We start from the raw sequence: 69827 nt of genomic DNA on the forward strand, positions 1-69827 counted from the left end.
TACATATTTTAGCTAATTTCAATTTTTTTCAGAAATGAGTAAGACTGTAGTGCTCTGAGCTCTCAATTATTACCATGTCTGATACAATTCCACAGAGTCTCCCCTAAAATTAGATTTATTTTGGCCTGCCTGTAACTAAAAGTTGAATAATGCAATAAACTTTTGACATCCCCTTTAACAACTGTTTCATCCCAATTTTTTCCCAGCTGAGTGGGCACATGTATTTTACTCCTAATGAAAATAAAGTGAAATTATTAGCTTTATTCTTGCTCACAATTGTAACTGGAGTTAGTGTGATACAGTGATTTTGATAAGTTGTTCAATAGGACCCAATAGAAAATTGCAAACAATAAATTAATATAATTATATATATATATATATATATATATATATATATATATATATATATATATATATATACACAAAAAAACATGCTGAGCAGCTTTAGTTATACATCAATAATAGACCCTTTAAACATTATATGTACAAAATATTATAAGGTAGGAGTATCATGACTGTTTAATTTGCTTCCATTTTTGGAGTTTTGACACAGACATAATCTTTAGAGGAGCACAGTGGAATTAAATGGCTCTGCTCATATGACTACATTGCTTGGCCAAAAAAAAAAGTTGCACACTCTAATATTTTGTTGGACCGCCTTTAGCTTTGTGGCATTGTTTCGACAAACTTGTGCAACTTCACAACATTTATTTCCATCCAGAGTTACATACATTTTTGGCAGAGATCTTGTATTGATGATGGGACAGTCAAACCACCCTGTAAAGTCTTCTCCAGCACATCTTAAATACTTTCAATGGGGTTATGGTCAGTTCTCTGTGGTGGCCAATTCATGAGTGAAAATGAGTCCTCATGCTCCTTGAACCACTCTTTCACTATTTGAGCCTGATGAATCTTGGCATTGTCGTTCTTGGCAATATGTCCGTGCCGTCAAGGAACAAAAAATCTATAACCTGGTCATTCAGTACATTCAGGTAGTCAATTGACTTCATTTTATTTGCCGCAAAACTTTGCTGAGCCTAGACCTGACCAATTGAAACAACCCCAGATCATAACACAGCTTCCAGAGGATTGTACATTGGGCACTATGCATGACGGGTGCATCGCTTCATGTGCTTCCCTTCTTACCCTGACACACCCATCGTGTTGGAATTGGGTAAATCTGGACTCCTCAGACCACATGACCTTTCTCCATTGCTCCACAGTCCAATCTTTTATGCTCCCTAGTAAATTGAAGTTGTTTTTTTCTGATTAGCCTCACTAACAAATGTCTTTCTTGTGGCCACACAGCTGTTTAGTCTCAATCCAGTAAGTTCTCATCACATTGTGCAGGTGGAAATGCTCTTACTTTCACAATTAAACATAGCCATGAGTTCTACTGTCTATTTTTTATCATGTGACTTCACCAAGCGCTTTAGTGATCTCTGATCATGATCATTCAAGATTTGTTTCCTGACCATTTCTTCCACCAATGCCGATGGTTCACAACTATCCTTTCAGGTTTTAGTAATGCGTTGGAAATTTCTTAAACCAGTTCCAGTGATTTCAGCAATCTCCTTGGGTATTTTCTTTGCTTGATGCAGGCCAATATTTTGCCCCTTTTGAAACACAGTAACATCTTTTCCATGACCACAAAATACGTCTTCCGACATTGTTGTTTAAGAAATGAGAAGCTGCACACTGCATCATAGGGTTAAAAGAAATGTTGCCAGCTGAAACATATTAATCACTTCAATAATAATCCAATCATAGTCTCTTAAGTATCTGCTTATTTCAATCCAATGGCTAAATTTTTTATTTTTTGCAAATATTTCACATGAAATCAAGACAGTCTACACTGTCAATTACAACACTTTGTAAAATAGGCTACATAAAAACTATTTTTAGACCCTTCAAATTTCAAACCAAAGTGTGATTAAATATGCAGATCTGCTGTAGTGTTGATCTTATTTGTCTTTGAGGAACAATGTACAGTTGAAACTCGAAAAATTAGAATATTGTGCAAAAGTTCATTAATTTCAGTAATTCAACTTAAAAGGTGAAACTAATATATTATATAGACTCATTACAAGCAAAGTAAGATATTTCAAGCCTTTATTTGATATAATTTTTATGATTATGGCTTACACCTTATGAAAACCCCAAATTCAGAATCTCAGAAAATTAGAATATTACATGAAATCAATAAAAAAAAAAGGATTTTAAATACAGAAATGTCGGCCCTCTGAAAAGTATAATCATGCATATGTACTCAGTACTTGGTTTGGGCCCCTTTTGCATTAATTACTGCCTCAATGCGGCGTGGCATGGATGCTATCAGCCTGTGGCACTGCTGAGGTGTTATGGAAGACCAAGATGCTTCAATAGCGTCCTTCAGCTCTTCTGCATTGTTTGGTCTCATGTCTCTCATCTTTCTCTTGGCAATGCCCCATAGATTCTCTATGGGGTTCAGGTCAGGCGAGTTTGCTGGCCAATCAAGCACAGTAATACCATGGTCATTGAACCAGGTTTTGGTACTTTTGGCAGTGTGGGCAGGTGCCAAGTCCTGCTGGAAAATGAAGTCAGCATCTCCATAAAGCTTGTCTGCTGAAGGAAGCATGAAGTGCTCTAAAATGTCCCGGTAGACGGCTCCGTTGACTCTGGACTTAATAAAGCACAGTGGACCAACACCAGCTGATGACATGGCTCCCCAAACCAACGCAGACTGTGGAAACTTCACACTGGACTTCAAGCATCTTGGATTGTGTGCCTCTCCATTCTTCCTCCAGACTCTGGGACCTTGGTTTCCAAATGAGATGCAAAATTTGCTCTCATCAGAAAAGAGGACTTTGGACCACTGAGCAACAGACCAGTTCTTTTTTTCTTTAGCCCAGGTAAGATGTTTGACATTTGAAGCCCATGTCCAGGACCCGTCTGTGTGTGGTGGCTCTTGATGCAGTAACTCCAGCCTCAGTCCACTCCTTGTGAAGCTCCCCCACACATTTGAATGGCATTTTCCTGACAATCCTCTCCAGGCTACGGTCATCCCTGCTGCTTGTGCACCTTTTTCTTCCACACTTTTCCCTTCCACTTAACTTTCTATTAATGTGCTTTGATACAGCACTTTGAGAACATCCAACTTCTTTTGAAATTACCTTTTGAGGCTTTCCCTCCTTGTGGAGGGTGTCAATGATGGTTTTCTGCACAACTGTCAGGTCAGCAGTCTTCCCCATGATTGTGAATTCAACTGAACTAGACTGAGAGACCATTTAAAGGCTCAGGAACCCTTTGCAGGTGTTTAGCTGATTAGAGTGTGACACTTTGAGCCTACAATACTGAACCTTTTCACAATATTCTAATATTCTGAGATTCTGAATTTGGGGTTTTCATAAGCTGTAAGCCATAATCATAAAAATTATATCAAATAAAGGCTTGAAATATCTTACTTTGCTTGTAATGAGTCTATATAATATATTAGTTTCACCTTTTAAGTTGAATTACTGAAAATTAATGAACTTTTGCACGATATTCTAATTTTTCGAGTTTCACCTGTATAGTCTGAAATACTATATTTCACATCTTGCATGTTCAGCTCCATCTCATAATGGTCCCACAATGCCATTTTTTTTATTACAAACAGTTAATTTACATGAAATGAATTACAGGAAGGTCATACTGTAACAGAGCATCCTTAAATTTGTAAAAACTGATCACAATGTTTAATGTGCACTAAATAGTCTCATTTTTAACATAATTTTCAGTTTATTTTGTTTATTTTAAGTTAAAACAAAAGTGCTAAGTGCACCTTTAAAGGGATACTTAACAATGTGAAAAAAAAATGACAATTCAGTAATCATGAACAAACAATGGCAGATAAAACTCACTATACGCGTCTGTCACCAGCAGGTGGCAACCATCAACTTCAGTCCACCGCGTGTACTCGCGCCTGTTTCCATGCAACCGAAATCGAAGAGCTCTTGTTCACCAAACAAATTGAAGTTCGTCATATTTAATTTGTAAACAACATTTAGAAATGGCCTGTTCCCCGGCGCCCAGAAAGTCTTTGAAATGGCTGGAAAACCTCGATTTATCGTTTTCTCCAAAAAAAAAAAAAAAAAAAAACATCATTTTCTCTAAAGTGAAGTGACTGATTAATTGTTACCAGTTTCCATGCCTGATTCTGGCACAGCTGCTGCTGCTGCTGCTGCTCCTCAGTCTGTAGCTCATCTTTGCTACCCTCTACAAAACCATTTAATCAAATCAAAGTGTATATTTACTACAAACTAATATCACAAAACAAGTCACACATACATTTTATGCTAATGCTCATTGGTTATCCTTAGAGAAAACAACACATGATAAACAAGAAAAGTACGCTACGAACGGCACTTAAACTGACGTCTCCGGCGTGAGAGGCGGATGCGCTAACAAGGAACTAAGAAGTTGCGTCGGTCATTTGTACACCTTTTGAGGTCAGGACAGTGAGGTTTACACACTGCACAGCTATCTACCTGCTGGTTCTCGTTACAAGTGCAGTGTGATAAAACTTGTGTTCCTGGCTACCACTGACTTCTTTCGGAAGCCTCATAGCCTCATTTGCGTCATTTTTGCTGTCTTTCCTGCTAACTGCTGTTAACTCGCCAAAAAGTAACGTTAGTTGATGTCAACTCCTCCCCTACCTGCTGCATATTCAACAGAGAGGAAGAAACGGAGTAGCCCATAGGCTACCGACAGCAAATAAATGTATTCTATAGGCTAGATTATTTTTAAGACCTATGTATTTTACAGGCCATATGCAGTATGTGCAAAGCCAAAGCACAATGAAATACAATGAAAGGCAACTTATGATTACGGGGGTTTACATAGGCTTTTGTCCGGTTTCATATTTGTCTGTCAACATTTCAAAATATATTCGGGGCTACACTCAAAACATTCGGGGCTGAAGCCCCGTCAAAATCGTCTGACGCCGCGTCTGTAGATCAGACATCGATGAGAAAACTACCACATTTTTTTATAATGTGCAAAATGTCTTTTCTTTGTTGCTTGACAATTCACATTAAACAAATCTGCTGAAAAGGCAAATACAATGATTCACGCGCACCCACACATCTCCAGTTAACATGATCCCCAATTGATCCATAACACTGGCATCTCTGCTGCCATGTAAGGCTGCCATGTAAAAGAGACATTCAATTGATCTAATTTAATAAAAGTCTAAAGATGGTATCTAACAAGCTAATTTCGTTTTTCTTATCAAGTAACAACTACTGAAATGTTTGTTTATCTCTAGATCCCCAAAGTTCGGTCCTCAAGGCTTCAAGCACTGTCATTATTACATTTCAGAGAATTCGAATAAAACTTTTCGATTCATGGACAACATTAACATTTTGCATCTCAAATGTAACACTTGCCACATTATTTGCCATATAGTTGATGCTGTCTTTTTAATTTAAGAGACTTTTCCAATGGATACCTAGTGGCAGAAATATTTTCATGGTAATTCCCAGAGGATTTTCATATGTACTCCTATGACAATGGAGCATAAGTGGCCGCCAATAAATCAAACTGGTCCCAGATTGAGAAAGTGAGTCAGATCCACATAAAAAATTATCACCAAATTGCATGAAATAATTATAGTTTATTATCTTGATATGTTGTTGTGCTTAGGACTACAGTATATCTCCTATATTAACAACACAAGATCCACAAATACAAATTATATATATAAAAAAAGCTTATTACATTCAAATAAAACTCCAATTTGTTGAAGGAGGTCATCGATGGCACAACCTGGGGCTGCAGAGCTTCTCATCCAGCAGATTTACACAGTATTGACCAACAGAAGGTGGGCATACAGCTCATATACAGCTCTGGCAAAGTTAAAAGACTACTGCAAAATTATCATTTTCTCCGGATTTGCTATTTATATGTATGTGTTTGAGTCAAATTAACATTTCCGTTTTATTCTATGAAGTACTGACCACATTTCTCCCAAATACAAAATATTGTCATTTAGAGCATTTATTTGCAGAAAATTACAACTTGTAAAAATAACAAAATAGTGTTTTTAGATCTTGAGTAATGCAAAGAAAACAAGTTCATATTCATTTTTAAACAGCACATATGAATATTTTAACTTAGGAACATTTCAAAAATCAATATTTGATGGAATAACCCTGATTTTCAATCACCTCTTTCATGCATCTTGGCATGCTCTACCAGTCTTTCACATTGCTGTTGGGTGACTTTATGCCACCTCTGGCACAAAAATGGCTTTGTTTGATGGCCCGTGGACATCCATCTTCCCCTTGATCACATTCCAGAGGTTTTTAATGGGGTTCAGGTCTGGAGATTGGGCAGGCCATGACAGGGTCTTGATCTGATGGTCCTCCATCCACACCTTGATTGATCTGGCTGTGTGGCATGGAGCATTGTCCTACTGGAAAAAACAATCCTCAGAGTTGGGGAACATTGTCAGAGCAGAAGGAAGCAAGTTTTCTTCCAGGATAACCTTGTACATCACTTGATTCAAGTGTTCTTCTCAAAGATGAATCTGCCCAATTCCAGCCTTCATGAAGCACCCCAGATCAACACTGACCCTCCACTTGGTCGTCTAATGAATAGACAGAGACCCGGAGAGGCCTTTAAGCCACAGTGTCTCACACCCACTGTGAAATTTTGTGGAGGATCGGTGTTGATCTGGGCTGGAATCGGGCAGGCTGGCATTGGGCAGATTCATCTTTGTGAAGGACGCATGAATCAAGACATCTTGGAAGGGTATCCTGGAAAACCAATAAAAAGTAAATCCAGAGAAACTGAAAATTTTGCAGTGGTCTCTTAATTTTTTCCAGAGCTGTAGTATAACAGCTGGACACATAAAAAGCATCTAGTCAGTTGTGGTGTAGATATATATTCTTTCAAGCTTATTTGGGATCTCTTTGAACATTTTGCAAGTGTTCTGGTAATTTAGTTCCATGTGCACATACAACGGATAAATTCAATGCATGAAACTGGATCAAACGTAGTTAGCATGCAAAAAGCATACTTTTGCAGGAGAAAAGGGGAGAAAATGAAAAAAAAAGAAGCATAATTTTGTAATGAGTCACATATCCTCAAAAGGTTAAGGACCTGATTAAGACCACCTGCTTTCATCATTGTGATTGCTTTATGCTTCCTGTAGGATCAGAACCATCCAGAGGGTGGAGCAATGCTTCACAGACCAGGCCTGTAAAGAACAGTTGCCTTTGGTTGCTTGTGCCACAGCGGGCATTAAAAACAACTTGTGTATCAGTGAGGTTATAGCTGAACCAAATATCACGGCCATTGTGCATAAGGTTCTGGCCATCATACACAGGCACAATGGACAGAGAAAAGAGGAGAGGAACCAAGACCCAAGTGAGTCACCACTCATCTGTATGAATCACACAGCGCTCACATGCTGAATACTTTCTGTTTGCCTGATCTATATTGTGAAGGGTTAGTGTTCACATATTGTTTTGCTGTTTGCTAGAGTGCTTCAATGTTCAGCCCACTCTTGGAGAACAGGCTGTCAGATTGCCTCCCCTGTTAACGCACCAGAGTGAGACAAACCTGCCGATTAACACCAGTCAAGCAGTTTGTTAAGTGCTGGGCCCCAAACTTTCCAATAAGAGGATGAGACTTGTGTAAGTAAAAAGTCTTCATGCAATTTATACAAACTATATTTTATTTATTTTCACACATACAGTATTTAGCATTGTCAACATTTAACTACATGGTTTTTAAGGAATGTTTGTCTTTATGCCTTCTATAGGTTCAGTGACATCTGGAATCAGAAGGATATGCATTGCGGAAATCAGAGACTGGTAAATAATGCGACTGATTGAAGCAGATGTCCAATAAGTCTTCAGAACACAACATTTAATAACAATGATCGTCTTTCTCAAACATTATTTTGGATTCTGGATTTATTTTAAAACGTGAAAACTGGGTTTACCACAGGATTAATTCTTCAATGATAATAATAATAAAGACATGCTTGGCATGCATAAGTTTCAGTGTGTAGGCATCTGTTTTGTCAGTTTTGAAACACAAAACAATCTGGAAAAAAAAACATGTTGACCAAGTTCTGAAGTCTTTGTGTTCAGAAGGGAGTGAATTTGATACAGAGGAACAACTTCAATGTGCTGGTCAACAAATGCATTAAATAAAGCTTACATCGCTGTTATGATTGGTTCATATATATAAAATTTGTTTTCAGAGACTTTCTTATTTCTTAGTGCAAATCGTCTCGGGTTACTTAAGTGTAACCCTAGTTCCCTGAAAAAGCGGAACGCGATGCTACGCTGAGAGCGCTTTGGGAACACCCTTTAGGTATGAGCAGCTGTGAATATGTGTGCAACACGTCAATGAACATTGACCGGAATTTATAGTCTCTGCCGGTGTAATCATTGGATGCACCTGCAGCAGGGTTATAAATAGACGCGTCACCGGCGAGTCGTCAGGTATTTTGTCTGAAGAGTGTTACGTTCCCCACGTGTATATGTTTTTGTTTTCATTATTCCCTCCCTCTTTGGTACTCTATCTGCTCTTAGGTGGCCGTGATTGGCTGTGTCAGATGTCCATCATCATTAAGGCGGTTCTTCGATGTCCATTCTGATGGCGCCCAGCTGTTTTAAAAGACAGCGTGTCTCATTCAAGAAGGAGCGCGTGTCTGTTCGGTGTCTTGAGAGGTGTGCGTGTATGCATTTTTCTTATGTGTAATCTAGCAATTAATTGCTTAGCCCTTTTTGTGTCTTGCAATACTGTTCGGAGTCTAATGGTTGTTACGCTAATGGGAAAGGAGTACAGGTTAGTATATCACAATATACACTGTGCCCGTAGTATGTATAAGTGTTAGACACACTAGGGAAGAAGTGTGCGCCACTCTTTGTATTTTTGCTTTTCTTAGTTTAGGTTTATCTGGGCGTCAGATGCGCTGAAGAATTTATAAAAGAATGTATTTTCTACATTTTACTTTGGCAGATTAGGAGTAGATTTAGGGGATTGTTTTGGTTATATTTGTTTTGTTCTTTTGGCGCCACTTAAGTTCCTTTTCCCATTTATTTACTTATTTATTTATCTATTTATTGTATTGTTTTCTCATGAGTATTGTCATCATTGTACATAGCGCATTTACTGGATCTAGTGGCTCCGGCTTTTTTGTAATAAACTATCCAGTTGATTCCACTTCAAACAGTTTGTCATGTGTCCTTCTGCTGTGGCCCATTTACCAGTGGTGATATAATATCTAAATGTTGCGGTACATCCCTTAGACATTTATTTATCGTAACAAGAGCAATAAAGCGCAGCATTTTGTTCTGCTTTTTTTAAGGAACAAGGGTTACACTTAAGTAACCCGAGACATTCCCTTTACAAAAATCTACACATCTGATGCTGCGCTGAAAGAAGCGCTTTGGGAACGAGAGTACCCACGCCGCTGCACTGAGGCTGTCTGGACCCCCTACGGATGTGTAGTGTGCTCACAAGAGCGTGAGAGATCCCAGACATGAGCTTGAGATGTCGACTCAAGGACATAAGAGCCCTGAGTGGCAGGAACATCCAAATTATAATACTGATGAATGTGTGCGGAGAGGACCAACCTGCCGCATCACAAACATGCTGCAGAGGGAGACCTCTAGCCAAGGCTTTAGAGGAGGCGAGCCCTCTGGTAGAGTGAGCCCGGATACCTACTGGCGAAGCTTAACCACGCGCCTCGTAGGCCAGGGCAGTAGCGTCCCTCACCCAATGCGACATAATCTGCTTGGTGGCGGCTGCCCCCCTGTAGCGGCCCCCATGGAAAAGAATTGTTGCCCTGACATACGCCACTGGCTAGTGCGGTGGACATAAGTCTGAAGGGCACAGACTGGACAAAGTCTGTGAAGGCCTTGTAAAATCTCACCGAGATTTGTTCCAAGTAGAGGGAGCCTTAGCACTTAAAATGGTCTCAATAACCTCAGGAGAAAGCCCTGTGTCCCGAAGTTGGTACCCCTCAGGGGCCAAACATGAATGTCCCACAATTCGGGCTGGGGATGAAATATTGTCCCCTGTGCCTGAGACAGAAGGTCCCTCCTGTCCGGAATCACCCAAGGCGAGCCGTCAAGGAGAGACCTTATATCCGAGAACCATACCCTGATCGGCCAGCGCGGCGCTATCAGTAAGAGACAAGACCCTTGCTGGCGAACTCTGGCCAAGACTCCCGGGAGCAGAGAAACCGGGGGAAATCATACAGGCACATTCTGGGGGGGATGGGTGTCTCAGAGAGAAGTAGAGTGGACATTGCGCTGTCTGTTAGGAGGCAAAGAGGTCCACTTCTGCTCGTGTAAAATCTCAACCAGATTTGTTCACTACCGCGGGGTGGAGTTTCCACTCCCCCGTTGGTATTTTCTGTCTGGACAGTAAATCTGCTCCCATTCGGGCATCCAGGGATATAAGCTGCTCTGATTAACAGGAGCTTGCCCTGGGCCTAAAGGAGAATCTGCCGTGCCAGTCTGTTGAGCTGGCGTGAACGTAGACCTCCTTGATGGTTTATGTAAGAGACTACCGCTGTGCTGTCCACCCGCACCAAGACATGACAGCCTCTGGAGGAAGTATTTCAGGGCCAGAAATACAGCCATCAACTCGAGACAGTTAATGTGACAATCGAGCTGATGACCCTCCCATTCCCCTTGAGCTGGATGACCACTTAAGGCCGCTACCCAGCCCATCAGGGAGGCGTCTGTCATTAGCAACTTGCGATGACAAGACACACCTAGAGTGGGACCCAAGGTAAGAAATGGGGGTCTGAACCACATAGAAAGGGAACGAAGTGCACAGCACGTAACCCTTATTTGCCTTAGGGGACTGGCCCTTGGATGAAATCCCCTGGCTTTAGCCACAGCTGAAACGGTCTCATGTGGAGAAGGCCCAAAGGGATCACCGTGGACGCAGACGCCATGAGACCTAGTATTCGTTGATACTGACGAACAGTGCAAACTTGACCTAGCCTGACTTTGCTCAGGGTGTTCTGAATGGACATGATTCGAGCGGGAGACAATTGTGCCCGCATCGTGATCGAATTCCATATAACCCCCAGATAGGTAATTTCCTGAGTGGGAGAGAAAACGCTCTTTTTGACGTTGAGTCTCAGACCCAGAGAAACCAGATGAGCTAAGACAATATCCCTTTGCTGAACTGCCTGTTCTTGAGACTGTGCTAGTATCAGCCAGTCGTCTATGTAATTCAGAATGCGGATGCCCCGGAGTCGCAATGGAGCCAGTGCTGCATCCAAGCATTTCGTGAATGCGCGGGGTGATAGGGCTAGGCCGAATGGAAGAACCCGATACTGGAAGGCTTCGCCCCGAAAGAGAACCTCAGGAACTTCCTGTGCTGTGGCAGAATTTCAATATGAAAATATGCATCCATGAGATCGATCGTGACCAGCCAATGATGTTGGATTTGTGACACGACCATCTTGATTGTTAGCATCTTGAACTTGAACACCCTGACTGAGTGATTCAAGCCTCGAAGATCTAAGATCAGACGCAACCCCCCACCCATCTTGAAAACCAGGAAATATTTGCTGTAAAAATCTGACTCTTTCTCTGGAAGGGGAACACGTTCTATGGCCCCTTTGACCAATAGATTTTGCAGTTCTTTCCACAGTAGACATGCCTGCTCCGGTTTTACGGTAGTGGGGACCACGCTGTTGAAACACGGAGGGCAGCGAGCAAATTGAATTCTGTAGCCATTTTCTACTGTTCTTAGGACCCACATATAAATACCTGGCAGAAGTTTCCACGCTGCCAGGTTCTCTGAGATGGGTATTAATTATGACACTTCCTGTTGAGGGGATGTCGAGTGTTCCGCGTCCTGGACTAAGGCAGGAAGCTACGGTACACCCAACTTTTTGTTGGAAGCCTCTAACTCCCGAAACACCAGAGGTGGCGGGAATGGAGAGGTTTCGTGGAGGTACCGGGAGGGCCTAAGTGGATGATACACGTGCCCCGTCCCGAGGGGGGCTACCCCCAGAGGGCTGGGCATAAAAACGTCAGGGTTTTTTCCTTTTAGAAATAACTGCCCTGAGGTCTCGCTTTGGTGGCTGCTGAGGGTGACGAACCGGACACCAGTCTTTACGAGGGGGAGCATGATTTGCCACGCTTTGTTTTTGAGCCTCCCGTCTAGATGGACCGGGGCGGGGCTGGGTGGCCGACGGCACCTCCCCCTGAGTGTGGCGAGGAAGGAATTGGCCGAAGGCTTCCTCGTGACTCTTTGCCTCATGGAACCTGGTGATAACTATATTCATAGCGTCACCAAATAAACCAGAAGGCGAAACCGGGGCATCGGGAAGGAACGTTTTTTCCTTGTCTCTGATGCCCAATAGGTTAAGCCATAAGTGTCTCTACATGTTGACTAAAGCAGACATAGACCGGCCAATGGTGTGGGCCATCTGCTTCGTCATGCAGAGAGACAGATTCGTGGTTTGATGATGGGGTGAAGCCTCCACTCCCCGCCGGGCAGGCGTTGTCGTGATAGCGCGTCCGCTACGACGTTGAGCTTGCCGGGGATGTGAGTGGCACGCAGCGACTTGAGTCTCCATAGGAGGAGACGGCGGGCGAGTTGTGACATGTGGCGGGAGCGTACGCCGCCTTGGCGATTTATGTACGCCACCACCGTGGTACTGTCCGATCTCACGAGGACATGTTTGTCCCGAACTAACGGGAGGAACTTCCTGAGAGCAAGAAGGACAGTCAGCAACTCCAGGCAATTGATGTGCCAACGCAGCGGGGCCCCTTTCCAACGGCCCGCTGCTACGTGCCCGCTGCACGCGGCACCCCAACCGGACCGGGAGGCGTCGGTTGTGACCAGAACGCGTCGGGAAACCTGCTGCAGGGGCACTCCTGCCAGTAAAAAGCAGAGGTCTGTCCAGGGTCGGAGTGTTTTGAGGCAGGCAGGGGTGATCCTTACCCAATGCGTGCCGTGGTGCCATGCTTGTCTCAGGACTTGAGTCTGGAGCCAGTGCTGGAGTGGTCTCATATGCATCAACCCCAGCGGCGCGACCGCCGCGGAGGATGCCATATGCCACAGGAGTCTCTGTGCGGATGCCGGCTACTCATAGCGGGGCAAGGGCCGCCTCTGCGACCTTCGTGAAGACGCAAGGGGACAGAGACAGGCTGAAGGGGAGGACTTTGTACTGAAATGCCTGGCCGTCGAACGCGAACCGTAAGAAGGGTCGGTGTCGTGGCAGAATTGAGACGTGGAAGTACGCACCCTTCAGATCTACCACTGCGAACCAATCTAGATGCTGAACACCAGCCAGAATATTTCTCTGCGTGAGCATTTTGAACAGGAGTTTTAACAAGGCCTGATTGAAAACTCACAGGTCCAGGATTGGTCGTAAGCCGCCGCCTTTCTTGGGTACAATGAAGTAAGGGCTGTAGAAACCCTTCCTCATTTCGGTTGGAGGGACGGGCTCTACCGCGCCCTTGGCTAAGAGGGTCACGATTTCCGTGCGCAGGAACTGGCATGCTCGCCGTGTACTGCGGAAAGCGGACGCTCCTGAAGGGGGCGGAGCCGGGCAAACTGAATTGCGTGAACCGAAGTCGAATGGTCCGATGCAGCCAGCGTGATGCGCTGGGAAGCTGAAAGCCACGCTTCCCAGCTCTCCGCTTAGGGGCACCAAAGGGACGAGTATTTTGGACGTACCGGCAGGGCCTCGCGAGCGGGCGGAACAGGTAGTGCAGCGCCGGGCGGCTTCGCTGCGGCCTGAGGCTGAGGTGCTGAGAATAGACTCAAAGCACTTACCTTGCTCCGCGCACCCGGCAGGGGCGGGTTCGTGACTGAGGAGGAGGTCTGATGCTGGCGCCCTCTGGACTCGCCTGAACTGGCCGGCCGGGGACAGTTGTGGGCAGGCGGAAGGCGGGATCGCCGTGTCCGTGTACCGGACTGTCGTAATCTGAAAGCAGATTGCCGTGGAGAATGGCATTTGCGGGCCAGGTGACCCAGAGGCAAAGGAAATAGCTCTTTTATTGAGAATGTGGGTACCACAGCCCCGCCAGGGGTGTGGCAAATGAAAAAACAAAGGATTCTCCTCCCGGCCCTCCACCGGGGGACGGAGCGGTCTTACCACCTCCGGAGCTAACATCTTCAGCTCTGGGTCGGCTGTCTCAGGAATTATTGGGAGCCTTCCGGGTCCTAGAGGGGGTTCGTGAGACAGGGGGCGTGCGCCGCCTGCGGGGTGCTCGACGCTGGGGCTGAGAGCTGGGCCTGGGTTGAGGCGGAGCAGGAGCTGATTTCTTCGCAGAGGACGCCCTTGGCGGGCAGACGGGGCAGGGCCCGTAGCGGCAGGTCTGCGGCGGGGCATGAAGTGAGAGATGGCCTCCGTCTGCTTCTTCACCGCGGAGAACTGTTGGGCGAAGTCCTCGACGGTGTCTCCGAAAAGGCCAATCTGAGAGACAGGTGCGTCCAGGAAGCGGTTCTTGTCGGCCTCACGCATCTCGACCAGATTGAGCCAAGGATGGCGTTCCTGGACCACTAGGGTGGCCATCGCCTTTCCGAGTGCCTGCGCTGTGGCCTTCGTCGCTCTCAGGGTGAGGTCGGTCACTGAGCGCAGTTCCTGCAGCACATCAGGATCAGGTCCACCCCCGTGCTTGTTTCTGAGTGCTTTGGCCTGGTGGACTTGCAGGAGGGCCATCGCATGCAGGGCGGAGGCAGCGCGTCCAGCCGCATTGTAGGCCTTCACGTTGAGCGAGGATGTTGTCCTACAGGGCTTGGTTGGGAGTACGGGGCAGCCACGCCAGGAGGTAGGGCTACCGGGCATAGATGGTACGCAACTGCCCTATCGACCTGGGGAATCGCCCGTATCCGCGGGCGCTCTCGCCGTCGAGGGTGGTGAGAGTGGAGCGGGTGGCACCTAGACGGGCGGAGAGCGGGCTCTCCACGTAGACGCCAGCTCGCCATGCACCTCCGGAAAATCGGGACCGGGGATGCGAGGCCACGAACGCGCGCTGCCCCCAGGAACCAGTCGTCCAACCGTGAAGGCTGTGGGGAGGATGGAGGGTTCCAATCCAACCCCACGCCACGGCGCCCGGAAAGCATGTCAGACATCTGAGCATCGGCCTCAGCCTGGGCCTGCTGGCCCGAAGGTGGCAGTCCAGGGGAGTCCTCGGCATCAGACATCACACTCTCCGATGCAGCGGCGAGCTCATCTGCTTCGGGCTCGGGAGGATAGACAGCCGGGCCGTGAGGCGAGCCGCTATCGCCGCGAGCGTAGACGGGGACCAGCGAGCGTGTCGGGAAATGGGAGGTTCGCGGGGGGCTACCCGGCGAAACTGCACCCGCTGCTGCCCCCAAATCGCCCCCAGCGCCAACCGCATCGTCCTAAATCCTGTGGGAAGAAGGAGCAATGCGGGGTGCAGCTGGGGTGGCTTGCTTTCTGTTTGCTCTTTTCCATATATCGACAGAGATTGTCGTCTCAACTCTCAAGCTCCAAAAAGCACAAAAAAGCACTATAAAAATAGTATGTCATCTAAAGCTAAGTGTGAAGCGCAGACCAATAAACGTAATTGAAGGAATATTCCAGGTTCACTATGAGTTAAGCTAAATCAACAGCATAACGTGTGGCATAATGTTAATTTACCAAATATTTTGACTTGTCCCTCCTATTAAGAAAAAAAAATCATGATTACAGTGAAGCACTTGGAAGTGAGACCAGTCCATAAACACTAAAATACAGATTGTTTTAAAAGTATAGCCACAAGATGTAGACAATATGCATGTTAATATGATTTTAGTCTGATAAAATTACTTACTAACCAATATCCAATTTTACAACTTCATTGCCATTATGATGTAACATAACAATTAAACCCCAAAATGACCATAAAAGTTATAATTTAAGCATCATTACATATCAAATAATACACAAGTTTAACAAAAATGAATAAAAGTAATTTTTATCAAATTATAATCTTCACATTTCTGCCTTTAAGCCTTTAAATTGGCCCCATTCACTTCCATTCACATTCTATTGTGCCTCACTGTAAGCTTGAGTTTTGGCTTTTTCTAAAGAACAGGAGGGACAAGTCAAAATTATGTTTTGTGGTTATCAACATTATGCCACAAATGCAGTCGACTGAGCTTGTCATGAACCCCGCTCCTCTGCCCCATCTCCACTTCCGCGAGCGCGCACACATGCAGTCCGCGAGCGTGCTCGCTTCCCGCTCCCTCGCTCCGCCCCCTTGAGCTCGTACGCTCTTTTTCCTCCCTCGGGCTTCCACGCCTGGTTTTGCTATTACGAGCTCTCGCTCGTAAACTCTCTCCCCCCTCTGACTCATGCTCGCTTCTCACGTGCACCAGCCTGAACATTATGACCACTTGCACTCACGCGCTTCCTATCCCCCACACATTAGATTCACCTGCACTCATCTCGTCACCTTCATTGTTCACACCTGCACCTTCCCCTATAAATACCCAGCACTTCCGTTTCACGGGTGTTGGTTATTGTATATTTAGTTCCCCATATCGTTGCCCCGCTAGTGTCGTCTAGTTTTGCCCCCGCTAGTCTCGTCTAGTTTTGACCCTCCTCTTAGCTTGCCAGCCCCCTATTTCCTCTCGTTCCCCTGCCTTTCGCTACCGTATATCCCGTCTTGTCCATAGTTGTTAACTGTTTTCCCCACTTCGACCCCCGCTATCGTTGACCACTCTCTCCCGGATTTGCCCCTTGTTTGTATCTTGATTCCCGGCTTTTGACCCTACGCTACCCTGACCATTCTCCCCTCTGGATTTTCCGTGCTGTACATTTGTTTGCCTGCAAATAAACGCAGTTTTGACTTTACATTGTGACTGTCTCATCTTGTGTGTGTGTGTGCGCCGGTTACAGAATAACCAACCTCACCGTAGACAGTCACAATGCGTCACGCGGATGTTTCGCGCAGCTCACTAGAGCGGAGAGGCACGTCACATTCGGCGCAAGGAGCTACAGTTTGGAGGCAGGACCAAGCGCTCACGGCCCAGGGGCAGCAGGTATGTGCGTTGTCTGATTTATGTCACACTGTTTCACCTGTGTCTGCCCCTGAGCCCGTTTATGCCTCCAGTGCATTTCTGAGCGCCGTGCACTCTTCGGGCGCTTACCTAGAGTTTTCCGAGCAAGGCAGCGGTTGTGTAACCCATAACCCCGCCCTCGCCATTATGGACCCAGCGGCCCAACTCGTGGGTTTGCGTCAGGGGAGCCAAACCGTGGAGGCTTATATTATGGATTTTTGTTTCCTTGGCGTACCAGGTGAATTTTAATGAGGTGGCTCTGAAGACCATTTTTCAATGTGGACTGAATGAGCCAACCTCATCATTATTGCCTGGTGGTCGCTGCTCCCTTAACCTGGTTCAGTTTATTGACCTCGCCCTACTCTACTCTGGTTCCTCGTTTACTGTGGGGGAGGCAGATACTGAACCGGCGCTCCACGCCACGGCCCCCGTCTTGAAGCCTTACACGGCCCCCGTCTTGAAGCCTTACACGGCCCCCGTCTTGAAGCCTTACACGGCCCCAGTCCCGAAGCCGGACACGGCCCCAATCCCGAGGCCTGTCACGGCCCCAGCCTCGAAGCCTGGCACGGCCAGCGAGTCAACGCCCATGCCGCCCACGGCCAACGAGCCAGCGCCCACGGCCAACGAGCCAGCGCCCATGCCTGCCACGGCCCACGAGCCAGCGCCCATGCCCGCCACGGCCAACGAGCCAGCGCCCATGCCCGCCACGGCCAACGAGCCAGCGCCCATGCCCGCCACGGCCAACGAGCCAACGCCCATGCCCGCCACGGCCAACGAGCCAGCGCCCATGCCCGCCACGGCCGGCGAGCCAGCGCCCATGTCTGCCACGGTCAGCGAGCCAGCGCCTGTAGCCTCGACCGTCCCCATGGCCACGTACCCTGTTGGCCGAAGACGTAGGAGAAGGAAGAGGGCCCCTTCTCCCCAGTCTCGTCTTGTGATCAAGACCGCATAGGCTCCGCCCTCAGAGTCTTCCACGGCTCTGCAGACCTCTGCTCCGCCCTCAGAGTCTTCCACGGCTCTGCAGACCTCTGCTCCGCCCTCAGAGTCTTCCACGGCTCTGCAGACCTCTGCTCCGCCCTCAGAGTCTTCCACGGCTCTGCAGACCTCTGCTCCGCCCTCAGAGTCTTCCACGGCTCTGCAGACCTCTGCTCCGCCCTCAGAGTCTTCCACTGCTCTGCAGACCTCTGCTCCGCCCTCAGAGTCTTCCACGGCTCTGCAGACCTCTGCTCCGCTCTCAGAGTCTTCCACGGCTCTGCAGACCTCTGCTCCGCCCTCAGAGTCTCCCACGGCTCTGTCGGGTTCTGCTCGCCCCTCTGAGCCCTCCCGGGCTCCGCCTCACGAGCCTCCTAGGGCTCCTCCTCACGAGCCTCCCGGAGCTCTACCCCTCAAGTCCCTCAGGGCTCCACCCTTCAAGCCTCTCACGGCTTCGCCTCTCGAGTCTCTCAAGGCTCCATCCCTCGAGTCTTTCATGGCTCCACCCCTCAAGCCTCTCACGGCTTCGCCTCTCGAGCCTCTCACGGCTTCGCCTCTCGAGTCTCTCAGGGCTCCTTCCCTCGAGTCTTTCATGGCTCCACCCCTCAAGCCTCTCACGGCTTCGCTTCTCGAGTCTCTCAAGGCTCCATCCCTCGAGTCTTTCATGGCTCCACCCCTCAAGCCTCTCACGGCTTCGCCTCTCGAGTCTCTCAGGGCTCCATCCCTCGAGTCTTTCATGGCTCCACCCCTCAAGCCTCTCACGGCTTCGCCTCTCGAGTCTCTCAGGGCTCCATCCCTCGAGTCTTTCATGGCTCCACCCCTCAAGCCTCTCACGGCTTCGCCCCTCGAGTCTCTCAGGGCTCCATCCCTCGAGTCTTTCATGGCTCCACCCCTCAAGCCTCTCACGGCTTCGCCTCTCGAGTCTCTCAGGGCTCCATCCCTCGAGTCTCTCAGGGCTCCATCCCTCGAGTCTTTCATGGCTCCACCCCTCAAGCCTCTCACGGCTTCACCTCTCGAGTCTTTCAGGGCTCCATCCCTCGAGTCTTTCATGGCTCCACCCCTCAAGCCTCTCACGGCTTCGCCTCTCGAGTCTCTCAGGGCTCCTCCGCCTCTCAGGGCGTCCCCTCTCGAGTCTTTCATGGCTCCACCCCTCAAGCCTCTCACGGCTTCGCCTCTCGAGTCTCTCAGGGCTCCTCCGCCTCTCAGGGCTCCGCCCCTCGAGTCTCTCAGGGCTGCTCCCCCTCTCGAGTCTTTCAGGGCTCCTCCTCCTCTCAAGCCTCTCAGGGCTCCCCCTCTCGAGTCTTTCAAGGCTCCCCCCCTCAAGCCTCTCGAGCCTCCCAGGGCTCGGCCACTAGAGGCTCCTATGGCTCTGCCTCCCGAGCCTCCTACGGCTCCCCCTCCAGAGCCTCCTACGGCTCCACCTCCCGAGCCTCCCAGGGCTCGGCCACTAGAGGCTCCTATGGCTCTGCCTCCCGAGCCTCCTACGGCTCCCCCTCCAGAGCCTCCTACGGCTCCACCTCCCGAGCCTCTCATGGCTCTGCTCCCAAAGACTCCAGAGCTTCCTAGGGCTCCGCCTCTCGAGCCTTCCACGGCTCCACCACCAGAGCCTCCTACGGCTCCACCTCCCGAGCCTCTCATGGCTCTGCTCCCTAAGACTCCAGAGCCCTCTAGAGATTCGCCTCTGGAGCCTCCTGCGGCGCCATCTCCCACGGCGTCACCTCCCTCGGCTCTGCCTCCAGAGCCTTCCAGGGCTTCACCTCTGGAGCCTCCTACGGCGCCACCTCCATGGGCTCCACTTCCTGAGCCTTCCAGGCCTTCGCCCCTAAAGCCCCCCTTGGCTCCACCTCCAGAGCCTTCCAGGCCTTCGCCCCTAAAGCCTCCTTCGGCTCCGCCTCCTGAGCCTTCCAGGCCTTCGCCCCTAAAGCCCCCCTTGGCTCCACCTCCAGAGCCTTCCAGGCCTTCGCCCCTAAAGCCTCCGTCGGCTCCACCTCTGGAGCCTTCCAGGACCCCACCTCCAGAGCCAACTACGGTGCCGCCTCTGACGACTCTGCCTTTCACGGCTCAGCCCGGACTTCCTGACCCTCTACCTGTCCAGTGGCCTCTTCCCTGGCCTCCGGACCCTATTCCTGTCCGGTGGTCACCTTCCAGACCCCCGGACCCAGTCCCTGTCCTCCAGTCGCCTTCCAGACCTCCTGACCCAGTCTCTGCCCTATGGCTGCCCCCTAGACCTCCCGACCACACACCTGTCCACTATGTTCCCCCTGACCTTGCCTTGAACTGCCCATTGACCCCCATGGACTGTTTCATTTCCCTTTTGTGCCTTCTGCCCCCGCGAGCTCACACGCTCGTTCTGTCCCCCGCGAGCTCACACGCTCGTTCTGTCCCCCGCGAGCTCACACGCTCGTTCTGTCCCCTCAAGCTCACACGCTCGTTCTGTCCCCTCGAGCTCACACGCTCGTTCTGTCCCCTCGAGCTCACACGCTCGTTCTGTCCCCTCGAGCTCACACGCTCGTTCTGTCCCCCGAGCTCACACGCTCGTTCTGTTCCCTCACGCTCCTCGCAGCCGAAGCGGCCGTCAGGAGCCGTCCTATTCAGAGGGGGAGTACTGTCACGAACCCCGCTCCTCTGCCCCATCTCCACTTCCGCGAGCGCCACACATGCAGTCCACGAGCGTGCTCGCTTCCCGCTCCCTCGCTCCGCCTCCTTGAGCTCGTACGCTCTTTTTCCTCCCTCGGGCTTCCACGCCTGGTTTTGCTATTATGAGCTGTCGCCAGTAAACTCTCTCCCCCTCTGACTCATGCTCGCTTCTCACGTGCACCAGCCTGAACATTATGACCACTTGCACTCACGCGCTTCCTATCCCCCACACATTAGATTCACCTGCACTCATCTCGTCACCTTCATTGTTCACACCTGCACCTTCCCCTATAAATACCCAGCACTTCCGTTTCACGGGTGTTGGTTATTGTATATTTAGTTCCCCATATCGTTGCCCCGCTAGTCTCGTCTAGTTTTGACCCCCCGCTAGTCTCGTCTAGTTTTGACCCTCCTCTTAGCTTGCCAGCCCCCTATTTCCTCTCGTTCCCCTGCCTTTCGCTACCGCTTATCCCGTCTTGTCCATAGTTGTTAACTGTTTTCCCCACTTCGACCCCCCGCTATCGTTGACCACTCTCTCCCGGATTTGCCCCTTGTTTGTATCTTGATTCCCCGGCTTTTGACCCTACGCTACCCTGACCATTCTCCCCTCTGGATTTTCCGTGCTGTACATTTGTTTGCCTGCAAATAAACGCAGTTTTGACTTTACATTGTGACTGTCTCATCTTGTGTGTGTGCGCGCCGGTTACAGAGCTTAACTTGTATTGAACCCGGAATCATTCACTCACCCTCATATTGTCCCAAACCCATATGATTTTTCTTGCTTTCAGTGGAACACAGAAGGAGTGTGTACAATATACACTCACTGGCCACTTTGTAACCCTTTCCAACTTTATACAAAACAACAATTCTTGATCTTAAGTCTTTTGAAAACTCTTTTTTGAAATCTCTTTTTATTAGGTACACCTGTACATCTACTTTTTCATGTGATTATCTAATCAGCCAATTGTGTGGCAGCAGTGTAATGTATATAATCATGCAGATATGGGCCAGGAGCTTCAGTTAATGTTCACATCAACCATCATAATGGGGAAAGATGTGATCTCTGTGATTTCATCACAGAGATCACATCTTTGATAGTTGGTGCCAGACGGGCTGGTTTGAGTATTTCTGTAACTTCTGATCTCCTGGGATTTTCATGCACAACAGTCTCTAGAGTCTCAGAATGCTGCGAAAAACAAAACATAACCATTGAGCGGCAGTTCTGTGGACTTGTTGATGAGAGAGGTCAAGAGAGAATGGCCAGACTGGTTCGAGCTGACAGTAAGGCTACTTTAACCGAGATAACCCCTCTGTACAATTGTAGTAATTAAAATAGCATCTTAGAATGCACAACATGTTGAACCTTGAGGTGGATGGGCTTCAACAGCAGAAGATCATGTTTGGTTCCATTTCTGTCAGCCAAGAACAGAAAACTGAGGCTGCAGTGGGCCTACCATTTGTGTACCTCAGTAAAAATCCAGAATTGTCAGACAAAGCGGAATCACTTTACGTCACCTAACTGGCTCATATTACACACAAAAGTTATCTTTTGCCTCTTATAGTTTAGTTTAGAATGGCACAAACACAAGCTGAGTGATAAACACACAGTGAATCATCGGAGTGCTGATGGTGTCAGACGTCTCTCGTCCAGTCAGATTCGAGGACTTGAACTAACTGTTGTGTGTTAACTGTCTAACTGTTGTGTGAATATATATATATATATATATATATATATTCATATTCAATAGGGGAATACATTTTTTTAACAATAACATAAATACAAATATAAATGTATATATTTAATGTTATTGTTAAAAAAAATTAATTCCTCTATTGAAAAAATTAACAGGAATGTACTTCCAAAACAAACTTTATCACTTGGAGATTGCCTCTTTAGATTTGGGCCAGTCCTACAACACCCTAGCAATTACATTGCAATATGCTAACAACCACTCAAAACACCTTAACAAACTCATAGCAACACCCTGGCAACCACCTAAAACACCCTAGGATAATGGCATCTAGTTTTAAACGGACAAGCACCACTAACATGTTCTCAAGAAATAACATGAGCCTTTTAATCTATTCTTTTTTTCTTCTTCTTCTGAGAAGCCTTATGAGAATAATCCTACAATACAATGCCATACTTATTGCTAGGGACAGATATTTGCTTATACATTACATCTACATATACCCACATGAAACGGTCTGGTGTCTGACATTCTGTGTTCTGTGTGCGCATGAATGTGTGCGCATGAATGTGTGCATGCGCTGCTTCTTGGATGGGCAACACCTAAAGTCGGTTTCCATGGTAACAAGGCAGCTAGAGCTACAATCGAGTGGGAGATGGTATAACGCTTACTGAAAGCATCTCAGAATACACGCACATCCCGAACACATTTTGTGCGATGCATTCCATTGCCAAATAACTGCATGTAGACGGCTTGATGCCCTTGTAGATGCTGCTAAAGCCATCTGTTATGTGTTTTTTTTCATCTGGGCCTGCAGCGCCAAACAGGGAGAATGCGTGTATTCGAGAGTTAAAGGAGTGCTTCTTAGGCTTATGCATTTAATCCACACAGGGACATGATTAGCCAGAAGGGGGTTGGGTGTTAAATTACCACTCATTTACTTTGGAGTTCACCTCCAAAATCCACCCTGTACTCATAGTCTATGCATCATCACACTTTAACACTTGCACATACAAACACACACGCACACAAACAAACATTTGGAGGCATGAGCCAATGTCTCCCACCACCTTCCCAGAAAGCCAGCATCATCAGGGTCCAGGGTGTGGCTCTCTGTATGTGCCTGTGAATAGAATCGATGGCATGTGACAGTCATTCTGGATATCATGTTTTTCCTCAGCAAATGCCTGAGTGTATTAGATAAATTGCGGATGTAGTCTTTTTAGAGAAATTGTAATGGACACTAAGCTCCATTGATAATTTTAGTGATCATCTGACATCTGTTTTTCAATAGCCAGTGCAGATGTCTAGAAAGCAGGATGTAATGCCGATACATATACTTTAATGAAAGCAATGATATTTCCAAAAACATTTGGCGTCAAAATAAAAATAGAAAATCTTGAAAACAGAAAATGTTCATTATCCATTGTCAAGGATTTTGGAACTGCCAAAATAAATAATTAACACTTCTGTTAAAGGGATAGTTCGCCCAAAAATGAAAAAAAAGATAATGTAGGCAGAATGTTAGGGACTGTCAGCTATAGACACCATTAGTCACTATTCACTTTCATTGCATTTTTATTTTCCATGCCTAAAATTCTGCCTAAAGTCTCCTTCATTTAGAAAGTAATTTAGAAATGACTTGAGGCAGGGTGAATGGTTGTGGTTTACACTCAATACAGAATCTAAAAATGGCCAAATATCAGCTGATTAATTGACTTGTCCAACATCCTGTTCCCTTTTCACTGTGAAAGTTTATTCACGTTCCTTAACCTGAGTGATAGTAGTGAGAGTGTTCAAGTAGAATTCCTTGTATCCCCAGATAACATGTATTATATTCAATGTCATATGTTAGTAAACATTTGTCTTTTTATGCCTTTACAGTGATACTAGTCCAGAAATAGAGCCCTGTAGATGTAAGCAATTAGGACAGGAATGTTAAACATAGCATAGCAGTATCAAATTAGACAAATTGTTACTGTCTGGAGACATTCTGTACAATCTTTTTGGGAGGTAGAGTAAGGGCCATTCACACAGGACACTTTCTTGCGTTCAGCACAGCTGGACAGAGCGTAACAGAAAGCACAGCGCACAAGACACTCTTCAGAGCTCGTTTTTCAAAGTTGAAATATTAACTTGACACAACATTTAAAAAAAAGCAGTGCTCACGAATAACGTCTGTCTGATGCATGTGTACCAGTGGCGGGCGGTGCTTTTCAAAAGTGGGGAAGCACAGACTTTTGTTTTTGGTATCTGCACCCTAATGAAAAGTAATATACCAAATTGTATTTAAAACATTTACTTTATGATAAGTATATTACAAATACATTAACATATCTATGTACTAATTAAAAGTACCATGTAATTGCACTTAATTCATGCTTTCTTCAAATGCACACAGATACATTTTGATAACTATAAATAAAGTGGTAAAGTAGTGTAGCTTTTACAAATGCAATTAGGCAAAGTATACACTAATTTTAAATATAGTATTCTTTAAGAAAGTACATTGGTTAGGTGCCTCAAACAGGTTGGTTGTGACATCATCACTACAACACTAAGTAGTCAGTATGCAAAGTGTGTTATACACCCAATGTATACCAGTCCAGCTTCCAAAATGGTCAAATCCATGGTGATTATTATTATTTATCTGCATAATTTAGTCAAAAACTGTCCCCTAACATAGTTTGAATGTTGTCTCAATCAAACTACAAAGATTTAAATGTGCTTCCACGGAGAGAGAGACTATGTGCTTGTCATTATTATTAGTTCACACACACTTTTTTTTCCCAACTAAATGAAATGCTGTCTAAACCATTGATGATGATGACACTACTGGAACACTGAACTGGCTCAACTGCATGATTTTGTGTATGGGTTCCTCTTTTTGGATCTATTAAAGTCTCAATCAGACAGTCTTTGGTTTGTTTTGTTGTTTGTTTTGTTTTAAAGTACTTTCCTCATCCCCAATAATAGGGTACAAAGCAATATTTGTTATTTAACCTACTTTGTTTAATGCTGCTTGTCTGCTCAGTCTTGACTTACTTTGAATTAAGAAAAGTTTCCCTCTTGAAAGAAGAATAAACACAAACCAACAGAGCATGTAAAACTGTTAATCTGCTTGTTAATATTGTGCTATTAAAATATGGCAATTCTACAACTATCACGCAAGCCATATCATGTATGCTATAACTATCTATATAAACATTGTATGTGTTAACACTGCATAGGATAATAGCACTTGTCATGAATAAACTAACGTCTGTTGATGTTTCTGTTTTGGGACTTGCTATTTGCTGTTGTGTTTGTTAATTAATTAATTTAATAATTGAGGTACCTCTGTGTAGGTTTTGGGGACTGTTTGTGGTTTTTATTTACTAACATTTAAAAGTAATTTGGGTTATAGTTACACTGTAAAACAAAATCTAACGCTTAACACAATATTTAAACATTCCATTCTTAGACTCATAGACTTAGAGAAATCGCCACTGATGTGTATATAAACCAACAATTAAATAGTACAGATGGAACTCAAGAGCGTATCCTGTGTGAACAGCCTTTAAGATACTTTCAGTAGCAACTGCACCCCAAGGGCATTCTAAATGCTATTCTTAGATGCTAACTAAGAAAGATGTAGATGTATCTTTGAAATAGCTGGCAGCACATAAGCCAGTGTTTGAAGTTATTGGGTCAGCAAGAACTAAAAGACCAGTTAGGAATTTTAGAACACACATTATTAAGGCCTCCGGTAAAACAAAAATACAATCTCATTTACAGTGCATTTGGGCAGAAAATTAAGATATTACACAATACCTTCTCAGAAGAGAATAATGTTTTATATGAATTGTGTTTATAACTGCAAGCTGTTCTCTGTTGGGGTTTGGCTGCACAACTGCACAATTAAAGCTTAGAGTGACGTGGAAGAGTTGACAAAAAATCAATTCATAACAATGTCATCATGTTCCTCTAAAAATAGATAAATAAATGAAAGTAAATTTGAACTGAATTTAAAATTTGTTTTAAACAAAAGCTTTCATAAACAAAAGCCTATGCATTCAGATGAGAATAAGGAGAATGATATAGTTTGTACAAATTATATTAACTTTTAAACATAAAGCCAAACCATCATTAATCGCATTGTCTGCAGGTTCTAATAAATAATGGGTGGCTTAATAAAGGTGCAAAAATTAAAACAACTGCCTTGTTTTATCCTTTTTATGTCTCCCCAGATTGACACAGTGAATGTTTTATAGGTCCATATGATTTTATATTCGTCACATGCATTTATATTTCATCCATGTTGTGCAAAGAAGCAGTGAAGCTGAACAAAGCCCACTCTTGAAGATTTCATCCTTCTATTTCCACCCTTCATATTGATTTTCATTTTTCACATGTACTGCATATCATATATTACCAAATGTATATTATTGTATGCACCATTTGTATCGTTAATCTATATCCTCTCAATAAATATCATATTCATTTGTTGCGATCACACTGGATATGAATGTAATCTTTGCTGTTTTGATCTTGAGTTTCATGCAGCAGAGCTCAGCTGAGATGTAACCCAGCATTTACCATTCTTTTGTAGAGGAGGGGTGTAAAGGGGAGGCTATTATTGGCTTGGTGCTCGACTACCCCAAAAAGCCCACCTCTCATGTGTTACCTCACATACACATAAATAAATGTTGTGAGGTATGTAGAGGTCTGAATGTCTTGGCACATTCTGGTTTGCACAAGCCTGAACTGAGATGCCACAGTGAACCTCCTCACACAACACAAGTCAACTGAAAACAATCTGTGTTGACAGCAGCTCTTCTCTGTGAGGAACAGGGTAGTAGCAGGAGCGTGAGAGGGAGGAGGGAGTAAAAGTCTGAGAGAGAACGAGAGAGAGAGAGAGAGAGAGCGAGAGAGACTTGTGCACTGAGACCCAGCCTCAGCCTCAGCCTCTATTGTGGTAAGCAGGCAAAGGAAGGCGTATTAGGAGAAGACTTTTAATCCACAAGCACAACACTAGTAACTGTTGTAGAGACCCCCGAAATCGGAGGACAAGGCAACATGGAGGAGGACTTGGATGAGGGACAGACCCAGAAGGGTAAAGGAATCCTTTTTTCCTCCCTTAGCATATTCCCATCCATCTTTCTGGTTGTGTTGTTCACCTTTGTTCCTAATCCCTCTTTGCATTTCATTGTCTCTGATTTTGTGGATTATAGAATGAGTATATAAAAAACATCAGAATATAGGATATTATTTTTCATGCAGGAATAAGTGTTTCCTGCCATATGTTCAGTGCAAATGTTCATGTATTTACAGATGATGCATTTCATACAAATATTATGAAAAAGGATTTCTGAGCAACTAAACAGTATTTTTTTTTTCACATCCTTCAAATTGATAGATTTTAGATTGGACAATGATTGTGTAGAGGGGTGTGTGCAGGGGAAGAATCCTGTTTGTGCGTGTTTATGGGTGTGTGTGTGTGTGTGTGTGTGTGTGTGTGTGTGTGAACAATCTGAGGGGACTGTCTTTGTTTGCCACACATTTCTGTCAGTCTGTCTGACGAAGGCTGAGACAGAAGGGAGAGCCCACTCCTGCATGCAATGGACATTTAAGTCCATTGTGTCTTTACCAAACCCTTGTTTTCTTTCTTCAATTTCTTTGGGTTCATTGGTTTTTATATCTCATTCGTGTGCAGGGAAATTTGTTGGCTTTGTGTGAGAGATGGAGCTTGCTGTTTATAATGCCACCATTTTCAAGGGCTGAGGTTTCAAGCATAGGATGGAAATCATTATATTTGGTCCTTTTTCATATTTGTGGTCTATGAAGAAAATATTTTCACTTGACTATAAAAGAAAAAGTAAATAAAAAAAATATAAAAATAAATAAAAAAGGCAAATTTTGTTAACCTGTGGGGGTGTTGTAACACCCTGTAATGTTTTATTGTTTTATCATTTAATTTATTGTTTATTTGGATTTCATTTCTTGGATTCTGAGATGCCATTACAATTGGTAGTATTTCATCTCAGAATGACTAGTGCAAAATGGCTTTTTAGGTGTTTAAAACCTAAAAGGAAATACTTATTGACCATAGAAGGTGCACCAACTGAACTTCTTGTTAAAAAATGTGATTCTAGGATATGACAAAATCTTCCTTTAATCAGTTTTGCTTTAAACATATTGAATGAGTGACAAGAAACTTCTCCAATTTGGCATCTGTTTGATGGCAGTCCAAAATTGCCATAAAGTGTCACTTTATGAGAATTTTAAGAGCTTCTACCAAGACAGACTTATTAACATCTTGTCTAGGTTTTAGACCCATATTCGTACTAATCTGTCTTTAGTTTAAAGCAAAACTATTTAGAAGAGAGGGGCAACAACTATTAAAATTAATTGGAGAAATTGGAATGCCCAATGGTAAACGGATGTAGAAATTAAGTCCCACCTTACAGGTAAAAGAGCCAATCTTCTTTTAGATACAGACATCATCTGTCAATCTGTCAAACCTGAGAACATAATCTATACAAGCCGGGGTTTTTATTTTTTTTATTTTATTTTTTTTTGTGTAATCAGAGGTAAAGAAGCACAATTTATGATACCAGTGCTGTCAGATTTTACTGCTGATTTGAAATATGTTCTTTGATCATAATCTTGACCAACTGATTTGGAGATTTCGGTCTTTCCTCATTCAAGTAGATAGCAGCTGCACTTTCATAACTGGAAATAGCTTCCTGAGAGCATTCCAAAAACGGCTGCCAGTGGACTTACTTGCTAGAAAGACTTTGATATAATGCACAATTCCAGTTCTAACAATTCTAAATAAGTGACATGTGACATATATGTATAATGCATAATAAACTGAAAAAAGTGATAACCTTCATTTGATAGCTTAAGGGTTTATTTCTACTTGATCAAACCCGTAAAAAATATTTTTGTTGGTGTAATCTAATGAATTGTATCAGAATGATTTAGTTAGACTAAATAGCATTTTTATACTTGAGTAAAACATTTATTTGATTTAGATGATTTGTTTTTACTGTGTACTTGCTAATGCAACATTCAGGGCCACAACCAACATAGACCCTATGGGCCCCCTAACATAGACCCCAATATTTAGATTAGTCATCTATCAATATGGTTTTTCAATGCCAGTTTCTCAAACTTTTCTTAAATTTGATTAAACCCTTGACCACATACAGTAACTGCAAAACACTGCAGTTGTCTAGGTGGCTCAGACAGGTTTATTGACTCCATAAAAGAAAACCAAATTTCCAATGATCAGCTGTAGATTATTCACAGAGACACATTGACTGGTTCTCTGACCCATAGTGGATGAGCAGACTGCTGCACAATAGATCAAGTGGGGAACTAAGCAGCCTAATGGGAGAATGGACATTTCATTACCTCTCATGATTATTGGATTAGAGGACATTTGGCACACACACACACACACACACACACACACACACACACACACACACACATACATACACCGTCCTACTCCTTATCTCTTCTTTGTTTTCCTGCAAATTTCTCTAATCTCCATTGTTGACAGGCAAATTTCTGTTAGAATGGCAAGCTGTTATAGCTTTTATTCATTTGCATGGTATGAATTGTTGAAATCAACAATTACATTTTCACTAATAAAAATGTGAATTATTGATATCAACAATGACATCATCACTTGCAGAAGTTTCAGGACTGCAGCGCCAGGCCTGCAGTCTCAGGACTGATGCAGTGTTAGTAGATTAGCGGCATCTACCATTTGGAGCATCATTTCTAATGTTTGTTTGCATTTATAGATTCAAAATGTGCTGTTTTTACATCAGCTTTGATTTGATTACTATCTAAAACATTTAATGGTAGTCTTTTCAACACTTTTCAAAAAGGTTCCATGTGTTAACATTAGTTATACAAATACTACACATTCTTAACGGCATTTATTAATCTCTGTTAATGTTAATGGATAAAACATTACTTTGTTTATTTATATTTTATGAACTAATGTTAAATTTACTTCTAATTTAAAAATATATTAATAAGTGTTGAAATTAACATTAACCAAGATAAACAAATGCTGTTAAAGTATTGCTAATTGTTTTTCAAGTTAACAAATGAAACTTTATTGTAATCTGTTATCCATTTGACTATATTATATGTGATTGTTTCCCTGTTCATAAAGTTACAAAGAGTATTTAAAAAATACACAAAGAAGGGGAATTACATTTCTTATGTATTTAATCATATCAAATTAAAAATAAACATTCATTTACAAAGCCTAACAAAACATGTACATTGCAATAAATAAATAAATAAATAATATAATTAATAAGAAATTTAAATAATAATAAATTAAACTAAAATAATTATTTAAACAACAAAAGCTTGAGTGACTCAAAACAACATATTTACATATCAAATGTACACATACTTACACAACACAATAATAATATACAATGTACAGTAAACAATACACACAATATAGAATACACATACAATAAAAATGAAAAATAAAGAGTATATCAAAAATATATATATACAGTAGTTGTATTGTGGAGAATATAATTATGACAGTCCAGTTTGAGATATAAGATTAATAAAGTGCAGTGCTGATTATTGATCGTGAGAGATCAAGTGTTCAAAAGTCTGATTGCTTGTGGGGAAGAAGCTGTTATGTAGTCGGCTGTTCGGGTCCTGATGTTGCGATACCTCCTGCCTGATGGTAGCAGTGAGAGCAGCCCATGACTCGGGTGGCTGGAGTCTCTGATGATCCTCTGAGCTTTTTTCACACACCGCCTGTTATATATGTCCTGGAGGGAGGGAAGCTCACATCCGATGATGTTTCTAGCAGTTCGCATCACCCTTTGCAGGGCTTTGCGGTTGTGGGCGGTGCTACTGATGTACCCGGAGGTGATGCAGCCAGTCAAGATGCTCTCTACAGTACTGGAGTAGAAACGTGTGAGGATGTGGTGGTTCATTCCAAACTTCCTCAGCCATCTCAGGAAGAAGAGGTGCTGGTGAGCCTTCTTCACAATGGCCTCAGTGTGGACGGACCATGAGAGTTCCTCAGTAATGTGGACACCGAGGAACTTGAAGCTGCTGACTCTCTCCACTGGTGCTCTATTAATGGTGATGGGGTTGTGTTCTCTGTCTTTCTTCCTGAAGTCCACAACAAGCTCCTTGGTCTTACTGACATTGAGGGAGAGGTTGTGCTCCTGACACCAGCATGTCAGAATGTGCACCTCCTCTCTGTAGGCTGTTTCATCATTGTCAGTGATCAGACCTACCACCGTTGTATCGTCAGCAAACTTAATGATGGCATTGGAGCTATGTGTTGCCACACAGTCATGTGTGTATATGGAATATAGGAGTGGGCTGAGAACACAGCGTTGCGGGTCAGTGATGAGGAGAGGTTGCTGCCCAATCTAACCACCTGACGTCTGCCTGACAGGAAGTCCAGGATCCAGCTGCACAGCGAGCTGTTTAAGCCCAGAGCCCGGAGTTTCTCATCAAGCTTGGAGGGCACTATATGGTGTTGAATGCTGAGCTGTAGTCTACAAACAGCATTCTCACATATGTGTTCCTTTTTTCCAGGTGGGAGAGAGCAGTGTGTATTGTAGATGCAATGGCATCATCAGTGGAGCGGTTGTTGCGGTAGGCAAACTTCAATGGATCCAAAGACGTGGGCAGCACAGAGCAGAAGTGATCTCTGATTAACCTCTCAAAGCATTTGCTGATGATGGGAGTCAGAGCAACATGGCGCCAGACATTTAAGCAAGTGATTTTAGCTTGCTCTGATGACGTGGCCCGGAATGCCATCTGGACCCGCGGCTTTACGGATCGAACTGTTTCCAGAATAATATTCATTGTCAACCAATTTAAGCTTCTATAAGAATAATGAGAAATACATGTAGACATATCCAGTAGTTAGTAGATAAACACTGTTTGGTAAACATTGTTTACCAAAAATACAAAATTTGTACTTTTTTTTTCTTCCCATTTCTCCCCAATTTGGAATACCCAATTCCCAATGCGCGCTAATTCCTTGTGGTGGCATAGTGACTCACTAGTGAAAATTATATTCTTGATATCAACAATTCCTATCCTGCAAATCAATAAAAGTAAATTCGGCTTGGAACAGTATCAGAGGTCATTGTAAAATTCAACTAGAGAAAATTAAATTTCAAATATAAAGAATTATGGTTTTTACTAGTTGAAATTCCATTTTTGATATCAAGAATGTGATTTCTGCAAATTATGACATAATTTTTTATATCAAGAATTCATGTTTTACTAATGGAAATGCTAATTCTTGATATATGTAAATGTATTTCAACATGTTACAACTGGGATGTCTGATATCTGGAGGTATATTTCAGATATCAGTAATTTGGAGTGAATTTAACGATATCTAACAAGACTTACTAGAAACAATTACATTACAGATATCAGAAATTAAAATCGTCACTAGTGAAAACTGAATTACTGATATCAAATATATTAGCATTTTTATTAGTTGGAATTAAATTGTTGATATCAAAAATGGGCATTTACACTAGTAGATATTACATACTTGATATCAAAAATTATATTTTTACTAGTAAAAATAGAATAGTTGATATGTGAAATTGGAATTTCAACTAGTAAGAAACACAGCGTTTTGAATAAGAGTGAATGACATTGTGGCAGGATGGTGGGAGGGGCCGGGTCGTGATTCCGCGCACCTAGCTTCCTCCATCGTTCTCTCAGGCCAGGGAGCCCCCGGCATGACGCACCCCCCTTTCCCTGGGGAGGGGCGTGCCTTCTGCCCCGTCTGCCGGCAGGTCATACCCGTCCTGTACACCTACATGCTGTAACGGCGATCGGGCCAAATTAACAAAACATTTTAAAAAAGAGAGGGAAAGGCCAACATGGAGCGGCAGTCGGAGGGAGGGAGAGAGAGAGAGAGAGAGAGAGAGAGAGAGAGAGAGTTAGAAAAAACACTTACTCGCCGGTTCTCCAATATGCCATAGCTTGGTCCTCGGCCACTCTTCCACCCTCTAATGGACGACAGCCGGGCCTCCCCGGGTGGATCGGAGGCAATCTTCTGGCCCCTGGAGGACGGAACACCCCGTAGTCACGACCTCACTGCATTTAGCGGATGGTAGGGGTCTCCTCCCACCCCTGGCAGCGGCCCTGACTGCTCCAGGTGGTCGGCTAGGAGCCCCCTCTCCCTTCGCCTTCCGCGGCCGTTCGTCTGCTCTTAGGTGGCCGGGCTCCTACATCCCCCGGCAGTTGGCCACGGCTGCTCCATTGGGGTGGATCGTAGTGGTGAGGACTCGCATCCTTCCCAGGTTTCATCACCAGTGTTGTAAAGGTATTAATGGAAAAGAGGTGGCGAGAACCGGCTTGAGAATAGAAATAATATTTTAATAAGAAACTTAATTCAAACACACAAAGGTGTCAGACAGCTGTCCGTAAATCTCTCTCTTTGTCACTCTGCCGTCTTCGGTCGGACTTTATCCCTCTCGATGGCTAATTAGCTTGATTAGTGGCCGGGTGTGAGGAAGTTGAAATTCCATTTTTGATATCAAGAATGTGATTTCTACAGGTTATGATGTAATTTATGATATTCAGGAAATTTAATTATTGATAACAACAGTTGGTATTTGCACTAGTGAAAATTACATTCTTGATATCAAGAATTAGAATTTAACTAGTGAAAATGTAATTGTTGATATCAACAGTTCATATCCTGTATGTAATGAACAAAAAGCTATAAGGGCTCCCATTTGTCGGTGTAACGTCATCCACTGATACTATTCTCATAAGAGACATTCATAACTGTATTCAGCATGATTTGCTGTTATACAGTGTCTCAAAGATGGAATTATTGTGTGCAGATTTTTGACACATTTGAAAACACCTGTTTCATTATTATTGCATATTGCAAATTGTGATTGGCTGATGCATTATACAAGGGTAAATATCACTTGTTTTGAATTTCCTTTGGTCTTTTACTGTCAGAATATGATTGGCTTAATCCTGCGGTGAAAATTAATTTCTCTTGGGTGTGATGGATTTGAAAAGGGCCACACAGGTTGAAACATGCAACTTTAAGTCAAAAGGAAAGCATGTCACTTTAATTCAATAACTTTGTGGGAAGTTATCTGGCAGTTTAAATGCCTTTTTCTTTCTTTCTTGTGTAATCCTGAGGCAACATTCTAATCTTGACCCTTCTGTTGTTCTCACACTCTGGTCAGACCTCTCAGGGACACTGAAGTTTCACTAATTGTCCTCAAAATTGAGTCATGTCTATTGATAGTAAGCGAGTTCCATGCTCTATTGTTCTCCCAATTATTTCCAATAGGCCAGATTGTCATGAGAACAGATCCATTAGGTTCTGTTTTGAGAGAAGTTGTTTGAGTTCCAAACAAACAAACCACATTTCTAAAACGAAGAGTTCCAACTCTTAATTCTGATTGGATTTGCCATGCTTGACGCTGTTGTAAAATTATTATAAATGCAAACCTGTGACTGCATATTCTTCATTAATGAGATATGAGTTGCTACATGCCAACCTCAAGCAGAATTGTTTATTCCAATTTGTTTAGATGGATAAACGTAAATGATTGAACATTGGTTTCAAGTCCATAGAGTGATTTTACCATGGCAAAGAGTGATTTAGATTGTCTGCTTTTGCAATGTGCCTAAAACACCTCTTACTTGCTGTAAAATCGCTATAACACACTGCCTCTCATACATTGTTGCTTTCACAAAGGAGTCTAAATTGCTTTTGTATGTCACTGCTATGGATTGCATATGGGTTCATTTCTGCTGATAGAAGTGCTGGGGTGGTAATGAGGAGGATGCAAAGAGTACAGTAATCTTCTAGCAGCTCCAGCAGCAGCGCAGCTGAATATAGTCATGTAGTCGGTGCCGTTCCTGCTGTTTTCAGGGCTGGACTGAGCAAAGCTATGTTTCCCCCCCTGTAATCCTTGTAAATATGTCTCCCATTCAGCCTGTTCACTGCTGAATGTGTTGACACACAGCGCTGTAAGTGGGTCATTGTACTCGCACAGGCCCGGCCCATTCTCAGGGCCAGCACCTCCATCATCATGGCAACCCTGCTGGTTGATTAAACATGTGCAGAGAAGCCATGTAGACATGCAATGATGAAATCCTGCTTCTAGGGAGTGGCCAGAGATCGCACAGTGCCCCTCATTTAGCCACTTGATGTGATCAGGTTCAATTAAATTACAATTATTTTATCTTGGCAGAAAAACTGCATTCAGTCTAATGTAATGCTAATCACTTTAAATAGGAAAATTACTCAAATCCTTTTTGAAACATATTTAGACAAAGGCTGAAAGCTTAAGAGGGTCCGATTGAGCAAGTTATGAATGGTGAAGATTTGAGTGTGTGTGTAAAAGGTTAAAATAAACAGCAAGTAAATAGCTTTTTTGCTGCAACATCATCACTCTCAATACCTTTAGTTTAAGGAGTCTAATCAAAGCATTTCCTCTGCATCTCTATTTCTCTCCATCTGCCTGTCTCTCTGACTCCCACTGTCTTTTTCTTTCATCTGTCGCACTCCCTCATCCCCTCACTTTCCTTTCTCTCTCCTCTCCATGGTAAGGATTGGCATTCGTATTTAGAATATGGCCCTTTGTTGCATGTTCTTTGAGAGTCGTGTGGGAAAGATTCCCTTCGAACTTATCAAATATCAGTGTGTCCACTGGTTCATAGTGACCCCACAGTTGTAGGGATTAATTGGTGGCTGGGGGAGGGGCGAGGCAGGAATGGCACTGTGGCTGTCAGACTGACAGATGGGCATTGGGGTTGGGTGGGGGCAGTCAAAGAACATGAGGGGAGGTATGGGGGCGATGGGGTGGGGTGGGAGTGTCAATTGCTTTATTATTAGAGGACCCTCCTAGATATTGCTTTTGTTTATGTTGTTTGGGTGAGGCCTCTCTTTTGTGCACATTTGATTCAATTTCACGTCTGAGAGCAACAGCCATTCGCATTAAGGCTAGGCTGTTCTGGCATATTGTGTTTAATCAGTATTTCAGTTTAACTTATGGTAACACTTTAAAAAATGTTTCCATTCATTAACATTAGATAAAGGGAAAGTTCACCAAAAAAAATAAAAATTCTCTAATAATGTACTCACCTTGATGCCATCCCAGATGTATATGACTTCCTTTCTTCTGCTGAACACCAATGAAGATTTTTAAAAGAATATCTCACCTCTGTAAGTCCATACCATTCAAGTTAATGGTGGCTAGAAATTTGAAGGTCCAAAAGCACATAAAGGCAGCATAAAAGTAATCCATACAAATCCAGTGGTTAAATCCATATCTTCAGAAGTGATCTGATAGGTGTGGGTGAGAAACAGATAAATATTTAAGTATTTTTTTATATAAATTCTCCTCCCTGCCCAATAGGTGGCAATATAGTCAAAGAATGTGAATCACCAAAAACAAAAAAAGGTGAAAGCGGTGAAAAGGTGAGAAAAAAAAAGGATTTAAATATTGATCTGATTCTTACCCACACCTATTTAATTGCTTCTGAAGATATGGATTTAATCTCTAGAGTTGTATGGATTACTTTTATGCTGCCTTTATGTGCTTTCTGGCCTTCAAAGATCTGGCCACCATTCACTTGCATGTATGGACCTACAGAGCTGAGATATTCTTCTAAATACCTTGTGTGTGTGTGTGTGTGTGTGTGTGTGTGTGTGTGTGTGTGTGTGTTGAGCAGAAGAAAGAAAGTCATACACATTTGGAATGGCATAAAGTTGAGAAAATGATGAGAGAATTTTTTTTTTTGGGTGAACCTTCAATTCATTAGTTATCATGAACTAACAATGAATATCTTTGTTAATGTAAGTTTACACAATTACATTTGTTTATTGTTAGTTCATGTTAGTTTATTAGAAAGTGCATTAGAAAATGTTAATATATACAACGTTTCATTTTAAAAATGTATTAATATATGTTCAAATAAACAATAACCAAGATACATAAATTCTGTAAACATATTGTTCATTTTTAGTTCATGTTATCTAATATAAACAAATAGAACTTTGTGATAATGTCTTACCAGAAGTTATGCTATATGACACAATAAGTCAATAAACATCATAAGTTAATTAACGCAATATACAATGTTGTTTTGGTCTGGTAAAGGATTTTTGGCTTGGGCTGTCAAATGGTAAATGGCATAAGATTACAATATTTTTTGCATGTTATTTTTTGTCAGTGAGACAATCCTGTAAGTATTTAAGATTCAAGCCTGTATTACTATCTGTGAAATCTGCAAGCATTTTTAATTCTGTTTCATTGCCCAGCACCTTTAAATGAAGACTGAGACTGCATTGTAATGTAATTTGTGGCTTCAGAACATGTGACTACTCCCAGCCAACCAGGAGACATTGGACCTAACAGTGAAGAGAATTACTTAACATTAATCTGAATCAAAAGAGTAATTAGTGTAGTGTGAATGATAATATGAGTTCCATATTTAAATATTTTAATATTATTCCAAATGTAAATAAACCTTACTTAAAATAACGTATTACTAAGTAAGGAATGTGTTAGCAAATTAGGAAACGTGTTGATCTATCAAAAACTATAAAGAAACTGATCTGTCCATATCCTCACTCACAGCAGTTGCTATAGACAGTTAGGTCCTTTGCCAAAGCCACTGTAAAGCCAGGTCTGAGGTTTATTACAGCATCATTACCATTCCATAATTCACATTCAAAGATCTGACATCTATCAGGAGCACTGACCTCAACCAAATCCATGATCATCATAACTCTTTAGCAGTGTAAATCATGCAGGATCATTCACTGGATTGCCAAACAAACACTGAGTTAGAATATATAAACTATTTGAGCTGTATTGAAATAAAATTTTCACTAATAAGTACACACTTGCTAAATGTTCTATTGTTTGGACAGATAAGTCAGTTCTTAGTTCACCACTTGCAATAAATTGTATGTTTCTTTACTGAACAGATTGTAATTTTGATTTATCTTTATTAAAAAGATAAGAACACAATGTATGCTATTTAAAAATGGCAACAGTGTCTCTAGAAAATAGGCTGCTCAAATGCACCCTAAACTCAAAAATGCAATGTAATGAAACTCAAAAACTTCAAGGCCATCATTTGGAAAAGCTCAATCAGAATCAGTAAATGTCACATTCAATCCCTGCTCTCAGCCTCCCATGCATTTTGTTATTCATGAATCATACTGTTATGATTCACTCTGAAGTATGATGCCAACAGGAGAATTTAAAACAGTCTGCTGCAGGGACTATTTTGCAAATCATTGAAGAGTAACATACAAATACACAGTGGTCAGCTGGACCTCACTGGAACCAGTTCAGAGAGAATGAATTAAGGATTTAGTTCCAAATGCCTGGGTACTTGTTAGTCTTGTCAGGCAGAAGCTAGACACTGCTAGACATCAGACTGACAGATGGGCATTGGGGTTGGGTGGGGGCAGTCAAAGAACATGAGGGGAGGTATGGGGGCGATGGGGTGGGGTGGGAGTGTCAATTGCTTTATTATTAGAGGACCCTCCTATATATTGCTTTTGTTTATGTTGTTTAGGTGAGGCCTCTCTTTTGTGCACATTTGATTCAATTTCACGTCTGAGAGCAACAGCCATTCGCATTAAGGCTAGGCTGTTCTGGCATATTGTGTTTAATCAGTATTTCAGTTTAACTTATGGTAACACTTTAAAAAAAATTTCCATTCATTAACATTAGATAAAGGGAAAGTTCACCAAAAAAAATAAAAATTCTCTAATAATGTACTCACCTTGATGCCATCCCAGATGTGTATGACTTCCTTTCTTCTGCTGAACACCAATGAAGATTTTTAAAAGAATATCTCACCTCTGTAAGTCCATACCATTCAAGTTAATGGTGGCTAGAAATTTGAAGGTCCAAAAAGCACATAAAGGCAGCATAAAAGTAATCCATACAAATCCAGTGGTTAAATCCATATCTTCAGAAGTGATCTGATAGGTGTGGGTGAGAAACAGATAAATATTTAAGTATTTTTTTTTATATAAATTCTCCTCCCTGCCCAATAGGTGGCAATATAGTCAAAGAATGTGAATCACCAAAAACAAAAAAAGGTGAAAGCGGTGAAAAAGGTGAGAAAAAAAAAAGGATTTAAATATTGATCTGATTCTTACCCACACCTATTTAATTGCTTCTGAAGATATGGATTTAATCTCTAGAGTTGTATGGATTACTTTTATGCTGCCTTTATGTGCTTTCTGGCCTTCAAAGATCTGGCCACCATTCACTTGCATGTATGGACCTACAGAGCTGAGATATTCTTCTAAATACCTTTGTGTGTGTGTGTGTGTGTGTGTGTGTGTGTGTGTGTGTGTGTGTGTGTTGAGCAGAAGAAAGAAAGTCATACACATTTGGGATGGCATAAAGTTGAGAAAATGATGAGAGAATTTTTTTTTTTGGGTGAACCTTCAATTCATTAGTTATCATGAACTAACAATGAATATCTTTGTTAATGTAAGTTTACACAATTACAATTGTTTATTGTTAGTTCATGTTAGTTTATTAGAAAGTGCATTAGAAAATGTTAATATATACAACGTTTCATTTTAAAAATGTATTAATATATGTTCAAATAAACAATAACCAAGATACATAAATTCTGTAAACATATTGTTCATTTTTAGTTCATGTTATCTAATATAAACAAATAGAACTTTGTGATAATGTCTTACCAGAAGTTATGCTATATGACACAATAAGTCAATAAACATCATAAGTTAATTAACGTAATATACAATGTTGTTTTGGTCTGGTAAAGGATTTTTGGCTTGGGCTGTCAAATGGTAAATGGCATAAGATTACAATATTTTTTGCATGTTATTTTTTGTCAGTGAGACAATCCTGTAAGTATTTAAGATTCAAGCCTGTATTACTATCTGTGAAATCTGCAAGCATTTTTAATTCTGTTTCATTGCCCAGCACCTTTAAATGAAGACTGAGACTGCATTGTAATGTAATTTGTGGCTTCAGAACATGTGACTACTCCCAGCCAACCAGGAGACATTGGACCTAACAGTGAAGAGAATTACTTAACATTAATCTGAATCAAAAGAGTAATTAGTGTAGTGTGAATGATAATATGAGTTCCATATTTAAATATTTTAATATTATTCCAAATGTAAATAAACCTTACTTAAAATAACGTATTACTAAGTAAGGAATGTGTTAGCAAATTAAGAAACGTGTTGATCTATCAAAAACTATAAAGAAACTGATCTGTCCATATCCTCACTCACAGCAGTTGCTATAGACAGTTAGGTTCTTTGCCAAAGCCACTGTAAAGCCAGGTCTGAGGTTTATTACAGCATCATTACCATTCCATAATTCACATTCAAAGATCTGACATCTATCAGGAGCACTGACCTCAACCAAATCCATGATCATCATAACTCTTTAGCAGTGTAAATCATGCAGGATCATTCACTGGATTGCCAAACAAACACTGAGTTAGAATATATAAACTATTTGAGCTGTATTGAAATAAAATTTTCACTAATAAGTACACACTTGCTAAATGTTCTATTGTTTGGACAGATAAGTCAGTTCTTAGTTCACCACTTGCAATAAATTGTATGTTTCTTTACTGAACAGATTGTAATTTTGATTTATCTTTATTAAAAAGATAAGAACACAATGTATGCTATTTAAAAATGGCAACAGTGTCTCTAGAAAATAGGCTGCTCAAATGCACCCTAAACTCAAAAATGCAATGTAATGAAACTCAAAAACTTCAAGGCCATCATTTGGAAAAGCTCAATCAGAATCAGTAAATGTCACATTCAATCCCTGCTCTCAGCCTCCCATGCATTTTGTTATTCATGAATCATACTGTTATGATTCACTCTGAAGTATGATGCCAACAGGAGAATTTAAAACAGTCTGCTGCAGGGACTATTTTGCAAATCATTGAAGAGTAACATACAAATACACAGTGGTCAGCTGGACCTCACTGGAACCAGTTCAGAGAGAATGAATTAAGGATTTAGTTCCAAATGCCTGGGTACTTGTTAGTCTTGTCAGGCAGAAGCTAGACACTGGGCACACACAAACATTTATTCATCTAATGCTTTCTTAGCGAGCAGACTTCTCTCTTAAATAGCAAATAAAAGCTGTAGAAACATATTTTTAAATATTTTGCAGAGAAAGCTTCTCATTCAGATTCTATCTGTCAGTAAGACAGCAATTTGTTCGTACTGTACCTTTCAGATAAATTATACAATCTCTGTTTTTTCCCCACTCAGGATGTATGGAGTGTTGTCTCAAATGTCTACGGGGCATCCCTTATCCTTCCCTGATTGCCACCATCCTGCTGTATGCTGGGGTGGCGCTCTTCTGTGGATGTGGACATGAGGCTCTTTCTGGAACGGTCACCATCCTCCAGAACTACTTTGAGGTGATCAGGGCACCTGAAGATGCCTTGGATGTCTTTACAATGTAAGTTATCCCAGTACATTGAACAAGCAATATAAACTTAGGACAATATATACTTTTTGTACAAACAGCCTATGCCATATAATTGTGACGACAAATGCAATAAAGTATACATTTTCATATATAATATGAAAAATAGTCAATTAATGCAGAAATTATGGAATCAGTAGATCAAACTATTCACAAATTAAATTTTTTTAGGAATAGCTTGCCCAAAAATACAATTTCTGCCATAATTTACCCATGCCCATGTCGTTCTAAACCTGTGTGACTTTCTTTTTAATGCAGAACACAAAAGGAGATGTTTTAATAAATATAACAGACCATCTATTAAAGAAAATGGCAGTTGCTAGTGACTTACTTTAAAGCTTCAAGTAGAATAAAAGTAATCCATACAATTTGTGCATCATATTCCAAGTCTTCTTAAGGCATACAAGAGGTTTTAGTGAGGAAATTTGCCAGTGAAAATATTAGTGTCCGTTGCACATTCATGAGCACTATGAGAGAAGCTTGTTCACAATGTGGCACATGTGTTCATGTTGGAACTTGTGTTGTTGTTTTTTTTTTAATTGTGAACTGTTCCTTTAAAATGTTCAGGGACCATACTGAACTTGTTATGTTTTTCCACAGCATTGATATTATCAAGTACGTGATCTATGGCATTGCCTCTGCGTTCTTTGTGTATGGCATTCTTCTGATGGTAGAAGGCTTCTTCACCAGTGGAGCAATAAAGGACCTGTATGGAGACTTCAAGATCACCACCTGTGGACGCTGCATCAGTGCATGGGTGAGAAATCACTGGAAACACTCAATGCATTGTAATTTAGAAAAGGCCAAGCACATAGTCACAACGAGTAACTGCAGCACATAAAGATGACATCCATTTATAGGCTACAAAATATTGCAAGAGTAAAATCGAGTTACTCTCCTTTCATTTGTGCTAAGTGAAACATATTGCAGTTGAAATTATTGTAATTCATTTATTTGAACCCCAGCAAACTATAAGACAGGTAGTTAAACACTGTTTAGTGAATTCATGTTACAGTTTTTACTGAAGATTTAAATAAATTATGTGAATTATATTTATTTTATTATGCTTTACAAGAATAAAATTAATTCAATTAATGGCAAAGCAAATTGGTTTTGAAATGTAACAAAATGTATTATTTAAAACTAATAAATTATTGTTTACTATGTTTTTAATGTTCAAACTCCTCATTAATAAAACATTTATTCTGCATTCATAATATGTTCCATTTTTAAAGGTAGCTCAATTCAGTTTATTGGAAAGTCTTAAAAATAGACTAAAATATTTAAATGTGCACTCATTAATTATTTTATCATGAAAAAAGTTGAACTCCTAAAGACAGGAATTGTAATTTTGCCATTTATGTAGGAAATCATGACCACTCGCATTCAAATGAAGACTCGAGTCACATCAGTAACCTTATAAAAGCTGTTTCATTCTACATGGAGAGGGTCCACACATGGGAGCTGCCATGTTCGAATCAGCTGAACAATACTCCCTTAATCTCAGTTACCGTCCTGTTATTTGACACTTTCACTCATTGATTAAAGTAATCATGGCTGACCGTGAATACCAAATTTCTACAATAGCATCTGAAACTCAAAACTATTGATTTTAAATTATTTTATATTGATTTTAATTGATGCTTCATCTGAGCTGCTATGCTGCTACTGCTAGGTGTCAGTGTCCAAGTCCAAGATGACACCAAAACAAAAGTTACTGAGTGCACCTTTAACAAAATATCTATTTCACTTTCTAATCTAGACTAAATACTCAAATGCAAATTATCCGAGGTTGTGAAATTTTTGATCCCCATCATTAGAGTGCCTTGACATATAGACATATTGTAAGTGTTAAAGCTTTTTTCTCCAGTTCATCATGCTGACGTACATCTTCATGTTGGCTTGGCTGGGTGTGACAGCATTCACCTCTTTGCCTGTCTTCGTGTATTTCAACATCTGGACCATTTGCCAAAACATGACTGCCCTGGAGGGAAGTTTATGTCTTGACCCACGCCAGTTTGGTATGACTTTACAATCTGAGGGTTTTGCTGGCAGAAGTTTTTGTATTGATAATTGTGCAAGTAAAAAGATGGTTTTAAACATTTGTTTTTGTTGTTGTTTTGTTCCTTCTTTTTGACAGATGTTGTTTTGTTCCTTCTTTCTGACAGTTATGCAAAAATAATCTGTTTGCAAATCCATTCCTATCACCCCATTTACATTATAAACACAGTTTGCTCTTGCTCTGGAGAAATTATTAATATTGTGGATTTTAGGTGTTGTGCCCATTGGAGAGGAGAGGACTGTGTGTGCAAAATCTGAAAAATTCAACAAAATGTGTGCATCAAATGAGGTAATTTTACATATGTATAAAGCACAGACATGGAAAGCTATATTCACAAACGCATATGTTCCCCATCATTTCAAAATTATATTTTATAGCTAATTTCTATCGTGAAAAGCAACCCATAATGTTAACTGAAGGCTCATTCATTACTTTCTATTCTTTTCCTGAAAGCTGGACATGACTTTCCATCTGTTTGTCTGTGCACTGGCTGGGGCTGGAGCAGCTGTTATTGCAATGGTAAGTTTTCTTTCTTTCTTTCTTTCTTTCTTTCTTTCTTTCTTTCTTTCTTTCTTTCTTTCTTTCTTTCTTTCTTTCTTTCTTTATACAATCACAATGCTCATACTATTGATATCTTTTAAATCTGTTTAAAAAAGTAGTCAGATGCATGGTTATGCCTGGCAAATTATAAATTCATGTTTGATGCATTTATAAATTGCAATTAATTATTTCAGTCAACAGTTATCACAGTCAATGTCATGATGATAAAAATAAAAACAGCAAAGTTACCATAGTTACCAAAAAAATAAACAAAATTAATAAAAAAACATTTTTAAATTGAAAATGGATAATTTGGATGTTTTCCCTTAAAACTGGCAACCATGTGATTATTAGGCTGAAGATGCTAAAAGAAGGACATCACCTTCTGCAGCTTCTGTATGTGGGTCTAAAGGAGCGAGATAAGAATGCATTGACAATGTTTCATGACTTTAAGTCATTCAGGGAGATTGTTTGAGCATTTGTTGCACAGGCAGCTCTCTCATGTGCTTCTCTTTCTTGTTATTTAACATCTGTTTTCCTTTCATCTTTTTGCTGTTTTCGTTTGCTTCTCATCTCTCCATCTTTCTATATCTCTCTGTCTCTCTCTCTTTCTGTCTCTCGTCATCTCTCTCACACATTCACGGAGAGATGGTGGGCATGTCTTTTGGTTGTCATGGAAACTGCGAGAAGAAAGGCTCTAGAGCTTGTAGCAAGCAGCGTTCAGATATTTGCGAGGAACCATTTTCTGAAAAAGAGAACGTATTTATAACATATATTTCTGGGATGATGTGGGCTTTTCAGTCCCCTGCTTTGGAAAAAAAGTTAATTTATTGATTGTTAAACACAATGTATTCTTCGTATTTCCTTTTCTCAAGATGAGAAAATCAGGGTGTGGCCTAATTCATAAAGCATGCAAAATGTTCATCTGATTTGCATAATCAAGCAAATTGATGCACTGAAATAAGCAACATATATGGGCCCTATTTTGATATGCCATAAGTCATATACACGCAATGTCGATGGGCATGGCCTGGGCGTTTTGGTATTTTCGTGCAAGCATGTGCTAAGTCTAGGCGCAAGTGAGTTTGGCGAAATTGCGTGCTGAGCACTAATGAGCTGTGCCAAGTACAATTTAATTCTGAAGTTCACCTCCGGCACCATCTGTGTCCTATAGTCTATTCCCTATCAAGCAAGAAAACATAAAACAAAAATATTTCTAAATTCAAATGACACTTCAGACAAAATGAAAATATAATCAAAATAACAATAAAGTAAAAGTGGTCAAAAATTCATACCAAATCCCCAAAATATTTCTCGCACACTTTTTTCTTCTGCCCCTTTTGCAGTGACTTAAAAATCACTCTAGGACAAGGATCGGGAACTTTTTTCACTTAGGAGCCAATTTTTGTATTTTTGGTTGATGCGTTTTTTTATAAACAGCCATACCACAACTAAAAAATTTACTATTAACAAAAACAATGTTTTTCAATCAAATTAAATGTTTATATTGCCCATAGACTACTCAAATACGAACAAATGTGCAAATATTAATAGGTAATATGGAATTGAGTACACGCTTTTGTGTGAGATAAATACATTTGACAATTGTTCATGAAAAATAATCGCATTTAAAATATTGCGATATCCGATTAGGCCTATATGGTGAATATTTTTGCTTGATTGATTTTGCTTTAAAAATTTTATTGATTTATTGAAACACGAAAAACTTAAACAAAATACGTTTATAAATTCAAATGGCACTTTAAACGAAATGAAAAAAGCTATTAAAATAACGAAGTTATTAAAGAATCTTGTATACAAATTATAGTATACAATAGTATACAAATTAAAACAAGTACAACTGTAAATATAATTATAATAATCATCATAATACATAAGCCTAATAAATTCCCTTTTGTTCCCAAAAAATGCTGCCAAATGTGTGTTGTTATCGAATGTGTTTGTATTGCGTTTGTTAATACAGTTAATGCTGCCTAAAGAAAAGAAAATAAAACAAAATTTTAGGTTCAAGGTGAACGTGTCTTGTATTACTTTATGATTGAATCACTTTTGTCTTTGTTTATTTAATACAAAGATACCTGTATATATTACTGAACCTGCAGAGATGCGTTCGCAATGTGTAAGAGTGAACTGCTCTCTGGAAATAAAGCAAAACTCACGAGATGATCGGAGATCATGTGCAGCATTCTCATAGACAACTTTATTCTTCCAAACAGTTTTCAGTTGAATGAAACGGAGAAAAAGGAGTGATAACTCTTTCCATGGGCTTGCTCCATGAGTCAGGGTCCCATTGCACGCCTCTGAACAAACAGCGAATCAGACACAATCATTGACGGCTGTTCTTTTGTCTGTTCTTAAAAAAAATATAATAAAATGTGTTTCTTCAAGAAACAGAATTTCTTGTCATGTGTCACTCCGAGACGTCTTACAGGTCACCCACCTGTTGTGAGTAGATGAGCAAAATTACTTGCGCATGAAATACATTTGGACGAGTAGCTTGTGAACTTGATTGAGCCTCAGCACATTTTGCGGGTGGCGGGTGCTATTAAACACCCTGGGTGCACATCAGAAATAACGAACTTCATAATACTTAATGAACTTCAGTCATAAAATCACTCGGAAATGCTCTTAACTGCTAAGATCTATAGTTATTGGGAAACGAGGCCCAGAACTCTATGCATGTGTGTGTCTTGGAGAAGCGCTTTCATTGTACTGCAGAGCTCACTGCACACACAAATCAAACATGCATCGGCAGCTTTTCTTTCATCTGTTCTTTAAAATATAATCATGTTTCATCAAACACGCATCTTTGTGTCTAATTTCTTGCAATATATCACTCCGAGAAGTCTTATAGGTCGCCTTCCACAGTGGCTGGTACATCAGCAAAATACTCTGCATAGCCTATGGCGGGTGTTCATTTCAAACCTTTCATTTGGAGTAGCTCTAGATCTCTAGAAAGTTTTAAACGATCATGTGTTGGTGAATGGTGAGACACCCGGTTAGCCACTTGATTTTTAACAAAGAGCCACTTGTGGCTCGCAAGGCATAGGTTTCCGACCCCTGCTCTAGGAGAACAGGTTGAAAAATACCAATACATATTAGATCATAAATACAATTGTAAATAAAAACATAATAAATAACAAACCATGACCTAAAGATAGTTTAACACAAATCTCATTAATATTTGTTATATAAAACGGCTATAACACGGGCTGGACTGGGAATATCTTTTCTGCATATCGCAGCGTCGCAGTGGCTCATTGTTGCTTATCGCCCATTATGCACATTTCACGGCCGAACCACAGGCCCGCTCGGTTCTCCTGATGGCCAGTGCACCCCTGATCAGCCCAAAAGCCAGTCCAGCCCTGGCTACAACAGTGATCGTCATGGGCATAATTTGATGTTCCAGTTTTTACCACCTGCTGATGAAATCTCCAGGCTGCAAATGCAGGAACTGAATTCAGTCTTTGCATTGCAAAAAGACCAGCTTTCGAAACATCTTAAGGCTTCCTGTTTCTCAAGGAAACAGCAAGTTGCGCTTTGCACCACTTTAATTAAATACAATACACCCACAGTTTGCACGCAAAGAAAGTGCAAACTCGCCCACTTGCCCTTTGCGATGGCACAGAAATAGTGCTTAGAATTGGTGCTCTCTGGATATTTTGATAAGATGCTACACATGGTTGTAGCGCATAGCGCTGTGCTTTGTACAAAAATAGAGCGCCTATTGTGTGCTATAATATGCATGACAATACTTCAGATCATTTAAAATACTTCAGATCGTTTACAAATTTATTTGTAAATTATACATATATACTTTTTTGTTAAAATCAATACTGCTTTTGATTTAACTTTTAATTTTTTTTACATGCCTCACTTTATGTTTAAATAATTCACATATGTAGAAAGCTTTTTTGGGGGGTTACACATAATGAGAGTAAGAACAGTGCATTCTTCAAGGTATTTTTATGCATAGGCTATTTGTAGAAGACTAAATTTTTCACCAAACCCAAGGCACATTGTCAGAGCACATATGAGAGGTGTTTGGATACTTTACAATGCTGCCTCCTGCTGGTGCCACAGCTAAATTTAGAGCGATCAACCTGCTTCATAACGGTCTGCTGTGCACTAGCTAAGATCTTTCTTCAATATACACGAGACCATGACACAAACTGATAATTAAGAAATATTTCAGTATCACAAACAGAACAGTTAATTCTAATTAAATAATACAATAGAGCAAAGGGACAGTTAACCCAAAAATGAAAATTCCTTCATCAATAACTCACCCTCATGTTGTTCCAAACCAGTGTGACTTTCTTTTATTTATGTGGAACATGAAAGAAGAGGTAAGGCTGAATGACAGCCATTCACTCTCACTGCATCCTTTTCCAAATAATGAAAGTGAATGGTGACTGAGACTATCAGTCCCTAAAATTCTCCTTTTGCATTTCACAGAAGAAAGTCATATGGATTTGATGAGTAAATGATGAGCAAATTTTAATTTTGGGGAAATAGTTAAATTTTTACTATTTCTTTAAAGAAATAAGAATATTTGTAGGTTTCATTTCTCTGTACACCTTGTGACCAGGTGTATAAATAAAACAATGTAAAACTATATGTCAGAATAATATAAATGTAGAAAGTCTTGTACAAATGCAAGTTTTGTTGACTGAGTTTGTGTTGATGATATTATGATTATGATATTGCTTCAGATTCACTATCTGATGGTGCTGTCTGCCAACTGGGCCTATGTGAAGGATGCATGTAAAATGCAGAAATACGAGGACTGTAAGTCCAAGGAGGAGCAGGAGCTGCATGACATCCACTCCACGCGCTCCAAGGAACGACTCAATGCCTACACATAAGACAGAAACAGCAGCGAGGGCGAGAGGACCCTCAGTGCTTTCACTTTCTGTTGAAGGGAGTTTTGGCACTGGTGTAGTCCAGGTGGTGTGTCATATGACCAACCCCATGGCCAACCCATTACCTCTGGCACAAACGTTATTATTATTATTATTATTATGTAGAGCTAGAAGTAGTGTTGTAGGTTTTTTCACATTGTTGTATTTCTTTTTTTTTTTTAAAGAAATTGTGCAGGTTTTTCCACCTCACAAAACTTTTTGAATATATTTCTCTTTTTAAAATTTTTTACCATCAGTACATGAATCATTCTTACATATATGGTCAGTTTTCTAATTTTTCATGTGTGTTTGTCACTTGAAATGTCATTATCAAAGACATAAAGCATGAAAAAAATGTTGGGTAAAAAAGTAAATAATTCTCTCTCTCTCTCTCTCTCTCTCTCTCTCTCTCTCTCTCTCTCTCTCTCTCTCTCTCTCTCCCTATCTTTCTCACCTTCTTATTTAATCATTAGAAGGTTTGAAGCCAATACCAGCAGATGGCTTGCTCATTCTGCATTATTTTCCTAAAAGAAACCTAAAAAAACAGAGAAAGACAAAAAACAAATCAAGATATAACAGATGTACCATAAAATGTTTATTTATTATTTTTCTACAGATGCTATTGCATAGCATTATCAAGATGAATACAACATGGTTATGATTTGCTTGCTGGGCTAGTCTAGTTTTCAGGTAGGCTGCAGTGTACCAGTGGGTGGCATTGTAACTTCTCTGAGAGGGAGAGGAACAGGGCTACTTTGTGACCACTTTTAAGCAGATTTCAAGCATTTAAAATCTGCCAGTGTCCACAAATCCGTCTATGGTAACAGTGCAACTCTCCCTTTACTGGCAGCAAGGTACACATGCACAAGCCAACAGCGTTATGACCCCTCTTTTTATTTTCCTATAGATATAGACACAGTTAAGCTGACAGGGTTTTTAATTTGATGATTATCATTTTCAGCTTTTGTATATAGTAATTCTGTAAATGTATGTACTGTACGTTAGCACTTGGGGGTGGGGGGTGCAAAGAGGAATATCACAATGAAAACTAATTTTTAAAGAGCTTATACTTGATTACAGTAAAAGTTACTTGTTGTCTTGCTAACAAGTTATTATTATATCGGACAATGGATATGTCTTATTGTTCTTTTAATGCCTGGCAAGTCATGTTCTGTCAGTGTTTCTAAGAGCTAGTTTTGTGCACTTATTTGACCATTTTGTGAGCTCTTTCTTGGTGTAAGTGCATTGGGGTATTGACTGTACAGTCAGATCCCTGTAATGTTAGGTAAAGACTGTGAACCTAAATGTTATTTGTAGCATGGTCATGCATTCAATGGTAATCCTTTTTTACTGGATCCAAAAATAATTATAATAATAATAATGGGGGGGTCGGATCAAAAAGGAAAAACAATTTAATTTCACCGTTTATGAGTTTGTTATATGCAACTGTTTTGCTGGGTAATCCCATTCTTCATAATGTGCAGTAATTTAAATCCTATGCTGAAAACATTGCGCTGAAACTCCTACTCTTCGATGGTAGTGTTTGATTTGTGCCTGTTTACTTTGTGGTGATCTCTAACTCCCTACTCTCATCTATTACTATTGCTTGTTGAGCCCCTAACTTGATGCTTTTTCTGAGCCCTCACCCCTCTTTCTCTCTCTCTCTCTCTCTCTCTCTCACACTCACACACTCTCACACTCTCACACTCACTCTCTCTCTCTCTCTCTCTCTCTCTCTCTCTCACACACACACACTCTCACACTCTCACACTCACTCTCTCTCTCTCTCTCTCTCTCTCTCTCTCACACACACACACACTCTCTCTCTCTCTCACACTCACACACTCTCACACTCTCACACTCACACTCTCTCTCTCTCTCTCTCTCTCTCACACACACACACACACTCTCTCTCTCTCTCTCTCTCTCTCTCTCTGTCTTCATATTAGTCTTTTTTTACTCTCACTAAGGAATGCTTAGTAGCAAGCTGTACCATTAATTTGTATTGTACATAAATGTGCCAACCGCTTGACAGTGGCTTTTCTGATCTGTAGGAATAAACTGCTTGCATAAATAAAATACACTGGTGTACTTGTTAATAAATATTCTGCTGTGGTCATTGTAGTTCTTTACAGTCAATGTCTATGTTTTGTTAGAATTATTCCCTGCACATATAAGAATTGATTTTGCATATATGGTTTACATGACAACTTACATATTCAGTATGTCAAAATACTGTATGCTCTATTTGACAACTTGTATGACTTTATATCACATCTTCCGATATCTGCATGACAAGAGTCAATATGCTGCTGCTCTTCGCACGAATACACAATGCTGCTGCTACTATACCAACATCAAGATAAAGCCCCCCAACAGCTATATTTAAAGATAGATAATACAAGCAAACAGCAATGTCTCCCCTGTTTCCTTGCCTCCAAACTGATCAGACCATCAGATAATGACTGCAGTGAGGTGGATTTCAGTCGCATGTAGCTTGCCATGTATCCTTAAATGTGTTCTCAATTGGTTTATCTAGTGACCGAAAAATTATGTGTATGAGTGACATTCAATTTAACTTAAGGATTTACTGTAAGTTGATGCAAGACTATGGAGTAGATTTGGTCTTGTCGACTGATCTTCTTAATGCCTGCTGCTGCTTGACATAGTCATTATACTGCTGCTGTGAAACCCTTTATCTAGTGACCTGAATGACTATATGTAAAGCAGGTTGCACGCTGTATGATTTTGGAAAGTCCTTTAAGATAGTTGCTTAGACTGTCAGACTGTACGATTTGAGCTCATTGGCACACTGTTTGATATTATGTCAGACTGCACGATACACATCGTAGCCCACTGTGTTCCCATTTGTCCCGATCATTGAACGTGACTCACGTTATGGGAGTGTTGCGGAATAGAAGCGAAATGGCAAAATTTTCCTACCACAGAGGAGCATTATTCTTTCTCTCTGAAATTCAGGACATCAGCATTTCCGTTGCTCTAATACCACTCCATCACAATCATAGGCAAACATTTACAAGAAAGATGGAATTTTTTCAAATAGGCCTATAATAATCTCAAAAAGACAGAAAATTACATATGTTGAGAATGAACGTGAGGGCGGGAGGTAGCCTACAGTAATATTGAGCTACCATAAGCAAATATTCATTGTGGAAATAAAAAGAATTGTGGCCTGAAAAATTACAAACTTCTCTCTTCACATTGGAGAAAACAAAAAAGGTGGGTTATAGTAAGGCGTTCTCCTATTTTAGATTAGTAACCTATAAGTCATGCAAAATTTAGAAAATTCATAAAGACTGATAATATATCACACTTGCAAATTCCCTATGGACGATGCACAAACATTACATACATTTCTATAATTGTAGCCAACTGTTTTTGCTGATTTGGATTAAAACATCCCATAAATACTTACCAGTATAAATTGTTCAATCTTTCTATTTTATTTATTTTGAAATTGAAAGTGGTGTGAATCTTAACTAAAGAAGTTTACAGACACTTAAAGTACATTTATTAAAATTAAAATAGTAATTCAAATAACGTAAAGAAAATGCATGATAAATGTAAAGAAACAAAACGTGTTAAGAAAATGCAATCATTTATTTATTTTTATTTTATAGCCTAAGCTCTGTATTTATTTAATTCAGAGAATAATGCTTTTATATTGCTGATGTGTTACACTTTTTATTTTATGCTAATATATTTATTAAAATGTTTTATATAAAATGAAAAGAAGAAAAATAATTGAAAGTGCTTGAGTGATAACTAGGCAATAATGTTGCTATGGTGGTGCAAACGTGGAGCAAGAATCATTCCAAGTGAATTAGGGTTCAAGAGAGGAGCGTAATGAGATGCTAATTTTCTGACACTGCCAGAACTTGAGGCTGAAGATCATAGCAAAGGATATTAATCGGCCGTCTGTGAACATGTCACACTGAACTTTTTTAAGATTGCCAATTTTGCCTTTTCCTTTAGTATTTCTCTACTTCGGAGCACATAAAGTGATTGAAAATGCACTTCTAGAGAAAAGTATGTGGCATCCCATACATTAGAACAACAGTTAAAATAACCATAAAAAAGGATTGATAGACCAGATCGCCATTCAGTCAAATGCTCTGAATGTAACGGGATTAAATGGTACTGCCCTGCACTGCTCCCTGATTCACCCACCTTGAATCCAGACAAGGCTGAGAAGGAGAAAGAGCAAGGTGGGGAGCAAAATGAAGTCATGCCTACTTCAGTTACTTTAAAATGTACCGAGATATGTGGAGAGTCTGGTCATGTTTTAAAATTAGTCTGGTGAAAGTGTATCCTGTTTACAAGCGAGAGAATGCAGTTAAAATGTACACTGTTTTAGATGATCAGAGCAACAGGTCTCTGGCTAAGACAGAGTTTTTCAATCTCTTTGGTGTCAAAGCTAGCTTTACCCCATAAACCATTAAGACTTGTGGTGGGGTAAACCAGATTTCTGGCAGAAGATACATGAACTTCCAAAGATGGAGGCACACCATCTCTCAGAAATTAGGTGCTGGGATAACTACTGATAATCTAGGAGCTACAGTGTTTGACAAGACACAAGACGATGATAAGCCTGGGCTGTCAGTCAAGGACAGAGGTTTTTTTTTATATCATAGATAGTGATGTCATTCAGGGTGCTGCAAACAGTTGGGTTGAAACCTTACCGTTTCACTCTCTAAGGTCTCATCTTCAAAATGATAGAGATCAGGCTATGAAATGCCTTGTACTGTATCACTTCATAAAACTCTAGACAAAAAGCCTGACACGAAACACCAATTCATTTTGGTGTTACACTTTAATCAAAAACTGTTTGATAATGACCAAGAAGGACTTGCTCCTCCATTGGAAATGAAAAAAAGAGAGATGGTACCTTACTATGGTATGTGTGAACCAACTGCAAAAACCAGATCAAATCAGGGATGTGTTTGATTCTAGTGCAGAATTTTAGGGCATGTCACTTAACAATGTGCTGCTCAGTGGACTCGATCTAAACAATACACTCCTTGGAGTTCTCATGAGGTTCCGAAAGAGAGCATTGCATTGAAAGCAGATGTGCAACAGATGTTTTATTTTTTGATTGTGAAGACCACAAAAACTATCTAAGGTTTTTAAGGTATGAAGACAACAACCCAGACAAGAAAGTAACTGGATACAGGATGAACGTGCATGTATCTGGAAACAGTCCTTCACCTGCACTAGCAATTTTCTGTATGTGATGGGCTGCTCTAAAAGGAGAAAATTACTATGGTTCTTATGCAAAGCTCTTTGTTGTGAGAAATGTCTATGTTTATGATGGACTGACCTTAGTCACCACTCCTGAAGAAGCCATTGATCTCTTCAAAAACACACAAAAGATGCTTGCAGAGTCAAATCTGAGATTACACAAAATTGCATCCAACAGCAAAACTGTAAAAGAAGCGTTTCACAAAGAGGATCATGCCAAAGACTAAAAAGACTTCCATTACCTGTTCAGCACAGTCTGAGCCTCTCTTTGAACTTAGAGACTGACAGCTTTAACTTCCAAGTGAATCCAGAAGAGGAGCCATTTACAAGAAGGTGTATTCTATCCACAGTGAATAGCCTCTATGACCCAGTGGGATTTGTGGCACCTGTTGTAGTGCAAGGAAAAGATGTATTAAGATAACTTTCATATGAACAAAGTGACTGGGATGCACCTCTTTCAAAAGAAAGACAAACAGAGTGGAATGAGTGGATATTCTCTCATGACTTCAGATAATTTGCAGATTAAAATGCCATGTGTTCCTGTTTCATTGCCTGCCACATAAAGAAAATAACTGCATATTCGCAGATGCCTCCATAGAAGCAGTTGCTTACCTTAGGATAATTGACACTAATGACCAATACCATGTTGGGTTTGTCATAGGGAAAAGTTAGCCCCTCGTCCAGCCCACACCATACCTCGACTTGAACCATATTCTGCTATGCTAGCAGTGGAAATGTACAAGCTAATCAGGGATGAGTTTGATGTGGAAATAGACTCAGTTCGAGTATATACTGACAGCAGGATCATCTATGGGTATATCCATACTGTCACCAAAAGGAGATTGTATAAGGAAATCAACAGCCTGACCAGTGGTGCTATGTGAACACCAACAATAACCCAACAGGGCTTTATCAGCAGAATACCTACAGTACACAAAATTTTTTTTGGGCCACATTTTCTACTCCAGAATGATGCTCAAGAATTTCCTGAGACATTTGAATTGGTAGAACCTAATGCTGATGCTGAAAATTAACCTGACATTTTAGTTCTTGCAACAAAGACTTCTAAAGCTCAGCTAAGCTTTCACAGATTTGAGAAATGTTCTAGTTAGAAAACTCTTCAGAAGGCAATTTCTCAGTTTATTCATATCACAAGATCCTTTTGTGGTAAAACAATTACATTCATTGCAGAGGCTTGCATCACTGCAACAAACCTTATAACCCAAATTTGTTGGAGCCTGCAAAGTTTTGAAAATCAATGTGAATAACTCAAGAGTTAAAAAACTACCGTACAAACAAGGGATGTACCTGGATATTTTATCCACCCCATGCATCACTCATGGTTCCCGTGAGGTGAACAGGTCTACCTGTGCCTTGCCGAATTGACTTCAAATCAGCTGGACCACCTGGGGGTGGAGTCTCCACTCTCCCCAGAGCATCACCTGCCACGACAGAGCATCTGCTGTGGCGTTGAGATTGCCAGGGATACGAGTGGCCCGCAGTGACCTGAGTCACCGTTGACTCCAAAGGAGGAGGTGACGGGCGAATTGCGACATGCGATGAGAGTGTAAACTGCCTTGGCGGTTTATATAAGCCACTGTCATCATGTTATTCATCTGGACCAACACGTACAACTCGCCGCAGGGCGAGCTGTACCTCCAGCAACTCGAGGCAGTTGATGTGCCAATGCAGGCAAGGTCCTGTCCAGGAGCCAGCGGCCGCAGGCCCGTTGCACACGGCGCCCCAGCCTGTCTTGGAGGCATCCGTCGTAACCAGGTGGAGGCAGGCGGGCGTGAGAGCCACGCGATGTGTGCCACGGTGCCATGCTTACCTCGGGACTCGGGTCTGGAGCCAGTGCTGTAGCGGTCTCATATGCATCAACCTGAGTGGCGTGACCACTGCTGAGGAAGCCATATGCCCCAGGAGCCTCTGAAAGTACTTCAGTGGGACCGACGTTTCCTGCTTGGATAAGTACAGGCAGTTCAGCACCGACTGCACGTATTCGGCTGTGAGGCGCGCTATCATTGACACTGAGTCTAACTCCATGCAGAGAAAAGAGATGCTCTGATCCAGGGAGAGCTTGCTCTTTTCCCAGTTGACACCTAAATGGCTGAGGTGCATGAGCACCAGGTCCCTGTGGGCACACAGTAACTATTGAGAGTGTGCTATAATCAGCCAGTCGTCAAGGTAGTTGAGTATGCAAATGCCCACTTCCCTTAATGGGGCAATGTCTGCAACCTTCATGAAGATGCGAGGGGACAGGGACAAGAAGAGGGGAGGACCTTGTATTGAAGCACCCGACTCGTCTTTAAAAATACGTTCAATGTCAATGTGCCTGCTCAAATAGAGGAATTATACTCTTTAGAGGAAATATACTCTTTTTAAAGCGCTGTTGAAGCGCTCAGGGGCTTAGTCTGCAGTGGAGTGCAGAGTGGAGAGAAAGCTGCTGGAATGCACCATATATTCAACAGCACACGCTTCTGAAGAGGTGAATGGAATAGTAGTAGTACTCAGCTTGCTGATATACAACTGCTCGGCTCCGAAGAAAAAATCTGAATGAATCCGCATTCCAGCTCCCTTTTATACCATTATGTCGGGGGGAGCGGCATGCATATTCTACTCACCAATTCTCTGTGGCATGGGAACGTGGTCATGTGTCGGTCTGCAGGAGAAAGGTGTTAGGGGTAATTATGAACCAAGTAACAAGCCTTACCGCTCTCTCTCTCTCTCCTGCAGACAGACACATGACTATGTCCCCATGCCACATTCTCATTGGCCTTTTTTCAAAGATCTGAAGGTGTCTGGGGCTCTCAAGATCGACCCCTGGTGTCACAACATCGACACAACATTGAGTGAGTGACAGAAGGGGAACACATTACTTTTCTCATACTGTACATTTATGCTAAAACTATTTTCATCCTCTGGCTCAAATGTTCTGATTTAGGTCCTGTCCCCTTTACACAAAGCCCAGTCTGCTCTGATTGGTCAGCTGCAAACACTATTGTAACTATGGTAACAATAGCATTGGTTTTTGCCATACCAGTTTGAGGCCAATAATGAAAGTTTGGAAGAACAAGCTGATCCACCCGAAAAACCTTCGCAAGCACAACTTGAGCAGGACTTTTCACAGTGGTAAGTTTTACTTTTGTAGCTTTCTTACAAGTACACGGTTGATTATTGTGAACCTAACAAAGCTTCAAGTAAAAGACACGTAGTTTATCTAAGTAAGTCATCTTTTGCTGGAATTGGTGTGGCCAAACTTTTTTCGCCAGAGCTTTGAACGGAGAACAGAGGCTTACTCCCATTTGGACATTACCAGGGGTATTAGAGAGTTAGTGGGGAAGTTAGCCGTGGACTATCGTGGATAGCAGCCGTAACATTACAGCTTGTAATTATATATTTATATAAGACTCTTGAGATCGACTAGTTTGTTACACAGTTTTAGGTCAAAGCCAGCCCAGGGCTGAACATTACACCCTTAAACTTTATATAGCAAGTTAGTATGTAAAATTACCGTTTATAAAAATAAATCACTTTCCACATTTGATCACTATTCATGATAATAAGAAGGACAAACAATCTGCATAATTCTACACAGTTATAGGTACAATTGGGTCCTCGGCTAATTAGCAAAACTATTTCAACATAATAACATTAGCTTGCAGGTTAGCTGAGGCCTAAAGCTGTGCACTGGGTGTACACTGTAGCAACAACACAAAACTCTGATTTTGAACTCTTGGTAGCAGATTTATCCACAAATAATCAAGCCTACTTACAGGCAATGTTGGGGAAGCTACTTTGAAATTGTAGTTTGACAAGCTACTCATAATTTTAAGTAGTTACGGTACAGTCAAGCTACTCTTTTGAAAAAGTAGCTGGTTACATTGAAGCTAATTAATGAGGCAATATTTTTTTAAATGATACTATCAAACCAATAATATTAATAACAAAATTTACACTAATGACATTTATTAATTAATGTATTAATTAAATACATTTAACGTGTTTAAATACATTAAATATATCTAATACATTTAATAAATAGTAACATTAATACCGCTAATAATGTCCATAAAATAAAATACAGCCATATAAAATAAAAACAAAATATCAAAAGACAAAAAAATATCAGATGCCATTAAAAATAATTTTTTACTATATTTCACACTTTTCAATCCTGCTGTGGCCAGGTGTAGCCTACTTCCCTAAAGATAAGATATGACAAACTCTGGGCTGGCATTTTTTGTTCTCGTCACATAATATTTAGTGTGGATAATATGTGAATAAAGACTCTGAATAAAGGGGCTTGTTTCTCCCCTCACCTCGTGTAATGTATGTGGGAAGCAGGAGAAGGCAGACGGGTGGTTTGGATCCAAATGCGGCTTTTATTATAAATAACAAATAAATAAACACAAAAAAAAGTCCACGATGGGTAAAAATACTTCTAACTCTAACACATAAGAACAAACAGCTGGAAGAACATAAACGAAGGGCAGGAAACAGGGGCATAAGCACAACATGAAAACCATACAACGAACAACAAAGGAAAAGGAAAACAACAGGGTTTAAATACACAGACACAATGAAGACTAAACGAGACACAGGTGAGAACAATGATGAGTGCAGGCAGTGAGGGAGGCCGGGAATTGTGGGAATTGTAGTTTTTTTACAAGGACAGTGAAACACGGGGCGGACAACAAGGAAAACGTGACATGGAATGTGATCAGTGACGAGTGAAACACAAAACACGGGGCAGACAACAAGGGATCATAACATAGCCCCCCTCAAATGGACTGGATTCCAGACGGTCTAAAGAAACACAAAATGTTCCAGGAGAGGGGGGCTAGAAGAGGGGGAGAACAGACAGACCAAAGGGGGCACAAGGGACACAGAGACAGACTAAGGAGGCACAAGGGGCAATTAGGCAGTCCATGGAGGCACGAGGGACGGACAGGCAGACCAGTGAGGCCGAGAGGCAGTCCATAGGGGTACAAGGGACGGACAGGCAGACCAGGTAGACCGAGAGGGCCGACAGGCAGTCCATGGGGATATGAGACGGGGACCGGGTCAGGTGGCCTGGGGGGGCGTCCACCGGGTAGGGACAGGTTTAGGAGGCCAGGGAGGCATCGACCGGGCAGGGACAGGTTTAGGTGGTCTGGGAGGCGGCCACAATCTGGGGACAGGTTTGGGTGGCCCGGGGGCTGGCCACAAGGCAAGGGCCGGTTCAGGAGGCCTGGGAGGTGGCCACAGGACAGAGGCCGGTTCAGGGGGCCTGGGAGGAGGAGTGGCCACTGGGGTAGCTGGCGGAGCCGCATGAGGCGGAGCCAAGGAAGACTTCTGAGGCGGAGCAGTCGAAGACTTGGGTGGCGGCGCCGAAGGAGGCACAGGTAGGGCCGCAGGAGAACCTGGGGGCCGAGCAGAGGCAGGCAGAGCCGTGGGGTACACTGTGGGCGGAGCCGTAGAAGGTGTAGGCGGAGCCGAGGGAGGCTCGGGAGGCGATGGCGTAGAAGGCTCAGAAGGCGGAGCTGAGGGATCCACTGGAGGCGGAGCCGAGGGAGGCTCGGGAGGCGGAGGCGAGGGCGAAGAAGGCTCTGAAGGCGGTGCCGAGGGAGGCTTCATAGGCCGAGTCGTGATTGGCGGAACTATAGAAGGTTCTGTAGGCAGGGCCGAGGGATGCTCCGGGGGCGGAGCCGTGGTTGACGGAGCCATGGGAGGAGGAACAGGAGGCTGAGCCGAGGGAGACTCAGGAGGAGGAGACGAGGGAGGCAGAACCATGGAAAGCTCTGGAGGCTCAGGGGGCGGAGCCGTGGGAGGCTCAGGAGGCAGAGCAGAGGGAGGCTCGGGAGGCTCGTTGACAGCGACAGGCGTGGGGGTTTGCTCACTGACCGGAGGGGCTGGCGTGACAGGGAGCGCTAGGGACGACTGGAGAGTCACCGCTGTGGGTGGAGAGGTAGGGTCCTCCTCAACGACGCCCACGGTGAACGGTGAGCCACAGACCAATAGAGTTGCCTCCATGAAGTCGCGGAGCTTCCAGTAGCGCTTTGACGGTGGCAACCGCTCCTTTAGCCAGTCGTTCAGGTTGTCCCTGAAGAAGACCACAAGGGAAGAGTCAGGGAAGTCCGAGATGCTCGCCAGAATGAGGAAGTCGCGGATGTGGTCTTCTAATGGTCGGTCCCCTTGTTTCAAGCAGAGCAGCCGGAAGTTAGCTCGCTGAACCGCTGGATCCATGTTTGGTCGTTCATTCTGTAATGTATGTGGGAAGCAGGAGAAGGCAGACGGGTGGTTTGGATCCAAATGCGGCTTTTATTATAAATAACAAATAAATAAATACAAAGAAAAGTCCACGATGGGGAAAAAATAACTAACTCTAACACATAAGAACAAACAGCTGGAAGAACATAAACGAAGGGCAGGAACCAGGGGCATAAGCACGACATGAAAACCATACAACGAACGACAAAGGAAAAGGAAAACAACAGGGTTTAAATACACAGACACAATGAAGACTAAACGAGACACAGGTGAGAACAATGATGAGTGCAGGCAGTGAGGGAGGCCGGGAATTGTGGGAATTGTAGTTTTTTACAAGGACAGTGAAACACGGGGCGGACAACAAGGAAAACGTGACATGGAATATGATCAGTGACGAGTGAAACACAAAACACGGGGCAGACAACAAGGGATCATAACACCTCGGTTCATGCCCATTGTATTTTCTGACTTTTTTCCATTGACATGCAATTGCCAGCTTTACAGGTCACATACAGGTTGCTCTACATATATGTGTTCGCTTTGTTCAGGTCCAAAAGAAAGTGGATGGATGGTCATCCTAGATTGTTGCATAATAATACATGCCATAAATGATTTATTTTACCAATACTTTTATTTATTTTACTTGAAAATTATAGTTAATTAAATGCTAAGAAATTGAGAGATCAAATAGTTCTGCATGATAGTAATTATTATAATAATAAATACTGTATATTTATAAATATTATAAGAATTCACACACTGCTCCCAATAATGCAGATGATGAGTGAAATAAACATATTTAGAACAGAAACAAAATCCCTCAAAAGGCAATATAACTTTTTTAATTATTTTATTTAAAATAGTAAAGGTAAATAGTGTGATCTATTAACAACAAAATGTCTGAAACATTATTTGTTAAATAGAAGAATAAAATGGTTGTCTTTTATCATTTTCAGATTTACCTGCCATTTACGTCTTGTAAAGCTAAACTAACTGTAGTTGCTCAATTTACGTAACCATCAGACAATCACTTCTTATCCAAGTGAGCTGTAATAAGCTCTCAGTAGATGGAAGAAATTAACTATTTTTGTTTGTGATCTACCATTACAAAAGAAGACGACGCTGCCTGATACTGATCAGCAGACAGAAATATGCTGCCAGATCGTTATTTATAATCTGACCAACATGATGTAGCGTTTGGTCATGCTACACTGCTACTTGCTGGAAAAAGTAGTTTGCAACAGGAAAAGCTTCTCTATTTTCTTGCAATATATTAACATGTTTTGTTAATTTTATTTTCAGTTTTACATGTATGGAAAACACTGTAAATTTAAACTCCCAAAAAAGTTATGCATTGGAACTTTATTGTGGAATGTTCACAGTCTGTCTAACAGAGCACAGTCAAGTCCTCTGAGGGCAGAATAAGAGTGAGGAGTGTGGATTTAGCATTCCTGACCTCATATTTTGGCAGCAGTATTCACAAATAGAAGATTTAAAAGGTGCCAGTTCTCATGATATTAACCTGATTTGGTAGATATTAAGTTTTAATATGCAGTCCACACTACTACTGATATAGGGAATCAAATAGTGACCTTTATTATATGACTAATGCTTGAAAGTTACATATAAGATGATCAGGTTGTCTTGCCATACCTCGACCCTACAACCATACCTTGCCCCACAAAAGACACATGATTATGATGGTGTATAGTTAAAAAACACGATAGATTTAGACCCAGGGCAAGAGAAGGGATTCAGCAGCCAGTCTGTAGACCGTATGAGTCTAAATATCCGACTTGCCAAAAGAGCTGCCTCCTTAAATTGGTGGAGGTAGTAGGCTAATCAAATTAGTCATACCATTTTAAACTATTCCAATAACTTAAGCAAACTCTGAGATGCAGCATCAAATTAAAACATCATCAAGGTGTAAACTTTGGTTCTTTGTGGAAATGAAACACAGCATCAGGGGCCGGGCAACCTTAAACATTTGTTTAACCATTTCATAAGTAATTTTTTTATATTTCAAGTTTACTTCATAATTCATATTCATAATTTAAATATTATCTCATAAAATGTCAGCATTGTATCTGCTGTGTAAATAAATGTATGCCTGCTCTGATCAGATTTAAGGTCTATAAGACCAATTGCCACTTCAGATGCATATTCTAATAATCCGCTCAGCAGTCCTGACTGTCCGTTGTAGTTTCCTACTGTCTAATTTGGTGGCTGAACCAAACCATACCATTATAGATGTACACAGGACAGACTCTGTGACAGCTGAATAGAACTGTGTCAACAACTCCTGTGACAGGTTGAACTTTTTCAGCTGGCGAAGGAAGTACAAACTCTGCTGAGCCTTCTTCACAATGGAGTCTATGATGGCCCAATTCAGGTCCTGAGAGTTGGTAGAGCCCAGGAACCGGAATGACTAACACTGCTGCCACAGTGCTGTTCAGGATGGTGAGGGGGGGAGTGCGAGGGGATTTCTCTTGAAGTCCTCTGTCATCGCCACTGTTTTGAGACTGTTCAGCTCAAGGTAGTTGTGACCGCACCAAGCTCTTCAGCCTCCCGTCTGTATGGAGACTCGTCACCATCAAGGATGTGGCCGATGATCGTGGTGTCATTTGCAGACTTCAGGACCTTGGCAGTGGGGTCCTTTGCAGTCCAGTCATTCATGTTCAGGTAGAAGATCAGTGGAGAGAGGATGCATCCCTGAGGTGCTATTAGTCAGGGTCCTAATCGTGAGGGTCCCGGATGTGAGTTTCACCAGTCTAAATAGCTTCTGTCTATCTGTCAGAAAGCTGGTTATCCATCAACAGATTGGGGTGGGCACGGAGAGCCGGGTCAGTTTGTTTGAGAGAAGATCAGGCATGATAGTATTGAAGGCCGACATTTTAATACAAAAAAATTAAGGGTCTTTCAATACCTACAGCTTTCACCTATATGTATGGTATTTTTGTGTGCAATAAGTTTAATTGCTTCCTTTAAGTTTTAAGAAACCACTTCATTTATGAAGAAAATCAAAACATTTACAAAACTGAGCAGAATTTACATAATTATGGTGACAAGATAAATGTATGACAACAAAAATGATTTCATAAGGATAAAAATATGTTCACTTTACAAAAGGCTTCACTACGATGTTGCGCTGCTAAGCGCTACGGGGAACAGCTTTCGCTGTGAGCCGAGCTGAATGTGTGGAACACGTCAATGGACATTGACCGGAATTTATAGCCTCGGCTGATGTAATCATTAGATGCACCTGAGGCCAGGCTATAAATGGATACGTCACCAGGTGTCGTCAGAAACTCTTTTTTCAGAGCGATTCTGTTTCTGTGTGTTTCACACACCCTGTCAAAACTTCCTTTCCTCTGTTAGGAGTTAGAATCAGTTAGACAGTGTGCAGTGAACTTTGTTCTTTGTTCTCTTTTCTCTTCTGTTTAGAAAATATTATATATATATATATATATATATATATATATATATATATATATATATATATATATATATTTCTAAAAAGAGAGAATGACTGAAAGCACGCAAAGGTGCGTGTTCCCTCTTCTCGCTCTATAGCTGAAGACGACACACATCAGTTTTTGCTGTTTGTTTGGGAGCACGCTGCTCTCGCGTTGCAGCAGGGTGGGTCGCGAGCACTGCGATTTGCTTTAACAGGCAGAGTGCGTCGTGCTCGCCTCAGCTTGCTTCCGGGAGTCAGCACTCTCGAAAAGAAGATCGTTCGTGGGGCTCTTGCATGGTTTTGGCTGAGGAGCAAGAGACGGGTTGATCCCTTTCTCTCACTCTCTCCCCAAACCCAGCTGTTTCTTCACATGATCTCGACGCTTCTCGGATCATGAGGTGGATCGCTATTCTCTTCCCGCCTCCGAGCTTTCCGTCCGCGATAAAAAATCTACGGAGGAATTGCTGGATGTTGTTACTCGTGCGGTTGCCAGATTGGTCTGGCCACGCGAAAAAGAGACCCCAAACGCTCCAAATTAGGGGATAGATTTTATCTTCCAGTCTAATAAAGGGAACGCCTCATGGGTTCCTTCCTTCTTTGATAAACCTCCATTAAGAGCTTTTTCGCTCATGGAGAACCCCTAAAAAAAAAAAAAAAAAGAAAAAAAAAAAATATATATATATTTTCTTCCCGTGTTCACATACCCTCGGCGTCATTATATTCGACTGTCGTGGGTGCTGAGGCACGGCGGTATTCAGTGATGCCGCCGGTCAAAGAGACGCTTGCGGGCTATCTCTCGCCGGGCTCGGCATCGTCACTTAAGAAGCCCTCTCTCCCCTCAAAGCCTTGTAGGACAACCTCCACTTTAGTGGGAAGGGCTTATCAAGCAGCAGGTCAGGCTGGTGCTGCTCTGCACACCATGCTGCTCTGCACACTATGCTGTTTCTCCCAGTTGGGTGTTTTCACTGTTCCTGCATTTTATTCAGGACTCGAAACACTCGACAACCCCTCAACAGGAAGTGTTAAAATATAATACCCATCTCAGAGATCCTGGCAGCGTGGGAACTTCTGCCGGATATATTATTTTCTGTGGGTCTTATAAGGGCGTCAGGATTTAATTCACCCGCCGCTTTTCTGTGTTTCAACGGCATGTTCTCACTACCGTGAACCGGATTTCTTTTTATGTAAAAAAAAATAAATATATAACTCAATCTCCTGGTTAAAGGGGCCATGGTATGTGTTCCCCTTCCAGAGAGAGAGTTAGGTTATTACACTAAATACTTCCCGTTTCCCATGGAGGGTGAGGGGTGAGGGGTGGTAAAGCTTGAACTACCCATGGGTGTTCAAGTCCAAGATGATGCCTGTCAAGACGGTCGTGTCTCAAGCCCTACAACTCGTTTGGCTGGTCACCATCGATCTTATGACGCACTTCTATACATCATTTAGAAGTTCTGCCACAACATGGAAAGTTCCTGAGGTTCACTTCCGGGGGCGAAGTCTTCCAGGGTCAGGTTCTTTCACTCAGCCTAGCCCTTTTTACCCGCACATTCACAATGCATGATGTAGCGCTGGCTCCTTGCGACTCTGGGGCATCTGCATTCTGAATTATGTAGACGACTGGCTGATCCTAGCTCAGTTCCAGGAACTGGCAGTTCAGCACAGGGACATCGTCTTAGCTCATCTGTTTCTCTGGGGTTGAGGCTCAACGCCAAGAAAAGCGTCCTGTCTCCCACTCAGAACACTGTCTATCGGGGCATCGTATGGAGTTCAATCTCAATGCGGGCACAACTGTCTCCCGCTAGGATTGAGTCCATTTAGATCACCCTGAGCAAAGTCAGGCTAGGTCAAGGTTGCACTGTTATCAGTATCAATGATTTCCAGGTCTCAGGGCGAATGCATCCACAGTGATCCCTCTGGACCTTCTGCTCATGAGACCGTTTTTGTTGTGGCCAAAAGCCAGGGGATTTCTTCCAAGGGCCAAAAACCCTAGGCTAAATAGGGTTCTGCGCCTCAGGCTTCGTTCCCTTTCTATGTGGTTCAGACCCGGTTTTCTGCCTTGGGTCCCACTGTAGGTGCGTCTTGTTGTCGCAGGCTGCTAACGACAGGCGCCTCCCTGATGGGCGGGGTAGCGGCCTTAAGTGGTCATCCAGCTTAAGGGGATAGGAGGGTCGATCAGCTCGGTTGTCACAGTCTCTGTCTCGGGTTGATGGCTGTATTTCTGGCCTTGAAATACCTCCTCCTGAGGCTGCCATGTCTTGGTGCTGGGTGGACAATGCAGCGGTAGCCTCTTACATAAATCATCAAGGAGACCCACGTTCTTGTCAGCTGTATTTCTGACACGTTGGGTTCTCCTTAGGGCCCAGGGCAAGCTCCTGTCACTCAGGTCAGTTATATCCCTGGATGCCCGTATATGGGAGCAGATTTACGGTCCATACCAGCGGGGAGTTAAGAACTCCACCCTAAGGTAGTAGTTGCCCAGAGTTCGCCAGCAAGGGTTTTTGCCTCTTACTGATAGCACCGCGCTGGCCGAACAGGGCTTGGTTCTCAGAGCTAATCTCTTCCCTCGACGGCTCGCCTTTGGCGATGCCGAGCAGGAAGGATCTTCTGTCTCAGGCACAGGGCAATATTTCATCCCTGCCCCAAATTGTGGAATCTTTCATGTTTGGCCCCAAAGGGTACCAACTGAGGGACACAGGGCTCTCTCCTGAGGTTATCGAGACCTTTTAAATGCCGGGCTTTTTCCACTTGGAACAAGTTTGGGTGAGATCTTAGGGCAGAAGAGGACCTCTTCGCCTATATGAATAGCGCAATGTCTCCTCTGCTTCTCCCTGAAATCACCCAGCCCCCTTGGGTCTGGACGTTAAAACACATACATGACCCAGAATGCGTCTGTATGCGTTTCTTTCCCCGGTTTCTCTGCTCCTGGGAGTCTTGGCAATGTTCACCACCAAGGGTCTTGCCTCCTATTAATGGCGCTGCACTGGCTAAACAGGATATGGTTCTCGGAGTTAATATCTCTCCTCGACGGCTCGCCTAGGGCGATTCCGAACAGGTAGGACCTTCTTTCTCAGGCTCAGGGGGCATATTCATCCCGGCCCGAGTGTGAAACCTTTCATGCTTGGCCCCTGTAGGGTACCAACTGAGGTTCACAGGGCTTTCTCCTGAAGCTATCGAGACCATTGCAATCGCTAGGGCTCCCCCCCTTGGAACTGATCTGGGTAGATTTTACAGGGCAGAAGAGGACCTCTTCGCCTCTGTTGATAGCGCAATGTCTCCTCTACTTCTCCCGAGTCACCCAGTCCCCCTCGGGGGTGCTGATCGCGGTGGCGCATACATGGCACAAATGCGCCTGCATGTGTTTCCTTCTAATAAGTTCAAATTACAGAACCAGCTAACTGCCAGTTTGCTTCAGTTCTGGATTTTCTGTGGAAAGAACTGTCAGCGGGCACTTGCCTCGCCACTGCCAGGTTCTATGTGGCTTCCACTTCGGTTTGCCACGCCTTGGTGGGCGGGGTGCCCTCTAAGAGGCATCCTTGCTAGGACCTCTTCATAGGGTAAGACCCCCCCTTTTTAAAACCTCTAGAGTCAGCGTTTGGTAGACTTCTGACTCTCAAGATGGTTTTTCATATGGCAATTACGTCTCTAAGGAGACTTGGGTACCTACAGGCTCTGTCTCTTTTGCCGACCTGTTTTGAGTTGCCCCAGGTAGGACCAAGAGCATTCTTTGCACCCTCACCCTGACTACCTGCCCAAGGAGCCTTTCTCGACCTTTGGCCAGTCATTCTCTAAGCCTTCTGCTCCCTGCCGTTTGTAATGCCGGAGCAGCTAAAGACTACTCAGACTTTGTCCAGTCTGTGCCCTTCAGAATTATGTCCACCGCATTTGCTAGTGGCGTAAAGTCAGGGCAGCAGTTCTTCACTTTGAATTCGTGACCGGGTTGTCACTTTGGGTGAGGGACCTTACTGCCGGGCCTCACGAGCAGCGTTCAAGCTTCGCCAGTAGGTTTTAGGGCGCACTCTTCCAGAGGGCTCTCCTCCTCTAAAGCCTTGGCTAGAGGTCTCCCTCTGCAGCAAGTTTGTGGTGCGGCAGGTTGGTCCTCTCCGCGCACATTCATTAAACTTTTATAGTTTGGATGTTCTTGCCACTCTTGGCTCTTACGCCCTTGAGTTGACACCGAACAAGTTTGTGGTGCGGCAGGTTGGCACTCTCCGCACACACTAATCACATTTTATGGTTTAGATGCTTTGCTACTCCGGACTCTCATGTCCTTGAGTCGACATCTCAGCCCATGCCTAAACAAGTTTGTGATGTGGCAGGCTGGTCCTCTCCGCTCACATTCATCAATTTTTATGACAAGTTTGTGTTGCGATAGGGTTCTCTTCGCACACATTCATCGAACTTTATGGGTTAGATGCTTTGCTACTCTGGGCTCTTATGCCCTTGAGTCGACATCTCGGCTCATGCCTGAACAAGTTTGTGATGCGGCAGGCTGGTCCTCTCCGCTCACATTCATCAGTTTTTATGACAAGTTTGTGTTGCGATAGGGTTCTCTTCGCACACATTCATCGAACTTTATGGGTTAGATGCTTTGCTACTCTGGGCTCTTATGCCCTTGAGTCGACATCTCAGCTCATGCCTGAACAAGTTTGTGATGTGGCAGGCTGGTCCTCTCCGCTCACATTCATCAGTTTTTATGACAAGTTTGTGTTGCGATAGGGTTCTCTTCGCACACATTCATTGAACTTTGTGGGTTAGATGCTTTGCTACTCTGAGCCCTTATGCCCTTGAGTCGACATCTCAGCTCATGCCTGAACAAGTTTGTGATGCGGCAGGCTGGTCCTCTCCGCTCACATTCATCAGTTTTTATGACAAGTTTGTGTTGCGATAGGGTTCTCTTCGCACACATTCATCAAACTTTATGGGTTACATGCTTTGCTACTCTGGGCTCTTATGCCCTTGAGTCGACATCTCAACTCATGCCTGAACAAGTTTGTGATGCGGCAGGTTGGTCCTCTCCGCTCACATTCATCAGTTTTTATGACAAGTTTGTGCTGCGATAGGGTTCTCTTCGCACACATTCATCGAACTTTGTGGGTTAGATGCTTTGCTACTCTGGGCTCTTATGCCCTTGAGTCGACATCTCAGCCCATGCCTGAACAAGTTTGTGATGCGGCAGACTGTCCTCTCCGCACACATTCATCAAAAAATTAATGGTTTAGATGTTTATGCTACTCCGGGCTCTTATGCCCTTGAGTCGACATCTCAAGCTCATGTCTGAGACCTCTTGCGTTTTTGTGAGTACACTGCACAACCGTAGGGGTCCGGACGGCCCCAAGTCTTGGCGGCGTGGGTACTGCGTTCCCGTAGCGCTTAGCAGCGCAACATCGTAGTGAAGCCTTTTGTAAAGGAGCGTCTCGGGTTACATGTGTAACCCTTGTTCCCTGAAAAAGCGGAGCG

General features: G+C 42.3%; 2 protein-coding genes and 1 pseudogene across 4 annotated transcripts in view; all 3 read left to right on the forward strand.

The window, feature by feature from the left end:
* LOC127659561 (ankyrin repeat and SOCS box protein 5-like) overlaps window positions 1-197 on the forward strand; it is a 7328-nt gene extending 7131 nt beyond the window's left edge. For all 3 annotated transcript variants that reach the window (XM_052149428.1, XM_052149430.1, XM_052149429.1), the window contains one exon: window positions 1-197. This exon is cut by the window's left edge and continues 403 nt beyond it. The gene's annotated coding sequence lies outside the window, so the exon portion shown is untranslated.
* Window positions 198-4030: 3833 nt separating this feature from the next.
* Window positions 4031-7630, forward strand: LOC127659565 (spermatogenesis-associated protein 4-like; annotated as a pseudogene).
* Window positions 7631-27074: 19444 nt separating this feature from the next.
* LOC127659563 (proteolipid protein DM beta-like) lies at window positions 27075-49855 on the forward strand. The gene is made up of 7 exons (XM_052149435.1): window positions 27075-27429; window positions 41653-41845; window positions 42473-42629; window positions 43743-43893; window positions 44146-44222; window positions 44388-44453; window positions 49211-49855. The coding sequence occupies exons 1-7, from the start codon at window positions 27393-27395 to the stop codon at window positions 49361-49363; spliced, it is 834 nt and encodes a 277-aa protein (XP_052005395.1). The 5' UTR covers window positions 27075-27392; the 3' UTR covers window positions 49364-49855.
* Window positions 49856-69827: the final 19972 nt, after the last annotated feature.

This window comes from Xyrauchen texanus, chromosome 19, assembly GCF_025860055.1.
Source record: "Xyrauchen texanus isolate HMW12.3.18 chromosome 19, RBS_HiC_50CHRs, whole genome shotgun sequence".
Taxonomy (NCBI): Eukaryota; Metazoa; Chordata; class Actinopteri; order Cypriniformes; family Catostomidae; genus Xyrauchen; species Xyrauchen texanus.

Excerpts from the sequence above, each read along its gene's own strand:
- LOC127659563 (XM_052149435.1), top strand. The coding sequence starts at position 27,393 with ATGGAGGAGGACTTGGATGAGGGACAGACCCAGAAGG. Across the intron at positions 27,430-41,652 it reads TGAGGGACAGACCCAGAAGG|GATGTATGGAGTGTTGTCTC; the intron begins GTAAAGGAATCC and ends TTCCCCACTCAG. Across the intron at positions 44,454-49,210 it reads GAGCAGCTGTTATTGCAATG|ATTCACTATCTGATGGTGCT; the intron begins GTAAGTTTTCTT and ends ATATTGCTTCAG.